This window comes from Rhododendron vialii, chromosome 4a (assembly GCF_030253575.1).
Source record: "Rhododendron vialii isolate Sample 1 chromosome 4a, ASM3025357v1".
NCBI lineage: Eukaryota > Viridiplantae > Streptophyta > Magnoliopsida > Ericales > Ericaceae > Rhododendron > Rhododendron vialii.
The window spans coordinates 29,146,270-29,218,227 of record NC_080560.1 but is presented as its reverse complement, the minus strand read 5'-3'; the positions used below and the strand labels follow the sequence as shown (position 1 = coordinate 29,218,227).

Genomic DNA, 71,958 nt, shown 5'->3' with positions numbered 1-71,958 from the left:
AAGCCTCCTTCATTCTCAGGCAAGACTCGGGTTCGAGTCTTGTCAATGGCATGGGAATGGAGGATTTGTTCCCTTGCCATCCAGTACCTAGGTGGTGCTATGGTGACAGTCTGTCATCATGGACAGTAGCTATGGCTTGAACCGGACATTCCACAGCGGATAGGGAGCCCCTATGGTCACGTCCAAGGGGGTTGCTACGCTGGTCACCCCCTCCCACCCCCTTTTATCTGATAATAAAAAATAAAAAAAACTCCCATCTCCTATTTTCAGTAAATTGAGCTCCTGCTTACTCACATATGTTGACTTACCTTGTTTTGTTTTATTTTCATTTCCCTGTAATAATTATTTTTATAAATTTCAAAATGGCACATGAACTTTGGACTTAATATCTCGTAAACACATAAACTTCACTTTATTTCAATTTGGCACATGTGCTTTACAAAATCCCCAAATTAAGACACTTTGCCTCATTTTCCGTCCATTACTCAGCTCGTTTGACCCATTTATCAGCGCAACAAAAGGGATATCCTTTCAACAATTCTTTAGGGCAATAATGCAATAATTATAAGGTCAACTCTATAAAATTGTGTGCCATAAAAATATAGCTAGTCTTAAAGATTCTCAACTTAGTTAAACCCACTTGCTATAATATATAACTCTGCTTTGCTTAATGAATTACCGGGAATGCTCTGCTTGAGAGAGAATGGAAGGTGAGAAGCATCATCAGCACCAGAAATGGTTGGATGAAAGCATCTCAAATGGTTTAATTCGTGAACTGGATGCCCTTACTATACGCGGCCTTCAGTTCCAGCATGTTGAGAAAGGTCTCCTCCGCTTTAAATTCGTCATCCCAGAACACCTCTCCGTAATCATCTTTCTTTTCTCCCCAATTCCACCTTGCTTTATCTTAGAATTTTCTTCTTAATCAATCAGTTTCATTAACAGTGTTACTATCTGATATTACCCGATGATTAATTGGAGTAATTATCAAAACTGTGCAGGACAAAGATGGAAATTGGCACGCCGGAGCAATAGCAGTCTTAATAGACGACATCAGCGTTGGTGTTGTGTTTTCCTCCAATAGACGTATCAGTGTCTCCGTCAATTTCGACATCTCTTACTTTTCACCGGCCAAGATACATGTATACATCCACTATTTCCAGACTCCTCTTCTCTCTCTCTCTCTCTCTCTCTCTGAGAGAATGTGTTGATGTGTTTGTATCGATTTGTGTAATGGCAGGAAGAAGTTGAGATAGAGGGGAAGGTTGTTGCGCACAAGGATAGACTAACGTTGGTTGCGATAACAATAACGAAAAAAGACAGCGGAGAGATGGTCGCTTTTGCTAAGCAATGGATGTCTTCAACTTCAATACAGATGACTCTTGGGTCTAGCAAGCTCTAACGTCATATGGTCCGATAGGAGTTTCAAACGATATCCAAAATTCGAGTGGCTAAAGTTGAAGCAGCGCTACTTTTGAAGTAACGGAAATGTTCTTTTGGTTCTTTTGTAATTTCCATATGCTTTGAATTTGAACTTTGATTATCCTTAATTGCAATAAATTCGGCTGTATGATTTTTTCCTTGTTTGAGTCACTGGTATTAGTACGCCAGTTAATAAAAAAAATGCACTACTTCTTCAGGTATGGCAATTAATTTCTTCGAAACCAATGGACAGCCAAAACGCTCAGCCCTTATAATTGCGGTTCATCTGAACTTTCCCTATCCGTGGGGTAGTTTTGGTATTCAAATTGAAGAAGTACGTGAGTGGTTAGGTTCGAGTATGGTATGCGGCTGCCGTTCTTGTCCTGAAACTAAACCCCAACCCCTTCAGAAACAAATGTAGCCCCACGAGTCTGCTCAGAACTGGTCGATTCTTGAAAGGAACACCAGAGAGGAAGGAGGGGAGTGGCGGAGAACTTGAAGTCATGATCAGCGGCATGGCCTGGGTTGCGGGAAGTGAAATCCGTAACAAGGATGAACGGGGAGGATTGGGAGGGGTTGGGTGTAGTAGGATCTTTTCATTTGTGGTAAGATGGACATGGGTCGTAGTTTGAGGAATGAGACAGAGGGGTCAGAGGATCCGAGTCGTGATAGGTGAACAGAAAAATGATTGACGGTAGGAAAACTTATTTCTTTGACAACTTCATTTCATTATGAAAATGCATATATCAACTTCGATCTATAGAACATTAAGATAAGATCAACAATTGAAAGTTGTTGTATTGTACGTAGTAGTAATACAATTCTCTATCTATGAATGCCCATAAGGCATCAACCATATAAAATAAATATTAAAGAAACTAGTTAAGTACAGGGTCCTTTTCTAAATTCAATCACAGTTGTTTAGATTTAATGCTTACGTACGAGAATATCATTTTTTACATGATCTCCTGATAATTTACTCCATACAACCAATTTAAAAAATTTAAAATTTTAAGATCAAAATGCCCCACTATGTAAAGACTAATTTATGACTACGCTTTCTAGATAACACGCATACACCACAAGCCCTAAATCTCTTACTTCTAAATACAACCCATTGTCTTCATCTTCCTCTCTCATTTTCTTTTCCTTCGTCCACTTTGTTCACTTACAAGTTCACTTCCGAAAAATTTACCCTATGCACGGTTCTCAATAAGTTTCTCCATCCATCTCTCTCTACTCATTCCTCCTCCAACTGATTAATCTATTAGAATTGAGAAGCAAGGATACCTTACTTCGTTTTCCAAGAAATCAGGTCAGATACAGTATTATTTTTCAAGAAATCCAAAGAAAAAAACGCACCTTCATTGGACCAGTTTCAACCTTGACATGGTCGGATATCCATGAAAAAATTTGGAAATTTCGGAAGTTAACTTCCGAGTGTAACCCTATAATCCATAAGTCAACTTCTGATAATTACAGCCTTGTAATTCGGAACTTAGCTTCCAAACAAGATTCTGAACTCAATTATCGAATTCTTTTGATCATCTCGGAATTTAACTTCCGATTTTGGTAGTGATTTTCAAGATTCGATGCGCAATCCAGTGTTCTTCGTTTCATTTTTTTATTTTTACATTTCGGGGTGGAAGATATCCAGGCGCGAGCAGCATTGAAACACCTTATTCTGCTCTAGTTAGTGTTACCACCTTAAACCATTCACAAGGACAATAATTTTGTTCAACCTCTTTTAAGGAGGGTTTACATTACCCTCCTTGTGATTGGTTGAAATGTGTAGGGTCAAAGAAATCAATTCATTTTTTTAGTAATAATGGAGTTAATTTGTGGTGGAACCTACACAATTTCAACCAATTACAAGGAGGGTAATATCCACCCTCTTTAACGGAGGGTGAACAAAATTATTCTTGTTCACAAGTTGACCTTTGTTCCAACGTAAAAGTTGGAGTTCACATTAAGAGGAACGTAAATTCACCAAGAGGCATTTGGCCAGAAGCATTAGGGGATGCGCTTAAATGTAGGAAAGATGAGGTTACGAGTTCAACTCCCCTGCTAGATATTATTCCATCTATTCTAATAATAATGACTTTCACCAATAAAAAATTAAAAGATATAAACGTAGATTTCACACTTTACATTGGCCCTCCTATATTTGATTTAAATATCTTGTATAATAGTACGCTTGCCCTAGCTAGACCCAAGTTTGACGCTCTATTCCTATTCCTCTTTTCTTTTAATTTGAATTTAACTTCGTTCATGTCTTAAGTAAATAGAGTGAAGTACATTTTGCACCCATGTATTTTATACTATATACTTAATGTCAATTTGCATCTTACATTTCAATTTCACTTGCATTTCATGCCCTCACACTTTCGATATATAAGGTTTGATGACCAAACTATCCTCCCTCTTCTCCTAGCTAGGTTTTTCATCTCATTTTCTCAAGTGAAATATCTCTCTCTATACATTTAAAAATATATTCTCAAGTTGTCATGCTAATTTTTTTTTCAACACTACGTCATTCGATTTGTTCATAAGAACAAATTATTTCATTGAGTAGAACGCCGGTATACCTTTTTTTTTTGTAAAATTTACTAAGTGCTTTTGTGAAACTTTATTAGTTTTTGAAAATTCAGCATACCTTGTTGGCCGTGGGTTTAAGTCTCATGGCAACTACTTTATAAATTTAATGCCACATGTAGGGCCGTCCAAGAAAAATTGAGAATCGTGAAACCGGACCGGATCAAACCGATCCGTGACTTTCGGATTGGATGCATGGATTAAAAAAAAATCGTGAGATATGGTTCGGTCCACAGATTTTCATTATGAAACCGTAGATTAATCGAATCGGACCGTGAAATATTTAAAAATAATAAATAAAAATAAAATACGCACATTTGTATATGTAATATTTAGTAAATAATTATAAGTTTACCAATTGTTATAATTTTTTCAGCAATTTTTTTTAATGTGATACTATATTGTAACAATATATAATACCCTCACGGGGTAAACTGTATTTCATTCCTAAGGGGGAAAAAATTGTGTATGTTGTGTTGTAAGTAATCTAGAATTATGGGTAATATTTGTGTACTTTACTTCATTTGATTACTACCTGGTCACTGCTACATTGTAGGATGTAATATTTGTGTTGTAATATTTGTTTTTTTGGTGGCAAGAAATTTTTTTTTTGGTTGGATTTGCAATTTAGTAATTATGGAATATAATCCGTGGATAAAATCGGAACCAAACCGTGACTTACAGATTGAATTGGAACTGAACCGTAGGACTTTTGGTCCAGACACAGATTGTATTTTCTAAAAATTGTGATTTGCAGATTAGGATTGGATTCATAGCAATCCGGTCCAATCCGGACCGCAAACAGCCCTAGCCACGTGTTATGTTTGTATGCTCGTCAATAAATACTAACTGGACTCACTTTTCACCTTTTTGTGAAAAAAACAATTCATACCATTTTTTTTTGTTGATAAATAGAAAGATTTACTTACTCTGTCCCATTTTATATGCTCCCTACGAAAAATAGTGCATTTTGACTTCTTTTTTTTTTTGCTCGGTAAGTGCATTTTGACTTTAAAAAATGTATTTGCCGGAATATTTTTCGGTTATTTTTGCAACGTTCAAAATATCTCGATGAGCACTTTTGAACAGTGGGAAAAAAAAAAGGTTAAAAATTGTAACGACCCGGATTTTTGACCCAATTTTTTTTATTAGGAGTATTTTCTTACTGCAATTAATTTTTTTAAATGCATGCATTTATTTATTTTTCCTACATACATGCATGCATTTTTTTTTCCCTACGCAGCATGCATACATTCTCTCATCTCCCTTACCTCACTCTCTCCTGCAATGCCTCCCTATCTTCCTCCCACAGCTCCATCTTTCTCCATGCAATAACTCCCTCTATTTCTTTTTCACCAAGAAAACCAAATTCATCCCCCACGACTCAAACCGAAAAATTTCTTCCCCCACCAAGCTCAATCCAAATTTAATTCGCTCATATCCTTTTCCTGCTTCCTCTTGAGCACCAAAAACAGTCCCAATGTGTCCATACCAAGATCCATGAACCCAACTCCATTAAATTCGATGTTATCCTTTCTATCCAAAATTTGCCTATAAAAACCCCTCCCCATTGACCACGAACATACCACCATTCCTCCCACGCTCCACCGGTCTGAAAAGAGGAGAAAAACCGAAGGAAACCAAGCTCCAAGTTATAGAGTTTTAGAGAGAGAAAGTGAGAGAGAGAAAAGTGGGTTTGTATCCCAGAACCAACCGAAACCCAAATTGACCATTCCAAACACTTCCTACAACCCCAAGCATCTCCAAACACCACCCAATTCGGTCCCAAGGTCCCCCGGTTGTCAAACCCGAAGTCTCCTTCCAAAAAAATTTCAAGTTTCGGTTTGTGAACCAATTCGATCCAATCAAGGTATTATAATCCTATCCAACTCTTCTCTAAGTATATTTAACCCTATGCCCCAAATGGACCCATGCATCAAAACCATCGCGAAAAATCGAAAAAATCGTTTCTACTCTCAACCTTGCGGCAGCAACCTTCGGGCTGCAAGGTCCAGTCAAATTCTTGCCAACCGCAATTTTTGACTCGGTCATACCTTGCGTCTAGGGCTCCCACCGCAAACTTGGTTTTGTTTTCATTAAAAATCGTTCGAAACCATTTTGCGACCTTCCGAACAATGTTTTTGACACCCAAACTATTTTTCCTAGACTTCTTGCACCTCAAAGATCATACCTTGTTAATATCATATATATTTTTTTATCTATTTATTAGTTATTTATTCGTTATCTTTCAAGATTTTACAAACAAAAAAATCTTTGTGACCTTCCGAACAACGTTTTTAACACCCAACCTATTTTTCCTAGATTTTTCGCATCTCAAGGATGATATCTTGTTAAATTCATATATTTTTTGATTAATTAACTATTTATTATTATTATTACAATGTTTCCAAATGAAAATTCTTTGTGACGCTATAAACCATGTTTTTTAATGCCCGAGAAATTTCTTTTAGATTCTTTACATTCCAAGGATGAGATTTTGTTAACCTCAGTATATTTTATTTATTAGAATAATTTATTATCCATTTATTCTACTTTCGACAACTTTTGTTTATATCTTTATTTAAAATAATTCCGCAATCCTCTGAACCCAACTTTTGACACTCGAACATGTTGCATAGGATCTTTAGGTCTCTTATTAAGGTCATGATAATTATTCTTATACTCCCTTCGTCCCATAATATTTGTCCGGTCCGCAAAACTGAGACGTAAAAATAATACAATTTTTGTAAGAAAAGTTGGAAAAAAATTCAACAATTTACTAGATCTTGACGAGTTCTTTTAACTTATGAAAAAAATTTGAATTTTTTCTTGAAAGAAATACATTATTTTATAGTCCTCGTTTTGCGGACAGGACAAATATTATGGGACGGAGGGAGTATTTTTTTTTATTAAGGTATTTAATTGTTTTTAATCAATCTAATTTCTTAGAATTCAATAATAAGAACCTAGAAAAAAAATTTTAATTTTTTTTAAAAAGCTCTTACTTTATTATTGACATCGTGGCCATACAAAACTAAGAGCAACGGCTCGTTCATAAAAAGTTGTGTGATCGTATTGCTTGTTATTTGTTTTAATTATTATTTGATTGCTTGTATATTGCGCAGATACTTGATTTGAATGCTAGATTGGACCCTAGAGACATGAGGTGGTATGCGAATAGAGTTCACCTAGACGATGCTAGGTAATGGATGAATTGAAAAGTCTTATTTTTAGATTGCCTGCAGGCGAGATTTTGAGATGTGATGAGTTGGATGTGATAATTTGAAACTGGCAAAGTAAGTCCAGTGATGAATTGAAACTGGCAGGTAGTCCAGTGATGATTTGAATTGACTAGCAAAGTAAGCCCAGTGTTGAATTGATGCTGGCGGGAGTCCAGTGATGATTGTGAAGTGGTGAATAAGATAGACGAACCCTAGTTATGTAACGGCATGATAAGCTTACCCTTTGTTGTAGTTATTGGGATGCACACTCGGTACATAACTTAGGTGTATCTGCGACAGCAAAAGGAAGTGATCTCATGGGACGGGACGTGGCTAGCGGTTGGGGAGGAAAGATCTCGTGGATGAGATTTTAGATCACACAATAGGATAATGGATAGTAATAAATCAATTTATGTGAAAAATCTTTGTTTTACTTCTTTGTACCATATTTATCTTGCTGCTTGCTAGTTGTAAAGTAAGAGGGGTAGTTGGATTGGATTATTCTACTGGGTGATTTTATCACTCACGGATACGTCTGTATCCTAGTAAATCGGTTGCTTTGGCGATCAATTTGCCAGAGGGTGCAGGATTCAATGGAGAAGCAGTCGGACACAAGAGGAATACCAGGAATAGAGATCGAGTTCACTTGGGATCAGTGTCAAGCCTAGAGTTGGCTCTGAAGTTAATATATTTTGATTCAGTAAATCTATTTTGGGATTGTAATAGTTAAACCTCTATTTTTTTTTTGAAAATTATAATTATTTAGCAAAATTTTCTTCAGAAAGTATTTTATTTTGCTTCCGAAAAATTGGGGTGTTACAAAAATTAATTCCAATTTTTTTTTTTAGTTTTAGGTCAAAGTTACATGATTTTTAGTAGGGAGCATTTAAAATGGGACAGAAAGAGTACTTTATAAGTATGACCTTTTTTCATTCTTTACAAAAAATAAAGAGATTAATGCACTCCATCATTTATGAATGTACTCTAAAGTTTGTCTTTTAATGCTTCAAAATACACATAGTACATTTTTCAAAGCACACTAAAAGAAAATTTGAAGAGTTCAAATGTAAAAAAGTAGAGTCTGAAAAATACTTTTTAAAAGGAAAAAAAAATCATATATGACAAAAATTGTGTCCATAAAAGCGTTTAACCTGGTACAACTAAGTTAATATTTTTCACTAACAGAAACAAACGGAATCTAACCAAAAGTATATTGACTAGTAAAATTGAAAGTGTAGGGACAAAGTGACACCAAGTATAAAGTATGAAATGTAGTTTACCATATTTAACATGGCAACATGCCCCGGTGCAATTGAAAGTGTAGTATAAAGTGACACCAAGTATAAAGTGCGAAGTGTAGTTTACCATATTTAACATGGCAACCTGCCCCAGTACAATTGAAAGTGTAGGGACAAAGTGACACCAAGTATAAAGTATGAAGTGTAGTTTACCATATTTAACATGGCAACATGCCCAGTACACACTTTACTCCCACCACAATATTTCCTATGGACTCTCGCAACCTTCACCAAATCAAAAATCTATTTTTAATGTAGTTAATCATTAAAAGTTTTTTTTTAGAATGTAGTTAATTATTTATTTGTATTTAAATGCACCAAAACACAATAAAATGTTGCTACAAGATATATTTGGCAAAAATAGCTCGATTCAAGTTATCACTTCTTCTTTTTTGAAACTTCAACCATCATTCCAAGGGATAATTGGTTTGTGACTAATGCTTACTTAGAAAAAAAAAAGATTATTTATTTTGCTTCGTGTCCAAGGACGGACAACGTTTCAAATTGACATTGGCTAGAAGAAGAATCATCGCATGATATGTGTGTGTGTATATATATTATATGGCTAATGCCCCATCACGCAATGATTTCAGTGACTTTAGCTCATGCTAATGACAAATCCCATTAGCTATCGTTGACGCTATAGGAAAGGAGCATAGAAAGTTCAGTCTTCTCTCGAGTAATTAAGGCCCCTAAACAAATCAAGTTATTTGAGTTTGAGTTCGTATTCGCTTGTTAAAGTTTATTTAAGATTGGTTTGTTTCATAAACGAACCAACTTTGAACAGTTTTTCGAGGCTCGTTGAAATTCCAAATCAAACTCGAACAAGTTACTACATACTTAGCTCGTTTGGTTTTATGGTGTATAAAAGCTTAAGTTCCTTGAGATCGGCTCATGTTCGTCTTGATTAAAATTCGTTCGAGTCTTTGAGGTTGACTCATCTCATTAACAAGCAAAGCTCAAACAATTTTTGAAGTTCAATTTAATCCCACTTCATGTTAACGAAAAATTGAATACTTATTTATAAGAGGTTAATATAAAACTATTCAGATTTTGAAGGGGCCAAAGTATAAATAACAAAATAGTAGTAATTCTCACAATTAGCCGAGTCGCTTAGGTTCCTAATTTTTGGAAGGCTCCAAACTTTAATCCCACTTCATGTTACCGAAAAATCGAATACTTATTTAGAGATCCAACAAACAAAAAGAAGTTATTGGTCTGAGGCTTGAAGAAGAACATATAGTAGATAATTAATTCAGAGGCTATTTATCAAAAGTGAGATCGAGGCTATTTAATACACAGGCATTCATAGATAGATATTGCTCGTCTCTTTAGTCCTCTGATATATAATTAAACAAGGCAGAAACAAGTTTTGCAAATGCCCATCCCCTTAAGATTACTTATCAATCGAGGTGGAATTATTACTGAAGTTCATCATGAAAGCAGCAAACATCAAAATAATTAATGAGAGTTGTTTGAGCTTTCTTTACGCACCTTCGAGCGAGCGGGATTGGGAGATGCTGCCAAGCAGAGGTGCTTGGCAGCGGTGCCGAGCGCATCTCGGCCGTCCAAAAGTGTTTTGGATGGCCCGGATGTAAAGGTACCGAACGAATTTAAAAAAAAAAAAAAAGAAAAGGAAAAAGATGTTTCGATTCGGGCCGTTGATTCCGAGATGAACGGCCGGATTGGCCGCTCGGCACCCGCTCGGCAGGGGTGCCGCTCGGCAGGAGCAAGACCGGAAGCCCACTTGAGCGACGATTCGAAATATATATTATAAAAGTAAGAGAATGTCTATTTGAACTATGGACAAGAAATTTATTGGGCGACTAGATATTTAGTGCAACAGTGACTTCTGGTTTGATAACAAGAGAAAGAGACGCTACTTTGCAATTGTAGTGGTTTCCCCATTTCGCAATTCATAATTTGAGAGTGTCCGAGTGCAAAATGCTTTTCCCAATTTTCCAAAAGCTAGTTTGCTTTTCCCCACCATGATAAGTACCATTAGATTCCAAATTGCCTCCTTGTAGAAATCTATCTTTTGGGGATCACTCTTACTTTCTGCTCAAGCATCTTATCCCTCAATCTTTCCTCTTTGTATGCCTTTCCATTCCTCTCAAATCTATCCGCCCCAGGAAAAATTTCAACTTCAGTGGCTAAACATAAAAATCACGGTCTCTCGTTGTTGGGCGGAAGCCAAGTGGGCCAAGTCTAGCATCCTGTCGGGGTGAAGGCCAGGTGGGGCAAGGCTTAGTTGGTGCCGCAATAAGGTAATAAGAAAATAAAGTTGAACCTTCACTAACACCTGCGGGATTTGGTGAGATGGTAAGCTTTTGATTCTAATAAGTGGTATCAGAGCCAATGTCAAGGGTCAATTCTCTTATATCACACTGCTAGCAAGCAGATGCCAGAGGGGAGATTGCTGGGCGGAGGCTAGGTGGGCCAAGTCCAACATTCTACTGGGGCGGAGGCCAAGTGGGCCAAGTCTTAGTTCACCTGTTGACACTTGGGCATGACAAGGGAATAACAAAATAAATTTGCCCCTTCACTAACACTTGCGGATTTTGGCGTGATGGTAAGTACTTGATCCTAACATTAGTTTCCTGCATCATTTCCACTACCTTGTTCAAATATAGACCTTTCTTAGTTTACAATACAAATATCCAAAGCAAATAAAAAGATACGTATATCCAAAGCAGATAAAAAGATACGAATATCCAAAGCAAATAAAAAGATACGTATATATGCGAATATCCAAAACAGATAAAAAGATACGTATATCCAAAGCAGATAAAAAGATACGTATATATGCGAATATCTATAGAAAATATACATCCATCTGTCAAAACATTTGACAGTGAATTGCAAAGGTATCATATATAGTACATTCCAATAGTCATAGCTTTGTAACAGTTTTTAGAGAATGGGCACGATCCTCCATCCCCGAAAGTCCTTATTCCTCTGTCCCAATACACTCCAAACCGTACGATTGTTCTCCAAAATTGTCATGCTTCAGTATTCCTACCACATCGGGCGGTTGAAAATGCATTCGGACACCTGGGAAGGAATTTTTTGAGGACAAAGGATACTGAGTTTAGAGTATTTCATTGCAAAATCAAACAATCGCAGAATTGACCTCATTACTAGCCTCTTTTTCCATAGTTTCCATAATACCCTGGAGCTCCTGAACAACATCTTTCATGCTAGGCCTGTCCCCTTTCTTCTCTCTCAAACAGGTGAGCGCGAGTTCAGAGAAAATCTTCACACTTGTCATTACCTTAGCCGGAGTTCCCTCTCCAAACAAATCTCGGTCCACAACTTCCATAATCGAACCGCCAGTCACTCTTTGACTCACATAAATGGCCAGGTTCACATCATCTTCGTTACGAGTGAAGTCAATAGCCTTTTGGGAGGTCAAAAGTTCAAGCAAAACAACCCCATAGCTATAAACATCACTCTTATCAGTTAATTGGTAGTTCCGGTAGTACTCAGGGTCCAAGTACCCTAATGTTCCCTGAGCACAAGTGGACACGTGGCTCAGCCCTGGGCGAGCCAACCGAGAGAGCCCAAAATCTGCAACTTTTACATTGAAATCATCGTCCAAGAGTATATTTGTTGACTTGACATCTCTATGGTAGATAGGCGTGTGAGCTGCAGAGTGTAGATATGCCAATGCTTCAGCAGTTTGTAAAGCGATACTAACCCTAGTTTTCCAATCCAAAAAGACCATGCGCTTGCGATGTAAATGATCGTGAAGGGTCCCGTTGGAGATGTACTCGTAGATCATCAACGGCTGCTGGGATTCCACACAACAACCCATGAGCCTAACAAGGTTCTTGTGATTCACTTGAGCAAGAATCCCAACTTCATTGAGAACTTGTTGTGTGCTTTTGATGTCACCCACTTTCGCTGATTTAACAGCCACAACAGTCCCATCGTGAAGCTCGCCTTTATAGACTTCTCCAAATCCACCACTCCCCAAGATCCTGTCTCTGGCGAACCCATTTGTCGCTTTCTTCACCTCTTTTAAGCTAAACAACCTTGAAGGTTTCCCACCATTGCTCGACTTCAACATGTCTTCTCTTGCCTTTGCCAGCTTTGCCCGGTTCGAACACTTGATGGATTTTTTCACCATAATTGCACCCAGTACACCTGCGAGAGCAAAGAAAGACACAACTCCGATTGAAACCTTCATTTGAAGTCTGGATTTTGGAATCTTCTTTTTTGAGCAAGTACTGAGGGTATAGTTCCAATAATGCCCTTTCCTGCAAAGGCAACGGAAAAGAGTACCATTTTCACTGGTAGGTGAACACTTGGAAGCCCCAGAACAATCAAGTGGGTTTTTACAAGGTGGTTCCAGTGGAGGAGCCCATTGAATTTCCAACCCTTCTTCCCATTGATTTGGAGGTTTCTCCGGATCCAGGTGAAGTATGCTTCTAAAACCTCTGCAACCGGAAGTATGGAGTCTTATCTTGTATGCTGACGGCGTTCCACCTGCAAGAAAGGTACAACACGGGTCTAACCCGCTTGCACACTGAAGTGCGCGCTTTTTGTCAACATATCCTGAGTTTTCCAGGTACAGGTGGCAGAGACTAGAGGAAGTGCAATTTAGAGGAGAGATCATGAGACGCGGTGAGCAGTTGAAGAGGAAGATGGTGTTGGACGAAGTGACGTTGAAGGGGAGGGACTGGTTTAGCCAGAGCCCCTCACTCACGGGCATGTCTTGAGTTACACATGTACCGGGCAGCCACGGTGATGGTTGTACCACCATGCGTTGAATGGAAGCAAAAATTGTTAGAATGAGGTACGAACTTCCATTAAGCGCGTCAAAGTAGAGTTTGCGAGAAAGGGGATCGCAGCGGATTGAATAATCGGGATCACCACAATTTGGTTTGGTGCTTAGAGGATATGGGACTTGTATGGAGCCACAATTTGGGCAAGTCTTTTGGGAGGAAGAGGAATTAAGAAAGTAAAGCAGAAAGAAAAGAGAGGTACAAAGAAGTGGGGGCTTCACATTGGGTTTGGTCATATTGACCGGAAGAACAAAGGAGAGGAGTTAAAAAAGATTGTGGAACAAAGAGGAAGGAAGATGGGTAAATAAAGGCTGTGGAAAGGAGAATAAAGTGGTTGAAATGGGAATTTACAAAGTGGCTTCAAGAATCTGTGTTAAAATAGAAGAAAAAAACTACACCACTTTTGGTGCTTCTAGGATGTTGGATTCCTGCTGTGTGGACTACACAGAGAATGAAAAACTAGCTTATTAGCTTTTATATGTGGAACAGGTTTACCAGAACAGGCAATACCTATTAGATAAGGGATTCTCTTCCCCAATAAATAATAACCCACCAACAACTCTAAGGGGTTCTTGATTTTAAGGGTGAAAAAAATCTAGAAGTTTAGAAAGGAGCACGAATCATGACAAATAAGGAAATATTCAAATCTGAAGTTATTGAGTGCTGCAGGATAATGGCAATCACAATACAAAAATTCTTACTTCCTATAATATTATAATATTATAAGTATGTGCGGATCATTCATGACAATTGTTGAATCTACAGTAGCAAGAGCAAGCACTTGAACAATATTATACTGCATGACACAACCTATTGTTTTACCATCACAATCACAAAATAAAATTAGAGTCAGCATAAGTATCTACTTATTCAGCACTTCAAGCTGAAGCAACAAACAACTCAACAAATTCATTTGTTTCAAGTTCAATTCTATAACTTCGATGTTATTACAAGTTTTTAGTTTTCATTGCTATCAATTAAACTTTTCCTGATACTATTTTCATTGTCCAGTGTTACACTTGCCTACTCATTATAAATTTTGTTCTCGAGACAGTATGAAGCTAATAATTTCATAATCGCAGAGTGTCATACGAATATATTAAAGCACATTTTCCACCCAAGAACAAATTAAAAGCGGAATATAGGTCCCACTTCGAAGAAAAGCAGGTTTACGAATTGAAATTCGTGGAAAGTTGTGGGTGCACCAAATGGCCAAAGGTAAGATAACATAATTAAGTTTATCCTTAACAATGTAAAATGAGACCTAAAGAAGAAAACAATACATGAATCATACCAGAAGTGTTAACATATGTGCTTCTCAGAATCCATATTACACACCCAAACAGGCTTCCTTTGATTGATTGCCGGTAGTTCAAGGTCCAACTGCAGATTCCCACCGCCACCACACAAAAATTTAAATAAACGAAAGAAAAGAAAAAGAGTTCAAGATTAATTGAATAAATGCAACATCAAAGTGTCGCTAATAATATAGCTACACATGAAAGAGCGGAATAATGTCTCCTCAATAGCCTGACACATATATTATTGAAAGAGTATGTGACGAAGAATTAGAAATAGTGTGATGAGGATTTAGAAGGCTCTGGATGTCCAAACTGAAAAGCTACTTCTGAACAAAGAAAAAACTTTCCATGCAAATTGAGTTCTAAGTTAGTTAACAGCTTCTGCTTCGTTTCTGCTACCTGAGCATTTTTATTAACGCAGAATGTGATACCAATGTAATAAGGCAGATTTTCCTAGAAAAAATGAAAAACAGGTTTACTATTTGAAATTCATGGAAAGTTGTCTGCTTCTGCTTTTGGTGCACCAAATGGCCGAAGGTAAGATAACATAGTTTATCCTGAACAATGTTACATGAGACCTGAAGAAGAAAACCATACATGAGTTCGAGCACCAGGAACAGATTTACACATCACTGGTGTGATATATAAATCATACCAGTAAGTTTTAACATATCTGCTTCTCAGAATCCATATTACACAGGCTTCGTTTGATTGACGGCCACTAGTTCCAGGTTCAACTGCAGATCCCCACCACTACCACGAAAAAAGAAACGAAAGAAAAGGAACAATGTGAAAAGAAATAGAGAATAAGATGCGAACACGAAAGAGTAGAGATAAAAAGAGGCAGTGGTAGGACACTAATAAAAGTGAAAGGGATATTACACTAAGTTAACCGGAGAGCTAAGATTAATTGCATAAATGCAACATGAAAGTGTCGCTAATAATAGCGAAAGAGCAGAAAAATGTCTCCTCAATAGCCGGACGAAGAATAACAAACAATGTGATGAGGATTTAGAAGGCTCTGGATGTCCAAACTGACAAGCTACTTCTGAAAAAAGAAAAACCTTTCCATGCAAATTGAGTTCTAAGTTAGTTAACAGCTTCTGCTTCGTTTCTGCTACCGAAGCATTTTTCTTTTCCACATTCCACCCACTTATCATATCCAATGGCTTTACTCTCATAATTTCTAACTTCAAAGCTAGTTAACCAAAAGCAAAGTGAGCTCAAAGCCACATGTAAGTGATACTAAATTATGTACCGTAAGCGTAGAGTCAAACGTAAAATTTGTTGCCTTTGTGGAATATGAAAGCTAAAGAATCTCATGCATATGTTTATATTGGCCAAAATATATTGTAATCAAAATGATAATCACCAGCTGATCGAACAAGATTCGAGGGGACCATCAAAAATGCAGTCAAGAACATTGAAAAGTGAGGATATTTGAACCAGCTGAACTATCCTATTTTGTGGTATCCTGTGGATTTCAATAAAGGGTACCTTTACCAAAAGGAGATTAGGACACACAAGCTGGAACCCCCACACCACCACTCGGTAGATTTCGTCAAACACCAAATCCCATGCCTAATTAATTTACAACTTCTAGCTATCAATCCTGGGGGAATGGAGTATCAATTGTAACAATTTACATAGCATTAACCAGTGTCTTAACTATAATGAGACAAATCAAAAGGCTCCCTGCAGTCATCTGCTTGCGCAAAAACCCGCCTTTACAAGTTAGTCACATTAACAGACTCATTGCAGAAAATGAAAGCTCCTTTAACCAGAGGAACTTCAGTACTAAACGAAATTAACAAGGATCTTCATTACTGTTTGCAGTTAACTCTGCTGGGAGTCTATATGGATGGCAGATTGATCCATCATTTATTTCTCATTTGCATGATTACACGGACACGCATCACAATCATGAGATTGTTTAAACTAATCAGTTACACTGAGTATATACCTCCTATTAATTAGTAAAAATAGCAAAGCCAATGGTATTTGCTTCCATAACTTCTTCAACTCAAGGCCCAGCTACATAATAGCTTTTCTAACAAGGGAATATCTGCGCCCAAATTAAAGAAGCATAAGAATTCTTTGAAAAGATATACCAACTTATTAGCAGTGTTTTGTTTTTTCGAGAAGAAAACAAAACAGGGCTATCGTCAAAACAAAAAAGAAGTCCACAATTCTTAAATACAGTTACAAAATGATTAGAAATCAAAAGTTGATGCCCTAGATTTTTCAGGGCAATATCCTTTGATGATAGAGTTTATTTGGAGTTAATCCTCTCATGTACTTTATTATTTTTGCATAACCAATTCAAATAGCCATTAATTCCAGCCCATTTCAGGTCAAGTATATTAAGAATTGTCACCATGGGTATGTACATATTGTTGCATCCTCTTTGTAGCTTTGAACTAAATTGAGCCTCAATAAGTTGGCACTAGTACATCCATTCAAGCTTTATCTAACCTAAGAAATTAACGGAAGTCAGGATCCTTGGGCTTTGAATTTCGACAAAGAACATCATGGCAATGGGTGTTAGAATTTCCAGTCGGCATTCTTGCTCTCTGATCAGTACAAAAGTTACAGAAGATTAGCCCTAACTTTTTTCTACTCGAAGGTTGGAATTTAATTGACATGTAGTGCAATAAAACAGGTCATTAATCACTGGTTTCAAAAATAAGAAAAATGCAATATATAGATATTGTCAACAGTGAAAAGGCCTGGGAGCAACGGAGTAATGTTGAAACCAAAAAAAAAAAAACGAAAAACCTGCCTCTCGAAAAGAACCATCACCACCACCCATGGGCTTGCCCCGCGGAAGGGGAAGGGCCCTTACCTAGCTTTGGGTAGGGCTCGACTCCTCTTCAAAGTTGGAACCGCAAATTACCTGGCAGGTCAGGCAGTGCTTTGTTTCTGATATGGGTGGTCCAAGTGGCCCTTCTGCGGGTGGTTCATTTGTTAAAGAAAATAGGGGAACTTAATTAGCCATTCTTTTTACCTTACTTATTTAGGTACTCATTCTAATCATAATCTGTTTAAATACTTATTTTTTCATTCTCAAATTCAATTAAATCCTAAACTACCCTTTCTTTCTCCTAATTTTTAAAATCTTTCTTCTTCTTTTTTCCTTTTCTAATTATCTCAATTCTCTCCTCTTTCAAACATTTCTCTCACCTAATCTTTTGAATTTTCTCTCTCTCCAAATCTTCTTCCTAATATTAAGAAAGCACGACTCTTACAAAACGAATGTGTAAGCCAGAAAACATGGCAAAACATGATCAATTCACAAAACATGACAAAACCTGATTGAGGTAGATGAACAAAACAAGATCAATTAAAAAATATGACAAAATCGGAAAACATGGCAAGTTTTGAGAAGTGTAGGTTTCGATCGAGGTAGATGAACAAAACATGATCAAATAAAAAATATGACAAAAATAAAAAAACATGACAAGTTTTGAGAAGTGTAGGTTTCAATCGAGGTAGATGAACAAAACATCATCAATTCACAAATATGACAAAAATCGAAAAACATAATACCTAAAACTGATATTTCAGCAACGGAATCTGGTAACCGGTGGCGATTAAGAGGACGGAAGCGATGTGATAACTCTTATTTGCGTAACACTAATGAACATGATGAATTTGCAAACACTAGTGATAAACATGAGAACATTAGAGATCCATACTGATTACCCATACACATCATGAAAATCATGACAATTTTTTGCAAATTGGAGAACCATTTAATCATGTGTGGAGAAAATCAAAACCCACAAGGTTCGTTTGATCAAAACCCACAAATCTATGATAAAACCCCCCAAATCTCTGTAAACGTAGAAACCAAAGAAAAAATGTCAGATTTGAACTCTCTGACGTATGTAAAAGTGAATGACAAAAACACTGGTATTTCATATGGCGGTAGTGGCGGCAAGAGGTGTAGGAGTGAGAAAGAACGATAGGCGGAGGAGGAAAAGAGGTCGGTTGCGAGAATGGAAGCTTTGACAACAGTGTGGTCGGCGACAATGGTGTTAGGTTGGTTGGCTTCTTGGATTCAAAAACTACCCGTTTTCAACGTTATCCTTCAAAATCATCGTCTGTCGGAATCTTGTCGTCAGACTTCAAATCGCCTCTTTTCTTCTGCTTCATCTTATTTTCGTGTATTTGGGATTACAGTGGTTTGAAAATTTCTCAAAATGGTGTTTCCGTCCTTTTTGTCAGTGATTTTCTCATGTCACAACTGAAAGGAAGAGGGGGACGGGAGATTTGGAATGGGATTATACCTGATCCCTCAATTTGTGGGAGATGGTAACGTCATATATATCTACACACACACACACACACACACACACACACACATATATATATATATATATATATAACAATATCGATATATCGATATTAATATATAACTAGGGGTATAATAGGATAAGAATATATTTTAAGGATGGGGACTTAAGTATTCAAACCCATATGGATGGACACCTAAATAATTCTTCCATATAGGATGCCTATTTAATTTCTCCAAAAAAAAAATCACCACTCCTTCCCTCAATATGTAAACATAGTGTGGGGTACCTTTTTCTGTAACCACGATAACCTTTCACTTTTTTTTTTTGTCAAATGATAGGATACTTCATTGATAATAATGAAGATAATAGATAGAATGGGAAGCCATCCCAAGAGAGGAGATATAGCAACCACAAAGGAGGCCTAAACACCATGCAAAATATTCAGGACCTTGCACAACCAAATGCGCAAAACAGAAGGAGCATATTTCCAATCAGCGCAACACCAAACAAGCAACCAACAAAACATCCACATAGGGGTGAGGGAAGCCCACACTACAGGAGAGAAAATAGGAAGAAACAAAAGCATCAACAACAAAAAAAACATTACAATTGACCCACACCCCTAAAATCAGCCACCCAAAAACGTCGGTCAAGACCACGGCCGAAACCTCAATCATCACAGTAGCCATACCCCACCATACAGTGGCATCAACTGCTACCTCTGTCCCAATAAACTACGATCTCATCAAGGCTCGAATCTATCCGCCGCCTGTTAGTTTTTTCCTATTAGTGTGGCCCACTAGCCTCCACGTTTTTTCCTTTTAGTGCGGCCCACTAGCCTCCACGTTTTGTGCATGTGGGACTCCACTATGAGATAAGCCAATAAAAGTGATATGGTTCGTTAACATAACTAATTAGAATTATAGATTAAAGAAAATTTTTGATAATTAAAGAGACCTTGATGGACTAGGTGTCTTTTTAGTAATTATCTCTAAGGCCCTCTTCTCTCCTCTATAAAAGGAGAAATACCCACCCCTTAGTCTTACGATTTTTCCATCACTTAAAGTTATTGGGTTATTCTAGAAAAGTAAAGACAGAGAGAAGAAGGTGAGCCAAGAATTAAGGTGTTTTTAATTAAAAGGTTTGTTCCTTCTAATCCCGATGGCCGCCAAAGGTATGTTTAATTTATTATTCTTGAGATGTATTGAATTCAAGATCCTATTATATCTGTTTTTGCATAATAGATTAAATATAGATATAGATTTGCAATTGGTATCAGAGCATGGTTTTCAGAATCAATACATCTTGAAATAAAATTACTACCTCAAACATACTATTACGTGTTTGATTAAAGTTTTGGTTGAAATTGATTAGCCCATATGGTGAACTAGTAAATAGGTGTTGTAACTTGACGGCAGATTTTATGCTACTATATTTTGTGATAGATGTCGATTTTCGTCTTCGCATATCACGTTTTTGGGATGCCTGTGAAAATTATTCTCTTTTCTTACGAAAATATTACTGTCATAATTCACGGATTAATATAGTTTGCATAATTCCTTTTTGTTGGTTGCTAATAATGCTTCGATCAGTGTGGAACATGATCAATCTCGACATGGCATTTGTTTATTGATTTCATAGTTCACGAGTAAACTTTTTTGTTTCGAAAAGTTTTACTGGCATGAGTTAATGTTGTTAGGTGAACTAGTATATTATTTTAGCCCTTAAATATGTATAGTTCACTTCTTTTTAATGCTACTGGTTGCATGATGATTGGGTAAACCAGTTTATGCAAAATTGATTGAATCTCTAGTGATTAAGTTGCCGATTTTTGATCATGATTAGTGGACCGAAAGAAAATCACATACATGCATGCATCTTTTATGTAATCATGATTTTGTTTTTATGCGTTCAGTAATAGAAATAAAAAATCATAACCACATGCTTGCAAATTAATCTATTTTTGTAAGATTATGTTTTCTTACTAATGTATGATTGTTTTGAAGCACTTAATTGGAAAAGTTTTTTTTCTATTACCGTGTCATTGTATATGTGAGAGTTATGGTTAGATTAAATGTCATTGAATGGATTATCAAGCACATAAAAGAATACTTGGTTGTGTATATTTGTTTTTATTAGAAGTGATTGAGTAAAAGAATGACATCAGCATAATTCGAATAAAATAATAGAGTATATCATTGGTTAGTTTGATACTCATACGAGTTACTAATTTGGTAGTCACCAAAGTGACCTTGGTTAGTGAACCTTATGAATATTGAACTACATTAAAGTTTGGGAAAAATTCAAAAAAACTGTTGACCTTACACCGCAATGTTCCATAGGCTTCCAAATTTAACGTATTTTCAATTTAACCTCCAAAGTTTACAAAAAAAACTTACAATTAAGCCTTTGCCGTCATCTTCCGTCAAGTTACAAACAGAATTGTGAAATTTGTACTGTTCATCCAAGGTTTAATATTTATTTGGACCCATTACGAATCCTATAAAGATGATTCAAACTGCAAGTCATTCTTAAAATGTAGTTTTATAGGTTCCTTAAAAAAATTAGCCCAATCCGATATCAGTAGGGTTCTCATATGAGTTAGGGCTCTCTTAGGGTACTCATTGAAAAGTCTTCATTATGATTTATGACCATTTAGGATAAAATTATCAGAAAAATCAAATCTTCACACCGGTTCAAACAGATTTAAAATTAGAGCACTTAATTTTTTTTATCCGGTTCAATCTGTTTGTGAATTTTTTTTAAAAATATGGTTAAAAAATTAAGTGCTCCAATTTTCAATCTGTTTGAACCGGTGCGAAGATTTTATTTTTCTGATCATTTTATCCTAAATGATCATAATGAATTTTTAGCTCGAAAACCTTTCAATGAGCACCCTAAGAGAGCCCTAACTCATATGAAAGCCCTACCGAAATCGCATTGGGCTAATTTTTTTAGGAACCTATAAAATTACATTTTAAGAATGACTTGCAGTTTGAATTATGCCGTATGCCATGCCGGCTAATTGTCAGTGGATGAAAGCATGGTATGTGGGACACCTTATCTTAGGTTCATGGGATATGGCAGACGTGTCACTGCATGTGATGTGATTACATTCATATTGTTGTGCATTGATTATTATTGCTCAGTTGGGTGGATATGTTGGTTATAACTGTTATATGCATTCTAGTATTTCAGTTACATTGGTGATGTGTATTCATATTGATATTCCTTCGAGTATTGTGGTATTATGTTGAGCATTTCTATATCTCACACACTCTGACTTTCCTTTTTGGTCTGCCAAGTAGCAGGTTGCTTAAAGTGGATCCACTACCGGTCGTCGTGTTGAGGTGTTTTGCTAACGTTAGGTGCGGTTTTGGTTACATTATTGTCGAGTGCCTTAACTGGTACAAAACTTAATTTGTAAGGAGTTGTAGTTAAGGATAGTTAAAGTTTTTAAATTGTATAGGTTGTAATTAAGTTTGGTCGATGGTTGACGATCTATTTGAGGTTAGCCTTGAACGTTGTGGATGGTCGAGTTTGTTGTAGGTGATTGATGATGAAGTTGGTTTGTTCAAGTTGTAAGTAAGTCGTTGGTGGATGTGTTGTAGTATAGAATTTTTAAAGTACTCTAATGCAGATGTTGTTTCTTGGTTGTGCGATGTCATTGTTGATTGGGCAATATGTTGACTCTTTTTTTTTTGTTAAGATGATAAGTCTTCCGCTGGGTGTTTAGTTCTGACAGGTTGTGAGGTGTGGTTTGATTTTCTGCGTGGAATGCCACGTGGTCGTGCCGACTTGGGCTCACTTTAGATGCCGTTTACGGGGCGGAGCGTGACAGCTTGGTATCAGAGCTAGTACTTTCTAATCTCTGTGTTGAGAGTCGATTGGGGGTTTTGGTAGTGGACTATATGGTATTGTGTCTGTCGAGTAGGAGTTAGTGGGTGACTAACGTGTGCGTATTTAATACTTAGCACTATGTTGTTGGTGGTGGTTTGAATTGTTGAAACATGTTATTGATATGACTCAGTACATGGAGCTATAAATGGTAAGTATTCCATGGTAGATTGCACAGGCACATGCGATGCGATGTCTCATGTGGATCTTGTTCAAAGTGTTAGAGGTAAAGAGATTTGAGAGTTTATGGCGTTATGGAGAGTATGTGCTTATGTATGTCAATGAACGCAGGTTTTGCTAGATATGGTGACAGGTATATTCAATATTGTATGATGTCAAGTGTAGGTAGCAGTGGATGCAGGGTTAAACTTATTAACTGTGTTATCTATATACCTAGCGTACACTTAGAATAATTATGTGCTTTTATAAGAAGTGATTTGCATTGTGGTGAGAAAAGATGTATTGTTATATAATATATCAACCTAGCTATAGTCTAAATTGGCAGTGAGAAGATTCTTGAGAGTTGAAAAGTTATGGACTAGTGAGAACTAATTCGAATTCAAAATATTAGCATCAAGGTTATAGGTTTTGTGGTGAATTTGAGGAGACATTGAAAAATGGGTGTGTGTTTTTAGAAGCTATGTTGCTTCATTGATGTGTGGTTAGGTATGTGTGTAATGTGTGCACGCAAATGAGGTGGCACTCACATAGAGATATATTTATTGCTAAATACAATGTGTAAGATGGTTGTTTTTCATCAATTGTGTGGAAAGTATTAACCGTTATAGAAGTTGAAAATTTTTGAAATACGTTGAGCTGGTGTGGAGAACATTGAACATTTTTAAAAAAAATATCGTGGGTATGTACACATCTAGTGTAGTAATGTTTTTGGGCATAGTGCCTAAGGAAATGATGTGTAGATGTGAATACTTTCATTTAATTGAAAGGATCAAATAAGGTGGAAGTTGAGAATCTTACAGATGAGAATTTCGTGTTGCATTGAATTGGGTGTACTCAATAACGTTATAATGTTATTTATGCATACCCAAATGAGTAAAGAATGTGTATCTAATGTTAATATCTACGGATGTTTATGTATTTTAAGTGTCATGTATGGTAGTGTGGATGTAATGAGGTACATTGTTCAAATATTGAAGCATGTACAAAAGGGTTTTATATTTTTTGAAAAGATTTGGAATGTTATATTCAGTAGTTGAGGAATATATATATGTTTGGTATTGAAAGGACTGTAATGACTAATAAAATGAATTTTTACTTGATAGTGAGAATTTGGAGGAGTACAATTTCGGCTTCCAAATCTGTTTTAAAAAAAAAAGGTGAGCAAGCTTATGTCACTTAATGTAGCGTGAATAATATGTTATAATGCTACAAGTACGTTAGTGTGTGGGAGGTGTTTAAGTATGTGGATACATGCCCGGTGAGTACGTAGGTGCATGTGTTATAAGTTGATGAATGAATGTAGATATAAAACACAATAGTTTAGTGTTACGTGAAGATGATTTTTATTGGTTCTATGTGAATTGGTATATGATTTTGGTTATCTATGTGAGATAGGTGATAGTTAAGTATAGTTCTATATCTTATTGCCTGTACGGATGAGTGTGAAAGATATGGTGAGTTAGTTGTCGAATGTAGGGTTAATGGATGAAATGGTTGTCTAATGGTTTGGAGTAGTGAGTTTGGAAGGAATTGAGAGTCGCGTCCTTGGCGACGAGAATTAGTTGAAAAATAGGAGCAGATACAAAAGGTAACTGTAAATGTTGGGTATTACAAAAGGTGAGCTTTGGTTGGGGTTGTTCTATTAACGAGTTTGAATGATACCAGTTTAGGAATACAAATCAGGTTGGGATTGAATTGTGTTGAGGGAATGGACAATATTTATCAACAGTTGCAAGGGTCAAATGGAAAATGGGTTAACTTCGCAGAAGTGAAACTGGGGCAGAGTGCTTGAGTTCTTGAAAAACATTCTAAGAGAATGGAACAGATATAACTTTTATTTGTTATTCGATTTGATAGCATGATCATGCATTGTGGCTTTGTGTTAGAGTCAGTCCAGTCGACTAGAGTGTTAGTGGTGTTGTGATGAAATAGGTAACGTGCCTATCAAATCACGGCACGTCTTGCATATTGTCATATTTGCATGCCATCAATGATATTTATGTTGTGGACTAACCTTGTTTTGAAGGGACACGTTACAACAGAACTGAGTTTGGGCTTTTGAAACGGAATTCGTGGATGGTATTGATTTGACAGTGGGACGTGGAATAATGTTGGGATTTTAGTTGTGATAGAGTGATGGAGAGGATGTTGGGGTTTCTGAATGGGTGCATAAAGAAAGTGGGTTGTGAGTGATGTTAGGGTTAAAGGTGAAATCTTAAGTGATAATTAGGCTACTGTGGTAGCAGGTTTTGTGATGGGTTGATGATTAGGAAGTTAAGTGGATTATCGGTTCGTATTAGTATGTGTTTGATTGGATTGTGTACTAGTATATACAATTTTCTTAAGGCGTTATGTGTGTGATAGGTGTGATTATTTTGGTATATTTGTGTGATGTAATGATAGATTGAACATGATTATATGTTTTTAAAAAAAGTGGTTGCTGAGATTGGGTTTTGTGGGCATGCGTGCCCCTTTTTCTTTCCTAGGAAGGGATTCCGCTCCCCTCCTAAAAGAGAAAAGTGCCGGTTCGCGGGAGCACTTTCAGCTAGACGACAAGCGCTCGTAAAAATACAGAGTCGCGACTCGGGTTTGAAGGTCCGACACCCAAGGAACCGTATTTCGAAGCACTTGTCGCGCTGTTTGATTTGAAAAAGTTAAGGAACCAGTCCGTCATAACCATATCTAGGTTCGGGAGCCAGGTTATGAGAGGGGAAGGGTTTTATGGCACCCCTCTCGCCCAATCCGGAGATCGGTCTCTACTTAGGCATTTGCGAAAGATGTTTGTTTGCAATTCTTTTTGATTAATCAATTCTTTAGCCAATTAGGGCGGAGGAACAGTTAATCGGGGATTAAAACTGTAACATGTTTGCAGGATGTGAATGATAGCATGGATGAGCAGTTAGTATAGGATGAAAATAGACTGCTGTGAGAGTTTAAACAAACTGGGAGGCCCCTGTTTTGGAGTGACGTGCGTAGGAAGAAACCAGTATGCACTGAACAAGTCACTGCATGCTGTTTATTCCTGTGCGCACAACTCCAAGACACGCGCGCGTCGGTGAGCTCAAACCCACAGCTCTTATTCTCAAACCATCTGGGCTCTAGAAGGACCAGTGCACACCCAGGACAAACCACGCAGTTTATAGGCAGCATAATATACAGTTTAAAGGTTGTAAAGCCCTACAAATTAATAAAACACCCCATAAACAGTGTGGAGACAAAACAATGGCCTAAAACTAAGCTACCCGTGCAAGGCCACTCACTGGTCAGAGGCATACTATCGCGCGACGGAGCCAATCTGGCGCGCGAAGATGCGCCCCGGCGCTCTGTCGCGCGACGGAGTGAGTCTAGCGCGCGATGGTGCGCCCTGGCGCACTGTCGCGCGATGGAGCCAGTCTGGCGCTGACCAGTGTTTGGTTTACACATTTCTGGGTTCTGGGACAGGTCCAGAATGATCCCAGGGGTACTCCAAAACAGAAGACATGCAAATTGAACTACGGCTAGCAATTTCTAACAAAGGAAAGCAGTAAACTGGTTATTAACATGCTCAACAGAGTGATCTATACACAAAATAAAGCACAAAACAGTAGGACACCAATCCCCACGTGGTCCATCGCGTGCAGCACCGGAGTGTCGCCCGAGAGAGTGGGACCATCGCGCGCTGGTTCCTACCATGACGGTTTTTGAAACATTGTCAGCTTTAAGACCAGCACTGGTATTGATTACCAGCCGTGGCCCTGCCAGCCCCCCTAAGGGATCAGAACAGAAAGCAGAACAAAGGTAAGCTATACCTTTGGTTGAGGTTGAAAGAGTGTTTGAACTTTGAGGTTTGATTGTTGGAAGCTTTTTGAGTGGTAGAAGCACGGAACAAGATAGCTTGTTGCTTGGTATTTGGGTTTGTATAGAGGATGGTGTGTGTAATTATCCTTTGGACCTCAAAACTTGGAACCTTTTGAAAGAATAACCATGGGGAGTATATATAGGGGGAAATGGTGGATCTGGTTGGTGCCAGGAAAGGAGTTTAGTCACTCCACGAGGCTGGCTGAGAGTTGCATTGGTGGCCAACTATCCTCCTTCAGAAAGATTGGTGGTAGGTTGGACCGTCGCGCGACGGAGTCAGTCTGTCGCGCGATGGTGCGCCCTGGCGCTCTGTCGCGCGATGGAGTGAGTCAGGCGCGCGATAGTGCACCCCGGCGCTCTGTCGCGCGATGGAGTGAGTTGGGCGCGCGATGGTGCGCCCCAGCGCAGGATGGTTGCGCCCTGGCGCGCATCAGTAGGGTTTTTGGTTTTTGAAGTGGCTTAGGCTAGGTTAGATTCAAGGGTTTTGCAAACTCTTAAAGCTCAAACACGCTATCATTCGCAAGGTGTTCTTGATCCATTTCATCATTGGGGAATCAAAAACCGTAAGTAAACTAATCTGGAAGCCCAAATTTGGGTGTCTACAGGTTTAATACTACGCAGAGTAGTAATAATGTGCCAGCTGATAGTATGAGGTTATAACTTACTTTCTTTGAAAGGCAATACTCATATATTGAGAGTGTGCGTTAATATGGAGATCATGATGGTTTAGGAAGTATATACTAATGATGAGATCAATGTTACAAAGAAAATTATTGAGGTTGCGTTATATTGATTTTAATGAGAGTTAGGGAGTTTCTGATTGGAACTTACTCTATTAAAGGATAAACTCATAAGTTTTATTCAGTGGAATTATGAGAAATGATTAAGGAGGTATTACTGTGTACACAAGTTAGGTACTGCGATATAAATTGAGGGTCATGAGCTCACTTTGAGAGGCCCAATCAGTATTGAGTTAATATTTGCGACTCATATAATTATTTTCGTAGAGAGATGTTGTGAAACAATGAAGTTTTAAAATGTGAAACATAAGGGTTTTAATTGCTATACGTGTTGTGTGCATAGAGACATGATTTTAAGTGGAGTTTTGTTTGAAGTTGAAAGAGAGTGAGGGTGGACTACACGATGATGTATTTGAAGGGGTAACTTGTTTGTGGTATTGTATATATGTTATCCTTGCTCTTACATGTTGTTGTGGAATAAAACTGTGTAAGTAATCTAATATTTTTGGTTGTCGCTAGTGTGGGGCGGTTAGTTCTAATTTTGAGGACGAAATTTTCTAAGAGGGGGAGAGTTGTAATACCCGCCCTGAATATTTCGATATTTCAATTACTTTTAATTGAACTATGTGTTTTAGGGGTTTAAATCGTAAACAATAGAACTTGTGAGGGTCCTGTGTGTAATTTGTAATTAGAGCATAAGTTAGGACGTGGTTCCGCTTGCATGTGATAAATTTTTTTGTGCCTTTATATAGCAAAATACCCTAGGGATATTTATCTTTCTTCATACATATCGTGTTTCTACGTAGAGAGAGAGAGAGAGGGGCGGCAGAGGGAAGGAGAAGAAGGAAAAAAAACTAAGGTGCAAGACTGTTCTTCACGAAATTATTCAAGATAACTAGAAAGTTTTTTAATTTCTGGTATTTTTACTGAAGGTTCATTATTGTGTCTATTATATCGTGTTAAATTTTCAGAATTTTTTGAGAAGTTTAGAAAAAGATAAAAATCATAAACCTAACTGTGGTCAGGATTTTATTTTTTTAGTAGACAACTGATAGAGCTGCGTCTTTTATCAATTTTTTTTTAGTTAAGAGATCCTCTTAGTTATGGGTCCTTATGAGTCTAAAAGATTGATAAGTTGGTGATGTTTTGATATTGAAATTACTAAAAAGTATTAAGTATTCGATTTTTAATGAATTTTTAAACACAGACTGTTCTGCTGAAAATTGTGAATCGATGCACAAAAGTTTTGAGTTTGGGGGTGATTTTGATAAGGTTTCTCTATTGTGAAAAATTTGGAAAAAATCAGGGATGAATGTTAGTGTGTGGTAATGGTGTGTACCAAATTTAGAATTTATTAGATGCATATTCTAAATTTGACGGATTTTACAAGTTGATGTGTTCCTGCTGAGTTTTATATTTGCTGCACTGACACATTTTGAGAAAATGATAATATCTTTTAGCTCAAGTATCGGGTTAGCACACGGGTTATTGATTCTGAAACTAGACTCGTATGTCTTTTGGAATATGTAAAGGTTGTGGCTTAATTTGTACCAGGTTAAATCAGTTTTTGATTTGAAGTTGATAGACGTACAGAATCTGTAATCTTGGACAAAATTTTGTGTAATTTTGGACAAGCATAACTTTGTCGTCCAGACTTCGTTTTTAACAAATTTTATATCAAAATTCATGTACCGGAGGTGTACTTTCTAATGGTAGTGGTTTTATGATCTTATTTTAATCCTATAAGAAGTTATAGACAAAATACGATAGGCTGGTTGTAGATTTCAAACTAAATATAGGGGTGATGTGGTATTTGAGTGTTACGCTTGTTTAGGGACACTTATAAACCTTTAAGATGGACATGCTTGTATGCGTTAAGCATCGTCAACCTATTGTTAGTGTTATAGATTATTTTCAGGAGTTGGTGGTAACGTTTAAGCGTTCAATAAACTGATATGGTTAGTTTGTGACTAGGTAACAAGCTAGTCAATTGGAGAGGTTTCGAAACTATAAGTTTGGCGTACCTCGGTCGATACAAAGGTGAGTGTGTTTGATATGGTTATTCTCCATATAATATTCCTGTGGTGGTGAGTGTATATCTTGCTATTCGTGATTAGCTTTCGATATGATTATTTTTAATGAGATGTTGTAGTGATGGGTGTATATCATGCTATTGTTGTTTAGCTTTTGATAAATTGTGAATGTTTACGTGTGAGACACACCATGTCGTAAGCCATATCGTTCAATGGACGATGGTTGGGAGCATAGTGTGTGGGACACGAGATTTGGTTGTGCTATACGTGTTTGATGAAAATACATGCTGATGGGTGTTGATTGAACCTCCGAAAGTTAACGTGTGAGGCATACCATGTCGTATGCCGTGTCGGCTAATTGTCGGTGGATGGGAGCATGGTATGTGGGACACCTTATCTTAGGTTCATGGGATATGGTAGACGTGCCACTGCATATGATGTGATTACATTCATATTGTTGTGCTTGATTATTATTGCTCAGTTGGGTGAATATGTTGGTTATAACTGTTATATACATTCTAGTATTTCAGTTACATTGGTGATATGTATTCATGTTTATATTCCTTCGGATATTGTGGTATTATGTTGAGCATTTCTATATCTCACACATTCTGACTTTTCTTTTTGGTCTGCCAGGTAACAGGTTGCTTAGAATGGGTCCACTACCGGTCATCGTGTTGAGGTGTTTTGTTAGCGTCAGGTGGAGTTTTAGTTACATTGTTGTCGAGTGCCTTAATTGGTACAAAACTTAATTTGTAAGGAGTTGTAGCTAAGGATAGTTAAAGTTTTTAAATTGTATAGATTGTAATTAAGTTTGGTCGATGGTTGACGTTCTATTTGAGGTTAGCCTTAGATGTTGTGGATGGTCGAGTTTGTTGTAGGTGGTTGATGATGAAGTTGGTGTATTCAAGTTGTAAGTAAGTCGTTGGTGGATGTGTTGTAGTATAGAATTTTTAAAATACTCTAATACAGATGTTGTTTCTTGATTGTGCGAAGTCATTGTTGGTTGGTCAATACGTAGACTCATTTTTTTTTGTTCAGGTAATAAGTCTTCCGCCGGTGTTTATTTCTGACAGGTTGTGAGGTGTGGTTTGGTCTTCTGTGTGGAATGTCACCTGGTCGCGCCGACTCGGGCCTACTTTGGGTGCCGTTTGTAGGGCGGGGCGTGACATTCGTGGTGCAGGTTAGGTTAAAGGGAACAAGATTAGATCCAGACGAATAATAGTTCCAAAGGAAGCGGGCCACGTTCATCGGAGCCCCACAATTGGTGAACTCGACGTGGAACACTTCAATCTATAGTGGCTCTAAGAACCCCCCCCCCCCCCCCCCCCACACACACACACACACACCTCTTCTTTTCCTCTCTTTTTCACTCTGAATCAAGCCTCCGTCCGACGAGATGGGAGGAGCTCCCCCTCCTCCGATCAATTCGGTCTCCTCTAAGATCAGAGGAACTTCAACAACTCTCTCTCACGAGCCAGGCTTCATCCCTCCTGGCCCCAATCTCGTGACCCAACGGCCACCCACCATGGTGTAAAATACGCTCGCCTACATCCAAGATGCTCGAGCAACATAAGGAAACAATAAGCACCACCGTTGTTCGGTCAATGACCAAATTGCCCCACCTCTCGAGAACGTTAAAGCCAGAGACAACGTTGTTTTTAGGCAACAAAGGTCCTCGGTCCACCAGCACTTGAGGGGCCAATGAACAAAGAGCCACCAACTAAAAGGTAGCGTGTATACCAACTATTCCAACTCAACAATGTTGTACTGAGGTAACCAAAAAAGAAATGGAGTACATGTTCCCCAAAAAATCTAGGTCCAGCTGTGATGGCCGACCTCCGAAGCTGATTCGCGAGGACCAGCTCAGAAAGTTCATTGAATCTCCTTTCTCAGAAAAAGATCCAGGCCGAGCTTACAAAACATGGAGTACATTTGCCAAAAGACTCACGAAGAATTCTTGGCTGAGCATGAGGCACGAGGCACCCACGCTCCTAACGTCACTCAGAGCGCTCACCTTGCAAAATTTTTCTAAGTATTCTTTTATCTCGGCTACAGCTGACCTCTGCAACGCTGATTCCAGTCACACTCGTGTATCAACCGTCGTACAAGGTTGATCTTTGGTTCGGCTTAGAGATTTTGGCGCTTGTGCCATTGCTTCTACCATTATGATGCCCTTAGAAGCACCCAGAACATATGGTCTGCCGAGCCTAAGACCCTCACTACGACTGGGACTTATGCTTCAGTTCGGCTTGGTAAAACACTAAGGTTGGTCACAGCTCAATTACGCTCACGCTTCGGTGAGTACGCCAACACATCATTTAACAAGTTGTTTTCAGAATAACTTTGGCCAAAGACTGGTACTTTGGCCAAGCCTTTAACCAAAGTGGGGGCTAAGAACAATAATGTCACAACCAAAACATCATAACTGAAAACCTCAAAGGCATCAAAGTAAAAGTGTTGTGGATTTCCTAAGCTGGGAGACACGACCTGGTAGATCGTTCGGTGTCGTCCTCCCAAAAACTATTACATCAAAACCAATTGCCCAAGATTTGCCGAATTCCCTAGCATCAACTATTACACCTAGCACAACAAACTCCAATTGTTCGGAACCGTCCAGCCCAAACAAACGAATTGATCAAAATTTCAAGCAAAAGTGTTCAAGACTTGAGAAAGTTGAGGTTACATAAACTACGGCAACCGACCACCCTAGGAATCGGCGCCTGCAAGGTTTGGTCTACATTTCATACTGATCTTGAGGGTCGACGACAGCTTCATCTTCAAAAGAAAGAAGTGGCTCATATTTGAAAGAAGAGTACGGCAGGGCAATTTTTGGCACCACAAGCGCTGGGATCTAAGCCATAGAAAGACGAATTGTCCTCCAAGTGCAGCATTCCTGCCATGGCTCGGCAACCCGCTTCAGAGCCAAGCTTAAATGCAGCAGGGAACCTCTTGCCTTGTTCACCATGCCCTTGGCCTTTGGCCTGGTATTCCAACCCAGCCTTTTTCATATCCATCGTTGTAGCCCCTCTGATCAACGGCTGTAATCTCTTCATTCCTACTCTTCTTCAGCCTCTCCATCTAAGCCTGAAGCTCGGCCACCTCCTCTCCCTTCATCACGATCTTAGCAAGTTCCTTTTTTAACTTTTCTGCCTCGGCTTGGGAGTCAGCCAGATCATTCTCTAGCTCCTTCACATTCTTTGCAGATGCCTTGTAATCATTTTTGTACCAAGTCCTCTCCATCCTCCGAAATATTGTACTTCCGGATGAACCTCGCATACTTAGTATTGGTTTCGTCAAAATAATGGGCATATGGACACTTCTTTCCCTTATGCAAGACGTCCGGGTCTTCAATTTGGGTCCCCGCAGTAACCGTGCCTCAGGCAGAAGGCGCATACGTGCTGGCTCCAGGCACAAAGTTGTGATTCAGCCTCATCACCCAGCTAAGATTCAGACTGGGTCGATTCCTCAAGTGACAAGGACCTAACCTCGCCTCCATCGTCGGCCAAGCCAATGAAGCTCGGCGACGCGAGAAACTCATTTTCTAGTGGATCAGCTGACATCCTACTAGGCTGGTAGAAGGTGCACCCAAGAGCCTCAAAGACCTCTCTCCCAGCAACCGATCCTCGGACGAAATACCTGACTCCTCTCATGAGTTACTCAAATCAGAGGATATGCTGTGAACTGGGTGAGCCAGACCTAACAGAAGAAAGGAACAAGACAAAGTTTAGAAGTTGAAGGAAGCTTGAAGAAAAGAGACATTCGAGGGTCGGCCTAACCTATTAGCTCATCACGGTCTAAGATCTCAACTCGGTAGAGCAAGAACACAACTAGGCCCATGAAGCACGACAATATCCGCAATGTTTGCTAACAGCCTTCGGCCAACCCTCAATTGCCGGGGCTTTTTAGAGTCCAATCGACTGTTCGGCACTTGCGCCATCAACGGCCTTTGGCCAACCCTTAACCGTTGGGGCTTTCTAGAGTCCAATCGACTGTGCGGTGCTTGTGCCATCAACGGCCTTCGGGCAACCCTCAACCGTCGGGGCTTTTTAGAGTCCAATCAACTGTTCGGCGCTTGCACCATCAACGACCTTCGTATCAAGTCGGCCAACTCTGAAAACCGTTGGGGCTTTTTAGAGTCCACATGACGTTTGGCGTTTGCGCCATCGAAGACCTTCATAACGGTCGGCCAACTTTCTCACGCCGGAGGGCTTTCTAGAATCCGCATGGCATTCGGCCCTTGCACCATCAAAGGCTTTCATTACGGTTCGGTCACTGATATTCAGCCAAACTCATTGTCAACTTCTATTTCTGGTCTTCGTGAGCCCACTAACTATGATCAGGCAATTCTTGACCCGAAATGGAGGGATGCTATGCAAGCTGAACTTGATACCCTTGCTCGCAATAATACTTAGTCTCTTGTTGCTCTACCTGCTTGTCACAAACCCATTGGCTGCAAATGGGTCTACAAAATCAAATACAATTCTGACGAGTCTATTGAACGTTACAAGGCCCGCCTCGTTGCTAATGGTTACACTCAAATTGAAGGAGTTGATTATTTGGAGACTTTCTCTCCCACTGCCAAATTGACCACTGTGCGTTGTCTCTTAGCGGTGACTGCTTCCCGTAATGGGATCCTCCATCAGATAGATGTCCACAACGCCTTTTTGCAAGGCAATCTAGATAAGGTTGTCTATATGGATCTTCCCTCTAGTATTTGCCGACAAGGGGAGACTATGGTACGTCGGCTCAATAAATCATTATATGGTTTGAAACAAGCTTCCCGGAACTAGTTTGCCAAATTTTCTTGTGCTATTCGAAAGGCAGGTTTCACTCAATCAAAGGCCGATTATTCTCTATTTACCAAGTCCGAGAGCAACACATTTACTATAGTACTTATTTATGTGGATGACATTATTGTCACTGGCAATAATGAACAGGCAATCAAGTCTCTCAAAGACTTTCTCTTGCAAACATCAAAGATCTTGGCAATCTCAAATATTTTCTTGGCATTGAATTTCCCGGTCCAAAAAGGGAATTTTCATTTCTCAACGAAAATATGTATTGGATATTCTGAACGATGTGGGATTATTAGGATCTCGTCCCAATTCTTTTCCAATGGAGGCGTATTTGAAACTGAATCCCGACGATGGCTATCCATTACATGATCCAACCAAATACAAAAGATTGGTTGGGAGATTGATTTACCTAACAGTAACATAGCCAGACTTAGTATACTCTGTGCAAATTCTAAGTCAATTTATGTAGAATCCTCGGAAACCTCATTGGGAAGTTGCTCTAAGAGTTTTGCATTTCATTAAAGGGAATCCTAGTCAAGGATTATTCTTTCCTTCATTCAATGATCCTACGTTAAAGGCTTATTGTGATTCAAATTGGGCAGGTTGTGAGACAACTCGACATTTAATTACAGGATTTTGCGTATTTTTGGGAAATTCTTTAATTTCTTGGAAATCAAAGAAACAACCAATGTGGCTCATTCTTCTGCTGAAGTCGAATATCGGGCCATGACTACAACATGTTTGGAAATTACATGGATATGACATATTTTGGAAGATCTCAAAGCTCCACAAAGCCAGTCAGCATCCTTATTTTGTAACAACCAAGCAGCTCTCCACATTGCGAAAAATCCCATTTTTCACCAACGCACGAAACATATAGAGATTGATTTGCCACATTGTTCAGGAAAAATTGCAAGCTGGAGTAATTACACCATCCTATGTTCAGTCAAGATCTCAACGTGCAGACATCTTCACCAAATCTTTGGAAAAGGAACAATTTCAATATTTAAGTGGCAAGTTGGGACTTCATGATATTCACTCTCCAACTTGAGGGGGAGTGTTAGAGGAAAATCCGGTTGCCTAATTGATTGATTGAGGATCCGTCATTGTAGCATAGGAATTAATATTGTATAAGAATATTGTATATTTATTCTTTCCTAATTTAACTTCCTTCCTAGTTTAGCTTCTTTGTATATAAAGGGGTTTGTAACTTTGTATCTCTGTAAAGAATTCATTCAGAAATAAACAATATTCTCTCAATATTTTATTCTCCTAAATTCAACATGGTAACAAAGCTAGGTCTTGGGTGGCCTCACATTGTGTGATCAAGTCTCCGTCGCTCGAGTCAACTCATCAATTCATACCTCCACGTTCATCTGAGCTGTACGTGAGGGGTCGCCTGAGTCAAATCTCCTGGTTTTCTCAATTCGTACCTCCACGTGCATCTGGGCTACACGTGAGGGGGAGTGTTAGACTTGTCCCATATCGCTCATCTAAACCACCCAAACTCGGTTAATAAAATCTAGAGGCTACTCCACCTATTGCCAATTGGTTTTAGGTTGGAACCCTCCAAGAACATTAACAACAGTTTTTGCAACCAAAAAAATTCGGGCTGTGATGAAGAGAGATCATTGATTTTCAATTGGAGCTTTGGGTTGTAGAGAGAGAGAGAGAGAGAGAGAGAGAGAGAGAGAGAGAGAGATTATTGGGTGTTAGCAAGATAAAAAGGATGCTATGAAGAACTGATTTTCAACCGTTGGATTTAAATTGGAGGATCCTTGAACTATTGGATGATTGGAGAGGAGCCAAACTCCCAAGACCCAATCATGGCAAAAGAACACCTAAAAGAATATATCTCCCGAAATGACTAAGGATCAATCATCATACTAAAAAACCTGAACATTGGCCCTTTCGTTTTTTTCGGCTTTCATGATCATGATTTTACTTATAACTTCATCATCACCATATAATCGAGGCACAAGATCTTTTTTAGCTGCATGATATACAAAAGTATTAGCACTGTATAAAATTACAACGTAGATGCATATAATCTTGTGTATCTGTTTTCATTCCAAAATGAAAAGGTATTGAATATAGCATTATATTCGTTATAGATACAAACTATCATAAGAGTCTTTTTTTTTTTTTTTTCTTTCAATAAAAACATTTATGAGGACGGCTATTAAATTTTCTGAAAAGAACATCGTGCGAACAATCTTATGTAGTTTTGACATTTTGATTAAAATGGATATTATTCTATAGAAGATTTAAAACTTCGGTAGGAAGAAGGTCGTCAGGCTCATCCAAGTCCCTCAATTCATCCTTGGTTGTACTTTGTATGCAATTTTAGCCGCATGAATTTATTTCAAAAGAAAAAAAAAAAAATCATTGACACCCTTTGACTTTGAGGTTTTCTCTAACAGAAATGATTCGTGCACAGCAAGCTGTGCACAACAGCCTTTTTCTTCCGCCTCGGGTCGCACAAAGATGATCGGAGCCGCTCATTTTGTTCAAAATATATCGTTTAGCTTCTGAAGTAATTTTGGGTGTTTTGTTAACGCCTCAAACGATATCGAACGAAGCTCATTTTTTACAGAGACCTTAAACGATATATTTTGAACAAAATGAGCGGCTCCGATCATCTTTGTGCGACCCGAGGCTGGAGAAAAAGACTGTTGTGCACAGCAGTCTGTGCACGTAGTACAGCTCTTTCTCTAATAATAGATAGTCCTTCACGTATGAGAAATAACAACGAACCCCTTCTGATTTCTATTTGATTCGTTTCACTGACACTCCAAATCAACTATTGTTTATCTGTATTATAAAATAGAAGGGTGGGGATAAGTTGTTAGAACGGCTTAGATTCATTTGATCCAAAAACTGTAGTGCATCCTCTCACTTCCTGGTTAAGTGCCCATGGTTTTCACCTAAATCACACACTGTCATTCACTTCCAACCGGGAAAGTTTGTCTCATTTTGGAATTTTAACTTTTTATGAGGACGTATTGCGTTGTACAAATTTTTACTTTCCAAAATTACCCTTTTTTTATTTCTTGGTCTTGGATTTTGTTTGCATAGTCCCACATTTATCTTTTGAATCTTTGTGCGTACTCCATCCATCCCATAAAGTTAATTCGGTATTCCATTTATGATTACCCAAAACTATTGTCCGTTTACGGAATTCAATGTCCAAAAATTCTCAAATTTCTCATTTTGCCCTTTTCTTTTTGTTTCTTTGAGGTGACTGCTACCAAGCAAATTTAACCGGAAAAATAACACAAAGTCAAGGAAGGTGCACTGGATACTAAAAAAACGAAAGAAACGTGCAATAATTTTCCAAAAGAAAAGTCACTCTATAAGCTAGCTGTACATTGGAAAGGTGCTACACTGAATTGAAAAAGAATTTTGTCTCGTTTGTCTCTTTTTCCTCTGTTTTCTTTTTTCAGGTCCAAGCTCCATGACTTCCCTGTTTGTTCATACTTTTGTAAAGTTCTCCGAAATCAGAGAAATCGAATTATGTGGGGTTTTTTTTTTTTTTTAAATGGACAATGTATAGAAATCAAGTGTGAAGTTGAAGCAGAGATTCTCTTCTGTCCATTTCTTTTGGTTTATGCGTCTCTTGTCCATTTCTTTTGGTTTTACGCAGAGACGAAGCTAGCTTGGGGCGTATGGGGGCCACGGCCTCCGAGTTGTTTTGAATTTAAAAAATAATAATAATATTAGTCATTTTTTGTTTGTTTGTTAAGAACATCTAGATATTGTATTTTATGTTGGGTGTTATTTAGATATTTAAATCCTCTAAAAATGTATTCGTTTTGGATCCCAAAATCCAATTTCTATCTCTGCGTCATGGTCTCTCATAAGTTTTTTCATTCAATTATTAATTTCATTCTTCTTTTTTTCTCCACTTACTATCCGAAAAACCTCCCTCAAAATCTCAACCAAACAAACTATTAGATTTCCAAACCTTAAAATTTCAAAATTTTGTTGTTTATAATTTAGCCTCCGCATTTGCGAAATTCTAGTTCCGTCCCTGGTTTTACGCATCTCTTGTCCATTTCTTTTGGTTTATCCCCAATATACAGCTTAGTAAGGAATGGAGTGACTTTTGTTTTGGGAAATAATTGCACGTTTCTTTTGTTTTTTGGAAAAAAAACTGAGTGACTTTAATTTGTTTTGGGAAATTATTGCACGTTTCTTTTGTTTTTTGGAAAAAAAACTATGGTACACAAGTACGTACCATATGCACCCGTATAACTAAACCATTGAGAGGCGTAACCAAACCATTGAGAGACGTAACCAAGCCATAGAGTGATAGAGAGGGATAACATTTTAGGTGTAACCAAAACCATTGAGAGGCGTAACTGTGCATACTGTATGCTCTTAACCATTGAGAGGCATAATCTTAACCATTGAAATGACATAACCTTAACCATTGAGAGGCATAACCTTAATCATTGAGAGGCATAACACTTTTAGTTATGCCGGGTGTTTTACCGTGTTTTTTTAGTATCAGCCAGTGCACCTTTCTTTGACGGGAATGACTTCGGTGTCTCCGGTTTTTTTGGGGACACCGTAACTTTTGGCATAACAAAATCATTATGAGTATAACCAAAACCCATTACAAATATTTTTTTTTGGGGGTTAAATTTGCTTGGTAACAGTCACCTCAAAGAAGCAAAAAGAAAAGGGCAAAATGGAAAATTTGATAATTTTTGGACATTGAATTCCGTAAATGAACGATAGTTTTGGGACAACCATAAATGAAATACCGGACTAACTTTATGGGACGGATCACTTATTTTATATTAAAAATGACTTTTTTTATCCATTGAAAGAGAGGTGCATATTTTGATCAAAATGGGTAAAATTTATTAGGAAAATTCTAAAATCAGCCCAATAGGCTGACAATAATTAGTGTGTGAACGTGTATTAAAGGGTGTATAAAGTACACAAAAATACGTGTTTTCCTTGTTTTTTAGTGTGTTTATTGGCAAGACCGAATTTATTAATATCTCACTTTGCCCGAATAGTTGTTAGATGGGTGTCGTTTAAATGAAGATTAAAACCACTGGAGGTTTCAATTCACTTCTCTTACATGATGAAAGTACCTGTCATTAAGAAAAATCTTAGAGGAGTAAGTGAAATTTACCTTACTTTTTATAGATATACAATCAATCATAAGAGGACGGTTCTCTAAATAAAAAAATCTTTAATGGACGGAAGGTTATTGGATTTCGTAAATTAAAATACCTTGTGTGAGTGAACTTATATAATTTTGACGTCTTTTAGAATAAAATTATTATGATTTTAAAGGAATTTTCAATATTGGGTAGGGCGGTCGGGTTCAACCACCCCTCAACCGTCCTTAACTATACTTCTGTTTTGCACAATTTCAGCTAAAAATTAAAAACAAAAGACATTAACCTGTAGCTGCAACTGAATTTGGAAACAGTTTAACTTTTATTAAAAAATTGGGAACAGAGTTATGCTCTGTTATAACTCTGTTGTAAACTTATGGAAATGAAGAAATGAAGAAAAAATAATAATGAGAGAGAGGTCATTTGATAACCAAATTCAGCACTTAAAACTGAATGTATTAAGTAATAAGTTATTGAGTTCGGGGTTGTTTGATAAAACTGAAAACTGAAACTGAAAGCTGAAAAGTTAAGTACTGAAAGCTGAATGCTGAATTTTTTAGCTGAAGAGCTGTTTGATAAACATATTAAGCACTAAATTAAAATTCATGAATTAATTTTAGTTCTAATTCTTTTCAATTTTGGTGATTGTGGTGGTGGTGGTGATGGAATGGTAGTGATGAGGGTGGTAGTGGGATGGTGGCGGTGGAGAGATGATGGTGTGATAGTGATGGTGGAATTATGGTGGTGGTGGTGGCGTGGTAGGGGTGGTATGGTAGTAGTAGTGGTGGCGAAGTGAAGGTGGTGGAGTGGACTAGTGGTGGGTGGTAATGGTTATGGTGGTGGTGGTAGGGGTGGAGTGGAGTGGAGTAGTGGTGATGGTAATGGTTGTGGTAGTGGTAGTGTTGTGGTGGTGGTGGTGGTTGAGTGATGGTGGTGGAACGGTGGTGTTGGTGGAGTGATGGTGGTAATGGTTGTGGTGGTGGTAGCGTGGTAGTGGTGGTAGTGGAATAGTGATGGTGGTTGTGGTGGTAGCGTGGTAGTGTAGCGATGGTGGTGGTGGTGGGAATGGTGGTGGTGGTGTAGTGGTGGTGCAATGATGGTGTTGTGGTGGTAGTGGCGGCAGCGTGGTAGTAGTGGTAGGGGTGGTGTGGCAGTGGTGGTGGAGTGGACTAGTAGTGGGTGGTAATGGTTGTGGTAGTGGTAGCTTGGTGGTGGTGGTGGTGGTGGTGAAGTGATGGAAGTGGGGGTGGAATGGAGCGGACTAGTGGTAGTGGTAGCGTTGTGGTGGTGGTAGTGGTAGTGGAGTAGTGGTGGTGGTGGAGTGGTGGCGGTGGCGGCGGCGGTGGCGGTGTGATGGTGGTTGTGGTAGTGGTAGCGTGGTAGTGGAATAGTGATGGTGGTGGTAGCGTGGTAATGGAGTAGTGATGGTGGTGGTGGTGGGGGGGGTAGAGTGGTGGCGGTTGCGGTGGTGGTGTTGTAATGGTGATTGAGTGACGACAGTGGTGGTGGTTGAATGCAAGCATATAAGAATTCAGTCAGAATTAAGTAGCTCAAAGCTACTAAATTTTTATTAACTTTTTACACTATATTTTAAGTGACACTTAATCTGCTAAGAAATGTAAAATGCGGTTATCAAACCTACTTAATCACTTATTACTTAATTGTTTCAGTTTTAAGTGCTGAATATGAGATATCGAACAACCCCATTGATAACCATATTTTTCCATACTTAATATTTTAAGTACCTCTTAAAGTGTAGGCTTAAAAAGTTACAAAAATTAAGTAGCATGGTATCTACATTAATTCTAACTGAATTTGTTGGTAATTGCATATAACTCATTCTTTTACCACTGTCATTGCCGCCACCACCCGCACCACCATTGCCACTATCCTCTCCTGCTGCCGCCACTACCACATCAACATGCCACCACCACAACCGCCACCACCACAACCACCACCACCACTCCATCGCCTTATCACCACCATCACAAATATTATCACCACCATTGCCATTGTCGTCACCACTACTCCATCATTGCCACCAGCATCACCATCACTTCACTTCTATATCGCCTTTAGCACTATCGTCACCATTGCCACCACCACCACCATGCCACACCACTATCAACACCACAATTATTCCGCTGTCGATCGCCACCACCATCACCACACCATAACCACTACTATCGCCATGCCACTGCCGTCACCACCACCATCACCACTCCACAACCATACCACAGCTCACTATTGTCATCACTTGCATCGCTCTACACGACTGGCATCTCTCCACCACAACCACCACCACCCTCGCCATTCTTCCACCACACCATATCTATTACAACCACCACACCCACTTTCACTACCACCACACTACCAACTGCCGCCACCATTACTGCCATTTCTCCACCACCACGACTACAAACACACGACATTCTTTAATAAAATTAAAAGAGAACAATCACAAATAATTTAAGCTATGTATATATTAGCTATATAAAAAAATTAATTATTTTAATTTAGCTCTTAATATTATTATCAAAAAGCTTTTCAGCTTAAAATATTCAACATTAAGTTTTCAACCCTTAATTTTTTAACTTCAGGTTCAATTTTCAGTTTTATCAATAGCCCAGTAGCGGGAACGTTGGAAGAAAAAATAAAGAAAAAAACGGGTGCTAGCGTGTCAACAAAATCTCTATGATCTCCCTAAAAAGTGAATCTCTTTGCTGTCAATAAATGCAAAGTGATTTTGTTATTTTCCCTCCTTTTTTTAAGGAATCCAAGCAAGAGAGGAGGAAATTTTTTAGTTTTTCCCTTTCTTTTTCCCTATCTTCCACAAGTTGCAAACAAAGAATTAGGCTATCCACAGTGACATAATCAAAAGTAAATTATTTTTAAAGTTAACAATATTGGGATAAAAGATGGCTCACAATGGTATAATCAAACTTAACAACATTCTTAGAAATAATCAAATTTTGAGCTTTGGATAACCAAAACTAGCAACCTTTTTCAATAATCAAATTTTGTGGATCTCACACCACATAAGTTAACTGGTTCTAAAATTTATGTACACACGTGTTTCAAATGGTATTTTCTTCTTATTTCTTCGCCTGCTCTATATCTCATTTTCTTCAGCCACAAACTCTTTTCTTTTTCTTTCCCTCCAAAAGTGAAGCTCATATCTTTCAATCATTTACAACTCAACTCATTGCTTCGAATTAAGGTATTTCACTTTTTTTTTCGTTTTTATTTTATTCTTTTTCGTTCCTCTCCTTGTGGTTGAGTATATGAAGAACTTTGCATTCTTTTACAAATTCAAGAACACATCTATTGTTTTTTTTGAGTACATGATTTTTTTTCCAAATTCATAATATGAGAGAAGGAAGTCACCAATTTTTTCTCCAAAATTAAGAGAGAAAATCGATATATTTTTGCCAAAAAAAAACCGTAATGGTGGAAAGTGATCAATGGTGGATAACATTTGTCGCTGCATTAAGGTATTTCACTTTTTTTTCCGTTTTTATTTTATTCTTTTTTCGTTCTTCTTCCTGTGGTTGAGTACATAAAGAACCTTACATTTTTTTACAAATTCAAGAACACATCTGTTTTTTTTTTTTTTTAGTACATGATTTTTTTTTCAAATTCATAATATTAGGGAAGGAAGTCACCAATTTTTTTCCCAAATTAAAGGAGAAAATCGATATATTTTTGCCAAAAAAAAAGTGTAATGGAGGAAAGAGATCAATAGTGGAAAATACAGGGGGAGAGAGAGTGTAATTGTAATGTATCCTTTATTTTAGTTATGGACTAGAAATGACCATTGTAGACCTCAACATTGTTAAGCTTAGCAACCTCTTAAATGGATAATCAAAAGCTGATGTGTCAACTTTTGGTTATCCATTTTTAATTATGCCACTGTGAATGGCCTTAGAGAGGCATCTTGGTGATTTGAACTGGTTGTCATCTTTAAGGAGAAAACAAAAGTACATATTAATTAGTTGTAGTTCTTGTGTTGGTAGGCATCCTAATATAAAAAGAGCAGGGCCGGCTCAAGTCTTTCGGGGGTCAGAAGTGCACTTCGAAAATAAGACATTTATGCATTTTTCTACTTCTTCCGCCCGAATTTGTTTGTTCAATATTTGACTTTTACTTGTCCCAAAATGTTTGTCCACTTTAAAAGACCAAGGGATCAAAGGCTACAAAATTCCCTTTTTGTCTCTTACCATATGAACTAAAGTAATTTTCTTCAAAAAGTTTGGCGGGCAACTTTTGGAAAGTTGATCATTTATTGGTGCAATGATTGTGTTCCTTAAAAAGTTGTATTTTCCAAATTGGACAAACAAATTGCGACAGAGGGAGTAGCATTAAAAGAAATCAAAATAGCAAATTCGAAACAAATAAAGAATATGTATTTGTTATGAAATATGCCTTATTTTCTTTTCTTTTTTTAATGCTTCAATGTTTCTAATGAGTAATTTCATAATTTAGGCCTATTTTAATTGTGGCTTTTAAATTTCAATTGGGCCTATTTTATATAAAGGAGACTAGTGCAATTTTTTTGGGACCACATATATATATATATAGAAATCCTAAAAATTTGGGGCTCCTCGTTTTTAATTTTTTTCGGGGGCCGAAAGCGCCGACTTCCCCGGCCATGCTTATGAGCCGGCTCTGAAAAAGAGTCATTGAGTTATTAATTCCACGGCGGCTGCAAACATTGGAAACAATACTCACCTTCCTACCCCTTTCAAAAATAGAAACTCGAAAAACTCACTTTCCTATCCCCTATCCCTTTCAAAGAAAGAAAGAAGAAAGAAAAAACGAAAAACTCACCTTCCCCCACCCCATTCTTCTGATGCACGAAGAACCCATGAACCCAAAACCGAATTACGTGTCAGAACATCATAAGGCGGGAAACATAAAATAAGTTTTTATTTTTTAACAAGACAATTTTGAGCTCAAAAATAATAGATTTATTGAAATTTAAAAATATGTAATATGAATTTAATTTGAAAAATTTCGATGATGTTCTACGCGGTATAAAAAAATTTAAAATTATTTTTTATTTATATTATTTTTTAATTTAAAAATATAAAATAAATACTTATATTTAAAAAAAAAAAATTTCCGGAACGGGGCCTAAGTTCCTCCTCACGCGTCGTCTGTAATCAAAGCACCTTCACCAAAAGCCCTCGCGCCTCTTATAAAACCCGAAGGCAGGAAGGCCGTTACTCATCCCGCGCCCCATCTCCTCCCTCCACCGCCCCCATCCCCCTCCTTTCTCTCTCCGACTATAATTGCTACACATATACGTATATAACCCATGGCGGCTAACTCGTTCGCTCCCCCGCCACCTCTCCTCCGCCCCAAATTCTCAAACCCATCTGCCAAAATCAAGCCGTACGTATGCGCAACGCTCTCCAAACCGACGGCCGAGATCTCCATAAAACCGGCCGTCGCCACCCGGGGAAAACAGCTGCAGATTCTCCCGAGAGCGCCCCAGCTCCGGGTCTCGCCCGATTCGCTGCAGTACCCGGCCGGTTTCCTGGGCGCCGTGCCGGACCGGGCTGGCGGCGGATGTGAGGGAGACGGCGTTCTCAACGCAATGGAGTACTTGACGAACATACTCGCGTCTAGGGTTTACGACGTGGCGATCGAGTCGCCGTTGCAGTTGGCGTCCAAGCTCTCGGAGAGACTGGGGGTGAAGATGTGGCTCAAGAGAGAGGATTTGCAGCCTGTGAGTAATTTATCCTCACGTATACGGTCGTATATATGCTAGTATTGATGTTTGTATAGACGTATAGTTAGTACATTGCAATGCCTGCAATAGGTCGCAGTATTATTATTATTATTTTTTCTTTTTGGGTCTTTTTGTGATGTAAATTTACATTGTCCTTGCAAATGTGATAGAGTATGCAAATTAAAGATTAATTTTGTCAATTCACATCACAAGAGGACAAAAACAGAGGTTGTGTGATTATAAGATTAATTTTGTCATTTCACATCACAAGAGCACAAAAAGGGGGTGTGGTTATAAAAAACGAGGAGTGTAAGATGAATTACCTATCCAATTTGCTGATTTGTCAAATTATGCAAGTAAATTTTTTTTTTGAACGGCGAAAATTATTATGCAAGTATTGATGTTTGTATAGACGTATAGTACATTGCAATGATATCCAATTTGCAGATTTGTCAAATAATGTGGCGTCTTTTCTTCATTTTTTTTCCGACAGTCAAGGTGTCTAGGCGAGCTTACGTGCACCAAGGCTAGCCCTCCACACTGAGACTAGGGAATTCACTAGAACTTATTTATTTGCAGACTGTCTCAAGAATCGAACCTTGGTCAATTGTGTGAGGAGCAAACCCACCAACCAGCCGGACTAACCCTGTGGCTCAAATTATGTGGCGTCTTTGATACTCACCCAGTCCCATTTTTTTTCTTGTTTTTCCACCTTTTTACTTCTCAATGTCCCAAATTGTTTGTCTAAAAGCAAAGTTGAGTTCTACCATTTTACCCTTATTTCTCAATACAAGTACAATTTGAATGGAAGGGTATTTGTGAAAAGTGCAAAATTTTAAGATGTAATGATTATGTTTCCTTAGAGCAACTCCAGCCAAATTCTTCAAATTGAAGAACCAAAACAATGTTCTTTACTCAAAAATTGCAAATGAAGAAAGTGACTATATACACCATCTCCAAATCCAGTTCTTCATTTCAATCGCCATAAGGCCCATAACCATTGATTCGAAAATTTCTCTCCGAACTTTCCTCAAAAAATGCCTCTTTAGTTATTTTAGTATAGCCAATATTAATTAGTCTCATTTTATACGCTTTGTTTATATCTTTCCATTGGTACCAATTATAAAAAAACTGAACCAATAATTTGAAGAATTCATGTATTGTATATTAATAGCAATAAAAGTAGAAAGGATATGGCTGGTAATATAATTTGGATGGCAAATGATATATAGGATGAAGTGGGAGTTTTAGATGAAGTGACTAGTGTCAATTGTCGATTGATTCGAAGAATGTTCTTCATTTGGAGGGATGGTTCTTCATATTTGGAGAATCAAAAATGGTTCTTCAATTTGAAGAACAAAAACGAAGTATGCTTGGTGTAGTGAAATACTTCAAAATGAAGATTTTGGCTCAGGATTGCCCTTTCTTTTTTCCGGGTTCCGCCTCTGACGGCTTCACTTGGTGTCTGAAGTATGGTTGGAGATGCTCTCATTAAGTTAGATTTTTCCAAAATTGGACAAACAAATTGGGTAGGAGGGAGAAATTCTTTTAGCTTAACTTTAGCTCATTCCTTAGTTGTGGCAATGTGGTGAAATTTTGAGATTGTCATGTGTGGTTATGTAGGAACAACATGTGTAGTGATGATATCCAGCTTGTTGATTTCTCCAAAACTTGCCTGAGCTGAAATTTGACATATACTCTAGACGCCTGTTTTTTAACTTAGGTTTTCTGCAATTCTTAATACTCACAATGTAGCAACATTTGAACTGCATTATATGTGTTCACAAATATTTGCCTGAGGTGAATTTTTCAAATGCCCTGCAAATTATCTGGTCTCTTTAATATCTTATTAGGTTAATTTTAATTAAATGTGTAATACTTGTACTGTGGCAACATTTTGTGTTTTCTTGGTTAGTGTACTGCAAGTCTGCAATAAGTTTTGAGGTTTGTGGTTGTGAGAAAGTAAAAAAGTTTTATCTGGCTGTTTTAATTTTCGTATCCGACTGTTCGAATTTTTGTTAGTATTCACCGTTTTTTACCTATAAGTGAATAAAAAAGATTCTGTCAAATTTAAGCTCAATTCAGTGACCTATCTTCTGTAATAGAGGTTCTGGAGTAAGTCAAGGTTTGATTTACCAATTTTCAAATTATGCCCATGGCCTGATTGTGTGCGGTTCAGAAACCTGCGACCTTCTTATGCAAGTCTTTTTTATTTTTTTGGTTACTTTTTTGCTTCTTTCGACTTTCGACATTGCTCTTTCCTCTAGCAAGATAAGTTGAAAATTCTTGTAGCTTTTTATTGAAGAACTTTTTATTTCCAATTCATTTTTATGTTTACGAGTAATTTTTTTATGCTCATTATTACAAGCTTCATTTATATTAAGATTGTTTCCTAGGTTTTAAAGTGAGTTTGGATATGGTTTTGTTAACATAAGATGGTATTACTAATAATGATAATAATGTGAATGTGGTACAAGGAGATGAAAGCATTGAGATGACAGAGAATATTTGTTTTGCTAATTTTTGTGTAGGTTTTTTCATTCAAGCTTCGAGGAGCTTATAACATGATGGCTAAACTTCCAAGAGAACAGTTGGAAAGAGGCGTAATCTGCTCATCAGCCGGGAATCATGCCCAAGGGGTTGCATTAGCAGCCAAGAGGCTTGGCTGTAGCGCTGTAATTGTCATGCCTGTTACCACACCGGAAATCAAGGTTAGATCGTCTTTATTGTTGGTTTCTTTATCTAATTTGATTAAATTTGTGTTGTTTCAAAATTGGATTTTATATTTTTATTATAAATGTGCAGTGGAAGTCAGTTGAGAGATTAGGTGCTACTGTTGTTCTTGTTGGGGATGCATATGACGATGCACAAAAATATGCGAAGAATCGTGGTCAGGAGGAGGGGCGTACCTTTGTACCACCTTTTGATCACCCTGATATTATCATGGGGCAAGGAACTGTTGGGATGGAGATTGCACGTCAAATAAATGGCCCAATACATGCAATATTCGTGCCCGTAGGTGGTGGTGGTCTAATAGCTGGTATTGCTGCCTACGTCAAGAGGGTTTCTCCCGAGGTTTGTTTGTGAAACTGTTGGAGAAATTAATTTTGCATTTGCGTTAGAAGTGTTTGTTTGTATAGTTTTGCAGGTGACCTTCTTGATGTGACCAATTTAAATAATTGTTTTGGTCTTTTCACTTGTTAGCCTATGTGCTATATATCTTTAATTGTCCTCTTGCATTGATATTTGGGCTTCCTATTGCAAAGATATAATACAAGCATGATAAAAGCCAAGAGTGGCTTCAGATTTAAAGGAAAGAGAGAAAGGAGAGAGACCAATGACAACTATCAAGTTCATTTGTTCTTATTTAATGGTGATCATTAGTAGTTTGATGGGGTGATATTAATAGGTGAATTTTTCTGAGGCTGAGGTAGATGTAGTTGGAATCTCTAATGCAATATTTAGCAGTTTTGTCGACTAATGAGCAAATCCAGTTAGTAAACAATGAAGACCGTTTGACATTATTTGAGTATGTGCTTTTTCTCTAACCTTTGTAACTGCCACCTGACTTATGGACATTGGATCATGCTGATTCGAAATGCCTTTGGTTCTTTTCTTGATACAATTGGTTTCTATTCAGTTCTGTTTTGATAATATAGCGTTTCTTTACTTTGGAGCCTCAACTCTTTTTTACTTTCATTTTCGGAACCTTTTCCTTACAAGAATTTCATATAGCATTGTTGCATGTTTTGTTCAGGTAAAGGTTATTGGAGTGGAGCCCTCTGATGCGAATGCGATGGCATTATCGTTGCATCATGGTCAGAGAGTCATGCTGGACCAAGTGGGAGGCTTTGCAGATGGTGTAGCAGTTAAAGAAGTCGGTGTAGAGACTTTTCGTTTATGCACGGAATTGATAGATGGGGTAGTTCTTGTTAGCCGTGATGCTATATGTGCATCCATAAAGGTAATCTTCTCTTTCTTGTACTTACAATAAGTGAATTTATGTGCTCTAATTCAGTGCTACTAGCACCCTTTCTGTTGGCTCCCTGTTTTTCCTGTTGATTGATTTCTTTTTCACTTCAATTACTCAACAAGTGGTAAACTAGAATCTAGAAATTTGAGCATGAGGGATCTACAGCTAGTCTCTTTAAAACTAGTTCTGACCATTTATTCTGAATGGAAGCTGAGTTGGAATAATTCCTAGACTCTTGGGCTGCTACTCTACCCTTCTGTGCACCTAGTATCCTTTCCATCCTCTGTCGCTCCTGCTTCTATCTCTGTGGTTGCTGAATCACAACTTCTAGATACCTACTACTGAATGCAGATTAAGCTTTTATATTCAAAGTTTTCCTGCAAAGACCTCTGTATAATCTTCATGATTTTTCTCCTTAGTACTTTGTGATTTCCTCTAATGTGTTTCTTCCTTCAAAGATCAATGATTTCATTTGTTTGACCTTTGAGTTCTATAGAATATTTATACCTGTGTTAGCGAATTTATCGGAAAAATGGAAAAAGAAAATGATACTTTCAATTTCTGAAATTTGAGCCTGATGCAAGTTATGAACCAATACTACTCAAGTACTCATCGCCAATACTACTCAAGTACTCATCACACACGTCTAGATTAAAATATGGCTCGCATGTTGTTTGATAGTCAATCCCTTGTTAGCTCTGCGTATCATGGTTACTTTATGCACATTAGATATTTAATTTTACTTTGAGTCCTTAAAGAATAAAAATGAAATGGCCAACAATCTGAAAATACACCCAGTGGCAGAGCCACATGGTTAAGGGTTTGGGGGTAGGAACCACCCCACCCGAAATTTCAACAAAAAATGTTTTTTATACTATCCTGATTCAATTAGGCACCTACTGATATTCAGACAACTTTATATTTTATGCAAATAATTTAAAGAGCGAACAGTTCAAATCATGATAATAATATTTCAACTGCTTTCATTTCAAGACCACAAGAGAGTTAACCCAAGTTTTTATTCTTTTTAGAAAAAAAAAAAAGGCCCACAAAATCTAATTATATTAATGTACACAACTTTCTTCTCCACTTTTTTTATGGACAAAAAAAACAAAAGATTAGTAGAGTTCTATCAAACAGCGCACCTCCCGACTTCAAATTATGGATCCGCCATTGAATTCATCCAAGAATGCCAAGACCAACCGTGATATGAGAAATGCATATATGTTCAACTGAGAGGATTACCAAAGTCAGCAAATGGTTCTAAGATTTAGGTGCAATGAAATCTTGCCTATGGGAAACAGAAAAGCAGTACACATAAAAGTTGAAGTGCAACAAAATTGTTGAGAAAGGTCAAAGGAAACTTCATGAATTGGTCTAATTGTTTATTCAAAGGCCTAAAGCTGTATAGCACAGTGCAGAATAGTTCTGGCATGTCATCTCAAAAGATGGTTGGAAGGTTAGGTGTCTTGGCATTTTGTACGTATTCTTTTTTGTGATAGATTGTTCCATCTATTAGCTGCTTATCATTCCCAAAAGAGGTTTCGTAATAGTAGAAAGATTTGTTGCAAAGCCATGATAGGTGAATGATAAGCGTTAATAGAATTTTACCAATATTTGATTGGCTTTCGTTACTGTTTGCTGAACCTGGTTAGTGATTGCCTCCCTTTAGTTTCTCCCTATGCCGGCCATTGGGGCTATTGCTTCCATTCACACTTACCTTGTAACATTTATAGTAGTTGATGTATTTAGTCACCAGCAATTGCATCGGTAAGTTAAAGTTTATTTTTTCAGTTTGCCTCAAGTACTAAACAGCATTACGACCTGTCACTTAGGTGAAGTTTCTTTGACTGGACTAATTGTGAAGGGACGTTTGTTTGACTGGAGTAATGGTGAAGGGATAGACAATTGTAGGTACATGGTTCCAGATGGTAAGGCCTGAAGGAGGCAAGGCACCTTCAGGAGCAAAGACACCTTTCGTACTCGGGCTAAAGGCAGGGCCCTAGTGACTTGGGACCGAAGGAGGATTATGGAATGGAGGCTAGAGCCTAAGGGTTTGTCTGGAGGGTCGAACTCCCTTCGGGAGTTCGGACTTCAGACCTATCTTAGAGAGAGAGGAAGATTTGCTGGCTGAAGGCCAAGCTCCCTTGAGATTCAAACCTACCTACCCACTGTAACCTCAGACCTCACATGTCACTATCTCACGTACCACCTGACATCTGCTACCTCTGACCCGTCAGAGGCCACATGGCTTCAACTCCCCATAACCTAACCTTTGACCTCTGATACATAACTATCAAGGTCTGCCCTTCTGACATCAGATACTGACCTTCAAACCAGGAACCACTAGAAGGTCACCACGTGTCCTTCAGCCAGACGTCCTTCAGGGACACATCTCCTCCTATATATATGGTCACTTTGCCAACCATAAGCAGATCTCATCTCTCTCCCACCTTACTTACAGACACTTACATGGGTCTCTCTCATATCTCAACCTCTCTGCTGCCTCTCTCTCTCTCTCTAGGATTGCCTTGGGCTCTCTCCTCCTCCATCTTCGGTATATTGGTGGTTTCTCCGGATCTCCCTCATATGTCTCACCGGCCTATACTCCATACACACAACGATCCCATAGGATAATTAACAACGGAGAGATTAATAATACCACATCTTTCGAGGATTGAATATTTAATCCTACGCGCAAAAGTTCCACCCAAACATGGGTTTTTTGGTTATGCTCTAATCCAGTCCGACAAACGAGTGTTTACTTGGTTGAAGAACTGTAGCAAAGACTATTGGTTCATGCTGTTAAACTTCTTAGTAATTGTAGAATTTGTGCTTATGTTTTAGGACATGTTTGAGGAGAAAAGGAACATTCTTGAACCAGCAGGTGCTCTTGCCCTTGCCGGAGCCGAAGCATATTGCAAGTATTATGGCCTTCAGGATGAAAACGTTGTGGTAATAACCAGTGGGGCAAACATGAACTTTGACAGACTTCGATTGGTAACTGAACTTGCCGATGTTGGTAGGCAACGCGAGGCTGTGCTTGCTACTTACCTGCCAGAGGAGCCTGGCAGCTTTAAACAATTTTGTGAACTGGTTTGTTGCTTAAACTATTAGGTACTGTGTTGCTTAATTGTGTCCTTGTTTACGATTTTCTCAACTTGCAACTTGGTGGCAGGTGGGGCCAATGAATATCACGGAGTTCAAATATCGATATAATGCTGATAAAAACCCAGCTCAAGTCTTGTATAGGTAAGGATTTTGTCTCTAATATCAGGGAGAAGAGGTTGCATCAGTTTAACAACCCTAACGCATAGTTTCTTGTCCAAATGACACGTAATTTATCTCATCGCACATGGCTATGTTTTGGTCTGGTTCGTTTGAGTAAGATTATCTGATGATTGGTCTTATGTTAAGCAGAAAAGGTTATAAGCTGCACTTACCTATTTAGTAACAGTTGTTTCGGTTGCATGCAGTGTTGGCCTTCATACAGTGTCAGAGCTTTGTGCCATGGTGGATCGATTGGAATCTTCTCAACTTCGAACCATTAATCTGACAAGCAATGACTTGGTTAAAGATCATCTACGCCATTTGGTAACCTTCTTACAATAGTTCTTTGTTTTAGATGAGTGGGAGGATTTTTAACTCTTTTTGAAAGAGCATCCTGTGTTGGAGCATAAACTTGATTTGGTATTTTGGCCCAATAAAAATAAATCCTAAAAAAGCCCAATAAAGAAGCCCAAAATAGAAGATATTATGGAACGAGATATAAATATCTAGTTTCTAGGAGATCTAGAATATCTAGCTTTTAGAAGAGCTCTAGAATATCCTTGAGTACATATATTTTGATGCAAACCAAATCAAAGATAGATTTTATAAGAGAGAGACCCCTAAAAGGGATACAAGGAGCAAGACACCTAAATATAGTCTCAAAGAATCTTTAATCTATATATCAACCCTAAAAGGGATACAAGGAGCAGGACACCTAAATATAGACTCAAAGAATCTTTAATCTATATATATATATATATATATCAATAAATTGAGGACTCAGGACACCTAAATATAGATTCAAAGAATATTTAATCTATTTATCAATATATTGAGGACTCAGGACCCCTATATAGAGACTCAAAGAAACCTACTATTACTAAAGACGCTAAAATGACAACAATACCCTCAAACCTACTGCATCAGGACTCGCCCTCTAAAAAAATACAACTTGTCCTCAAGTTGGACACAAGACACAAGACAACTAAATGAAGAAAACATGGAACTATAGAACTATTTATTATGTAGCTCCAAAGTAGACATGTGGCTGCATTTCCTTGATCCACGTCACCCTCATGCAATAACCCATCTTCAATACAAGCTTTCGTTTGTGTAGGTCCACCGCATCCATGCTTATGTGCCAAGAAACCACCCATTTGTCATGTCTCTTATAGAGGTGCACATTTTCAACATATGCAACTATGCTTGGTTCCAAAACACACTGAGTGTCATCAACCATAGGATGTGGGAATTTCAACTTCACATCATACCGAAGGCTCAGTTGAGTAAATACCATGACCAAAGGATCCTCAAGCTGTCCCAAATAGCATTTATCCCTTTGTTAGCTATCTCACACCAAAGATGATTTGGAAGGCATCTCATGGAACCAATCATCAAGGTTCGACTCTATGAAATCCTCTAGAACCAGCATGAAATCAAAAACAACCTCTTCGGACTTTGGTACCACACCCAAAGCAAGATCAACTCCTCTCCCTTCTTGCACTTCCTATCTTCATTGCCTAGACATGAGGAACCTTTCCTTGACAATGTCAACAAGTCTTCCCTCTTTACTATCAATATCAAACTCCTCATTAGGATAGTCATTGAGTGCGGGAACATCTTCAAAATCACCTCCAAAGTCTTCATCTGTAGACTCAACAAAGATGGGCAAATCTTCACACCCATCTTCAATCTCAAACACACATTCATCTCCAAGAACATACTAAGGTCTTCACTTGGATATTCATAAAAATTTGGAACATTAGTGTACTCAGAATCATCATTACAACTTTGTTCTTTCACCTCCTTGACAAAGAGAGGATTAGGAACATGCTCACTAGCCTTTTCATCAACTTCCAACTGAAGCGATGATTCCCCAAACTTGAAGCATTCAAATTTTCCACAAGGTGACGGACTTCTAGCCTCCAAGGTGCCATTTAAAGGTTGATTTTTAGTTGGGACAGCCCCTAGAAATTTACTCTTACCAAAACAAGTTAAGGAAATTGCATTGGGATGTTGATGGAAAGGTAGGAATTCCTCCTTGAGCTTCTTCTTCATCCTACCCCATTCCCTAATCTTTTCTTTGACTATCCTTTGTTGATTATCTTTAAATTTTGTCCACCAATCTGAAGCTCTCTATAACGACCCGAATCCTCAAACACCATGATATTAAAAAGACCACAATCTGTCTTTTATTCCAAAAATTATATATAATTACAACTATCTCTAAAGTAAATAAACAACAACCCAGTCTTGTAGCAACTCAGACAAGCTCGCACCATTGGCACCTGTCCCACTAACCAACGTACAAGCTAGAGTCCAAAGGATCCCAAGAGTGTGTGAGACATAATAACGTGTACAATATCAACACTAAATTAACTGCACAATATCAACCACCACGTATTAACACCAACCACGATTATAACACCTTCCACATAACAGGAACCACATATCCCGTCCTCCTCAGTATATGACGGGTGACGTACCACCTCACTAGCCTCACCACAGCCCATTTGCTAATTCTTATTTTGGCATAGCTTATTAGCCTAGTCATCCCGTCACATACCAAACAGTTACACGACATATAGTCACCGCACATAACTCAACCAACAAGAACCCAACATTAATATAGTACAAGAGATATGTATCTCACACTCACCCTCGCTCGGATCCCATAACAGCGTTGGATTCCTTCGCCGATCATTTCTTCTCTTGGTTCCTAGCTCTCTGTAAAACTCACCGAAAAGTTATTTTCCTTAAGAGAAGTCTCTTGCTCTTGCTTTTATACAATTTGTTGAGTCAGCTCACAAGGTGTCCTAATAAGACACTTGTCCAACCTATCATTTTGTTTTATTATCGAATCTATATTTACCTTAAGATTCTAAGGTCTAAACTCACCCCTCACATGCACACATGCACGTGTACTACATCTAGGAAGAAGTGCTCTGTCCATATGAGTTAATAAATCAAATTCGATAAATCTGAAGTCACTGGAAAAATACATATCGGGGTATTACACTCTCCCCTTAAGGCAAGTAAATGCCAATTTCACCTTCTTTTCTTTGCTAAGATAACAATATTCGAGAACACTCTCAATGGTGTTCACCCAACGAACTCTAGTGGGCTTCCACAACATGGGAAGTTCATTATCAACATCGTCCACCGATGTGTATTCAAATCTAACCAAATTTGCTCTACGCACATGCGGAGCACCATAACAATTTTCCAATGGAATGGAGTCCTTCCTTTCAGTCGGACGTTGCAAATGCTGCACATTGTCATACAAGGACATGTACTTTACACTCATTTCAGTAATTTATTTTTTAAAAGTTTAATTGGGTGATTTCCCTTTGAGGGAAAAGTGTACTCAATAGTGGTCATTTGCTTTAGGTCCCTGATTCTACTCTACTTTGGATATTTTTCAGATAGGTGGTCGATCATATGTTCAGAACGAAGTTCTTTGTCGGTTTGTTTTCCCGGAGAGGCCAGGTGCTTTAGTGAAATTTTTGGATGCCTTCAGTCCACAGTGGAATATTACTTTGTTCCACTACCGCGGACAGGTTGAGATATATATATCCCTATCAATCATCTGTTGGAATCTTTAATTGGGTTGATAGAAATTCATGTTCAATGCCATCAGTTTTAATTGTTGTTTCTGTTTTTCATGTCAAAAGGGTGAAACGGGTGCCAATGTATTGGTCGGAATCCAAGTTGCACAGACTGAGATGGATGACTTCCGGTTTCGCGCCAACAACCTTGGTTACGATTATGTTATTGAGACAGATAATGAGGCGTTCCGGCTTTTAGTGCAATGAGTAGTAGATTTTGTGATTTGTTCAAGTGTAGTTTCCGAATTCTACATTCCTGGCAGAGATAAAGGAGTGTAAGCTTTTTCCATACTTCACCATTTATCAATCTTTCTCTTATCCGTAGTTAGGGCTTTTTCTTTTCTTTATTTAATCTCAAATGATGCGAACTGGAGTGTTGTACAAGTGTTTCATCTTCATGTGTACCCAGTAAAAGGATTTGCATTTTATTTGCATTTCCTTGTAAAAGGATTCTCGTGCTTTTCTACTTGTGATGAAGGGATTTAAACTAACTTGGCAAGTGTTGCTCGGGAGAATATCTTACGTTTTGTGATGCGTTAAACAGTTTTCTTGCAACAGAAATCTGGAATTGCAGTCCATTATCTTAATATCTTACTATCTTAGATTGGTGATGCCTGGAGAGAGTTTGCTTTGCCTCGATTAATGTATAGGTATGTGTAGTCTTTTCTCATACATCATGTAAATGCGAGGCATAGGCTATGAGAATTCGGGATAGCTTTTGAGCGTGGCTGCATGGTATAGGCTTGCTATTTCCTGAACACTACAGGGTCCATCGCGGGTCCTATAATTTACTCGCAACCGATCAATTAGTTGAGCTTGTTGGGTTGGTCGTTCATGCTGAAAATCTAATTAGGTATTATATGGCAGTAGCCATTTGATCGGATAGAATGAAATAAGTGGGACCCCTTTACTCAGTAAAACCAAAGAAGAAACAAAAAAACTGACGGATAAAGACTGCGTTGGCATGGACTTGACGTCACCCGTTCCTCTCTCTCTTCAATACAGAGAACGAATCTCTAAACAGACTTTTTTTTTTTCCTTTTTACAAATGTCTAATCTACCGGAGTAGGAGCCAGAAGAATGCTACACATGCAATCTGTGTACAGATTGTGCACAGGTTTCATTGTGGGGCCCACCACGGGTCCCATACAAATCATCTGAGCCGTTCATTAAACGTAAAAAAAAATTTCAAGGGTCTCCGTAAAAAATAAGCTCAATCCAATACCTATAGGTGCTTCATCCAATTATCTAACTTTTCATTCAAATTTTCGGATAATGAAAAGTTATAGTGTTGGATCGAGCACCTATAGGTATTGGATTGAGCTTATTTTTTACGGGAAAACTTGAAAAAATATTTTACATTTAATGAACGGCTCGGATGATTTGTGTGGAACCCATGATGGGCCCCACAATAAATCTATGCACAATCTATGTACAAATTGTGTGTGTAGACTGAAAAGCTGGGAAAAGGAGGGAGATAGGAGGAGGGTGGGAGTGGTGGGGGCCCATTTGTACTGCACATGGTTGTAGTCAGATGTTCAAGTCAAATGCCGGCCTTTGCAAACATTTTTTGGCCCCACCAACTTTTTGGCATTCAAAAATTACTTTCTAAAACAAAATGTCAAAATGGTGAACCGAACACAGTGATTGTCTTCAAAAAAATTGAACAATCAATTACTAGTAGAATTTCGAGTATATAGTGTAAAACAAATATGCTCCGATTGCGACGCAATCAGGGCTAGATCAACCTGAGGGGTCAGCTCTATTTCGACACAACACATCTCCAGTCAAAGCCATCGGGGTATTATCCGACGTACTTTGAATGGGGTACGCCGCATTTCATGATCATCATCATTATTCTACGTTTCAGGTATGCGGACTTGTAGCATCCGAGCATTGATTTCACCTTCCACGTTCGAGCTTATTATGTTTTATTTCGTACATATTATCCTTACCATTTGATGAGGTCTCTTTTCAAATGAGAGCACAGTTTTGAGTATTGGAGTGAAGTGCTATTTGATAAAATTGAAAATTGAAAGTTGAAAAATTAAGTATTGAAAGCTGAATCCTGAATATTGAAATTTTTAAAAAACTATTTGATATATATATATATGGGCGGTTCAAGGGACACCCAAAAAAACACCCTATAGTTCCTGATTAAATTTTGATGATTCGAATCGCTCAATGATAAATTAATTTTAGTTCCCTGAGTTAATTTTATTAATGGTCACCATGTATTTGTGTTAGTGATTGTGGAGTGGTGAGGAGGAACGAGGGGGTGGTGGTGAAGTGGTCGCAGTAGTGGCGGTGGTGCAAGTAGCAGTGGCGGGGGTGCTAGTGAGTGGTGGCAGTGGCGGTGCTAGTGGGGGTGAGAATGGTGGCGGTGGTGGTGCTAGTGATGGCGGTTGCAGCAGATTGTTTGTGTGGTGCTAGTGGTGGCGGTTGCAGCAGATTGTTTGTGTTAGTGAAGTGGTGATGGTAGTGGCGATGATGGTTGGAGTGATGGTGGTGGTGGTGATAGTGGAGTGGTGGTAATGGAGGAGGAGATGGTCGTGGTGGTGTTGGTGTTGGTAGAATGGTGATGATGGTGAGGACAATGATAGTGGCAGTGGTGGAAGGAGGAAATGATTGAATGTAATGACTAGTGTTAGAAATAGAATAGTTGGATATTGGGTTACAGATATACTGTAGTATTCTGTATCAAATTATTCTACTATGTCGGGTAAATGTTTGGGGGTTGCTCTGTAATTAAGAAAACATGGCTATCTAGCCTTGTGGTAACCCTTCAAAACAGACTGTAAACAGACTGTGTGATGCGATCACAAAGTGGAACTACCAAAAATAAAATAAAAAATTAGGGTGAGATCACAAAGAAAACATGGCCTCGAGCCTGTGGAAGATTGAATTTAATCTCCTTTTTAGAGACATTTCTCTGTGTGTGTGTGAGAGAGAAAAGAGATTTTTGCATTGATCAATCTTGACTTAGGGTGAGTTCTTCTGAACTTAAAAAAAATTAAGTTGGTTTTGTCCTTATTTGAATTTTTTTCGCATTTGTTAGTTTTGCGCTAAATTTTTATGGATTATTGATTCGTCTTGACGAGAAGAATCGCAAAAGTAAAAAGCATTTACTTTTACCCAAGTATTTCAAGAAATAACCATTTTTTAGCAAAATATAAACCCAAAACTAACATATGCGAAAAAAATTCAAATAAGAACAAAACAACCTAATTTTTATTTAAGTTTAGGAGAACTCACCCTTATACAGAGAAGCTTAACAACTTCTATTCCGTTTGGCGAAAAAAAGAAAAAAAAGAAAATGTAGACTGCTATACTCCACTAACATAACAGCTATAACTTCCTAACCTAACTTAGAGCATCCATATTAGACTCAGCAAATTTTGGACCAAATTTACATCTAAAAAGTCACTCTTTTATTTTATCTAAAAAGTCACTTTTTTATTTTAGCTACTCACTTTTTAAGAGTACACTGGATCAAACTCTCTATTCTAACTTTATTTTTATTAAACTATTCTTTCTTTATACTTTACTTTTCAATTTAAATTTTAGTAGTATATATATATATTTTTTATCGTTATTTAATGATGTACAACTGTTCATAAGAAGAAATCTCAAAAAATTTAAATGCTCTATTTTTTAATTTTTTAAACCGATGCAAACATTTTATTTTTCTAATCATATTATTCTAAAGGGACATAACTAATCTTTGTTTATAGATCTCTCATAATTAAGTATTTGCTCTTTATTTGGGATCCTGAAGAGCAGAAACTTGATTATGAGAGCCCTAGAGACAAAAAATAATTATGACCTTTTAGAATAATATGATCAGAAAAATAAGATCTTCGCACCGGTTTAAACAGATTGAAAACTGGGCACTTAATTTTTTAACCACATTTTGTATTATATAAAAATTCTTTAAAAAATTAAGTGCTCCAATTTTTAATCCGATTGAACCGGTGAGAAGATCTTATTTTTTTGATTATTTTATTCTAAAGGGTCATAATTAATATTTGTTCCTAGAGCTTTCATAATCAAATTTCTGCTCCATAAAATTCCATAATCATTTTAAACTAAGGCTCTCATAATCATTTTAATAGTAAAATATTGAATAGAAACATGAATAGTGCCTTGTTGGATCAAACGAGGCACTGTAGCAAAACTATAAATTTGGAAAGTAGCGAGAAATCAATTGAGGCAGATGGAGGGGATTTTTTTTGAGTTTTGCTCTTTATTATAGCTTTAAAGGAGAAATAGAGAGAGAGATGTGGATGGCCTTACCGACTTAAGCAAGTAACTAACCATATGGCTGTAGACATATTGTAACTCTTAGGCTGTTTGATAAAACTGAAAACTGAAGCTGAAAGCTGAAAAGTTAAGTACTGAAAGTTGAATGCTGAATTTTTTAAGCTGAAGAGCTGTTTGATAAACATATTAAGCATTAAATTAAAATTCATGAATTAATTTTAGTTCTAATTTTTTTTAATTTTGGTGATTGTGGTGGTGGTGGTGGTGGTGGTGGTGATGGAATGGTAGCGGTGAGGATGGTGGTGGGATGGTGGCGGTGGAGAGATGATGGTGTGATAGTGATGGTGGAATGATGGTGGTGAAGTGGTGGCGTTGTGGTGGTGGCGGTGGCGGCGGCGTGGTAGGGGTGGTGTGGTAGTAGTAGTGGAGGCGAAGTGATGGTAGTGGAGTGGACTAGTGGTGGGTGGTAATGGTTATGGTGGTGGTGGTGGGGAAGTGATGGTGGTGGCGGTGGAGTGGAGTGGAGTAGTGGTGATGGTGATGGTAATGGTTGTGGTAGTGGTAGTGTTGTGGAGGTGGTGGTGGTGGTTGAGTTATGGTGGTGGAACGGTGGTGGTGGTGGTTTTGGTGAAGTGATAGTGGTTATGGTGGTAATGGTTGTGGTAGTGGAATAGTGATGGTGGTTGTGGTGGTAACGTGGTAGTGTAGTGATGGTGGTGGTGGTGGAGTGGTGGTGGGAGTGGTGGCGGTTGTGGTGGTGGTGCAGTGGTGGTGTTGTGGTGGTGGTGGCAGCGTGGTAGGGGTGGTGTGGTAGTGGTGGTGTAGTGGTGGTGGAGTGGACTAGTGTTGGGTGGTAATGGTTGTGGTGGTGAAGTGATGGAGGTGGGGGTGGAATGGAGTGAACTAGTGGTAGTGGTAATGATTGTGGTAGTGGTAGCGTCGTGGTGGTGGTAGTGGAGTAGTGGTGGTGGTGGAGTGGCGATGGTGGTGTGATGGTGGTTGTGGTGGTGGTAGCGTGGTAGTGGAATAGTGATGGTGGTGGTAGCGTGGTAGTGGAGTAGTGATAGTAGTGATAGTGGTGGTGGTGGTAGAGTGGTGGTGGGAGTGGTGACGGTTGTGGTGGTGGTGGTGGTGTAATGGTGGTTGAGTGACGACGGTGGTGGTAGTTGAATGCAAGCATATAAGAATTCAGCCAGAATTAAATAGCTCAAAGCTACTTAATTTTTATCAACTTTTTACACTATATTTTAAGTGGCACTTAATCTGTTAAGAAATGTAAAATGTGGTTATCAAACTTACTTAATCACTTATTATTTAATTGTTTCAGTTTTAAGTGCTGAAAACTGAAAATAGAGTAATATAAGATAAAGTTTGAAAATAGTTTAATTTTCTATTTAATTTTTCCTCTAATTTTCCTCTTTTATTATGTTCTCTTCTTTTCCCTTTCCATCCTCAAGTTTCCAACAGAGCCAAAATCTGGAAAAAAAATACCCTAAATCTCATTCCAGTTGTGGAATCAAACACATATCAAATTGAAGGGAGAAGGTCCGGTCCAGTTTTATTAGTATTCAGTCCGGTAGTCCGGTCTAGTTTTGGGCCGTGTGGGCCGATTGGAATTGTTCATTTTATAGAGTTCGTCGAATATGTTATGCACGCAAAAAATTAGCATGATCAAACACCGATAGATAGATGAACAAAATATATTTGTACAAGAAAAAATTGGGCAATTATGAGTTTCAATTTATTTTTTGTCACCACATTTTTCTTATACAAATCTATTTCGTTTATGTACCTATCGATATTCAATCAAACTAATTTTTTTTGGTGGATAACATACTTTACGAGCTCTACAAAATAAACGATTTCGATCGTAGTTGTGAAACTGGGAGGAGCCTGCAATGTCCAAAAACTGGACCGGACCTTCTGCCCAAATTTTAACCAAATCCACTGAGACTGCAACAACCAGGAAAAAAATTGCAAGCTTTCTTCTATCCGTTTGAAAAGGAGGTGTTATGCTTGGCGCCTCCTTCCTCCATGGTCGCCACCACCACGACCACCACCATCGCCGCCGCATACTTCCCCACCTTCCCTCACTCAATCCTCTCTCCTCACCCTCCATCCACCCGCCCATCCCTTCCCTACCCATCAAAACCACCCTCCTCATCACCAATCTCCCCCCTCTCTCTCTCCCTCCCCAATAAACTAAAACCCCCTCCCATCCCCTTCTCCGCCCAAATCCTCACAAACCCACTTCCCCAAAACCACGCCACGTCATCGGACACCGATGGACCGCCCACCGAAAACCACTTCAACTTGCTCCGAACATCCGTTCGCAACAACGACGTCGAACTCGCTAAGGCGGTCCACGCCTCTGCTCTCAAGCGAGAAGAGCCCAAAACGACGCTGTCCAACGCTCTTGTTTCCGCTTACCTCAAGCTGGGCCTCACAACTGACGCCGTCAGGGTTTTTCGCCAGTGCCTTTCTTGCCCTGACGTGGTGCTGTACAGTACGATGATATCTGGTCTCGCAAAGTCCGGTTACGAGCTCGAGGCGGTCAGCCTGTTCTTTCGAATGAGAAAGACAGAGATTGAGCCTAATGAGTTTAGCTTCGTGGCGATTTTGACCGCTTGTAATCGTTTATTGGATTTGGAGCTGAGTTTTCAAGTCCATTCGTTGGTGGTTAAGATGGGTTACGTGGGTTTTACTTATGTTTCGAATGCGCTTATGGGTTCGTACAGCAAGTGCGGGCGCTTGGATTTTGTGCTCCAAGTGTTTGATGAAATGCCTGAAAGAGATGTGGTGTCGTGGAATACGATGATGGCCGCTGTGGTGAAAGAGTCGATGTATGATTGGGCGATTGAATTGTTTAGGGATATGCGAAGGGTTGATGAGTTTAGCGCAGACAGGTTTACTCTTTCGACTGTTTTGGTTGCCTGTGCTGGGGGTAGGAATTGGAATGGAGGACGACAAGTTCATGCTCATGGGATCAGAATGGGTTTTCAGCCCACCTTGAATGTGAACAATGCCCTTATTGATTTCTACACCAAATGTGGGAGTATAAGAGATGTGGAGACTTTGTTTGAGTCGATGCCTGTGAAAGATATAATAACTTGGACAGAAATGATAACCGCGTACATGAACTTTGGGCTCGTTGATTTGGCATCAGAGACTTTTGATATGATGCCAGAAAAGAACTGCGTTTCCTATAATGCTCTTGTAGCAGGGTGTTGTCGAAATGGAGAAGGCATGAGGGCTTTGGGTTTGTTTTGCAAAATGGTGCAGGAGGGCATGGAGTTAGATGAATTCACTTTGACAATTGTTATCAACGCTTGTGGATTGTCGACAGACATGAAGATAAGTGAACAAGTTCATGGGTTTGTCCTCAAATGTGGTTTCGGGTCAAATAGTAATTGTATTGAATCAGCATTGATTGATATGTGCACAAGGTGTGGACGGATGGACGAAGCAGAGAAGATGTTCAATCAAGGACTGGACAATGTGAGTTGTCCTATAAATTGGACGTCAATGATCTGTGGATATTCTCGAAATGGGAAACTAGAAGAGGCAATTTCTCTTTTCTGTAATAGGCCATCAGAAGAAGTGGTTGTTGATGAAATTGCATTAGCTACAGTTCTTGGTGTCTGCGGAGCTCTTGGTTACCATGTGTTTGGGAAACAAATCCACTGCCTTGCTCTTAAAATTGGTTTGTTAAACGATACAGGGATCGGAAATACCTTAACTAGCATGTACTGCAAGTGTGGAAATTTGGAAGGTGGAATTAAATTTTTTGATATGATGTCAATGCATGATACAGTTTCGTGGAACAGTGTGTTGGGTGGGCATCTTCTTCACAGGCAGGGTGACGGGGCCTTAGATTTATGGTCAAAGATGGAGAAGGCGGGTCAACAGCCGGATGAAGATACACTACGCTTGGTTATTTCAGCTTATGGATACACTAACTCAAATTTAGTTGATAAATGCCGGATACTGTTTCTGTCAATGAGAACTACATATGACATTGAGCCCACTCCAGAGCTTTACGCCTCCTTTGTTGGCGTTTTGGGTTACTGGGATCTTCTCGAAGAAGCAGAGCAATTAATCAACAGTATGCCTTTTGAGCCAAACGCCACTTTTTGGCGAGCTTTGCTTGATGCTGGCAGAATCTCTCTGAATACAAGGATAGGGGCAATGGCTGCTAAGCAAATTCTTGCTTTGGAGCCACTGGATCCATCTACTTATGTGCTCGTAGCAAATTTGTATTCTGCATCCAGTAGATGGCAATGCGCTGAAAAGACAAGGGAGGAGATGCGGAATAAGGGGTTTCGGAAAATCCCTAGTAGAAGTTGGATTATTAATGAAAACAAGGTCCATTCGTTCTACACAAGGGATGAATGCCATTTCCAATCCAGAGACATATACAGCGCAATAGACGTACTGATATTGGAGTGCATGAAATCTGGATATGCTCCGGACACAAGCTTTGTGCTTCAAGATGTAGAGGAGTATCAGAAGAAGGATTTTTTGTATTACCACAGTGCAAAATTAGCTGCTACCTATGGGCTGCTCACGACTAAGCATGGAGAACCCATTAGGGTAATGAAGAACGTCGCTATCTGTGGGGACTGCCATACGTTCTTGAAGTTTGTTTCAGTTGTTGTTAGGAGAAAGATAATAGTTAGGGATTCATCGGGTTTTCATGTTTTTTCAAAGGGTCAGTGCTCGTGCAAGGATTACTGGTGACAAGGTACGGTGGTTAAGCTCTGCCTCTCTTGTTTTAGGTTTTCTATGTCCCAATTTTCATTCTTTACTTCTCATTTGGCTCATTGAAGAGTCTCAAGCTGCTGTAAGATATGTTTGTGCTGCTGAAAGATATGTTTGTGTAGTTGGTAATTCTTGGCGGAATATGTAAATGACCAGATCAATTAACTTAATTAATAACTTCTCTACAGAAATGAATATTTTTTTATGTCAAGGTCTGATTCTAGTGCAAACTCTGTTATTTTGCTGAATGAATATCATTTCTGTATTGATCCTCTTGTCAAGTATCATTCTAGTTTGGAGTCACAAATGTTCCTTCAAACTCGAGGGAAGATCAAACTATGTATGGGCATGCCAATATTCTTCCAGACAAAATCATGAATGATAATATATCCTAGAAGGTTGAGAGCAGTCAACGAAAATTGTGATCTCAAAGCAAGTTTCGCTCAACTGCATCTACTTACAAATCATCCTAGCAACTCATTAAGATACCAAAAAAAATTTCCGGGGTGGGAGAGAAATTAAATTGCAAAGGCATCCCACTGCTATTTTAGAAATTAGAAATATCATTAGCTCCATAAAAAGTTTATTGCGAGCCAAAAGCCTATCTGTTAAATGAAGCGCGCATTTAATAGTTCGTTATGAATAATCGTGCGATTTTTTTGAACAAAGACTAAAGTAATTTCATAATTGTAGAATTATCTCACACGAATTCAAAGATCTTTAAATTGGTGTAAAGGGTGGAACTAGAGGTATACCCACGTGCTACGCGCATTCGGTCATACCTGTTGATTCAATAATTAAATGTATTTAGGGTAAATATGTTTTAATTGTTGGGTCATTTTGGCTGATTTAGAAGATGATTTTAAAAACACACACATACATACATGGATACGATTTAAAGTTCAACACAAATATAAGATGTTTAGGGTATTTTATTGTGTCATATGAATAACAATATCTTAGAATTGTGAAGTGTTTTTCAGTCCTTAATAAGGAGCAATATTCATAAACAGAGCAATAAAAATTCTGAATTACCAGGATAAACTTACTTGTGTGTGACATAAATATTCATAAACATCATATTACCAGGCCTCAATTGTACATTAGGAGTTAGGCTCGGAATTATGTATGATCAGGAAAGACTCGAAACTGCCATGGAATTCTATACACGAGGATCATGCCCGTTGTGATAGTTTCAGAGAATTTCTCCAAAAGAAGCATGTCTTATAATTTACATTAAGAGTTTGGAAGTGAGAACATGATTTACAGCCGAAGTTTTGCAGATAAAAGGTTACAGATTTAGTTATATTGGAAGCAAAGCATGCACACCAAAAGCTTTGCAACCTAGTTAATCTGAAAAGATATTGTGATTCCTGATTTAGTCGTTCTTCAGGTGTAGGGATTTGGGAAGCAAAGCATGCACACCAAAAGTTTTGCCTCCTTGTTAATCTGCTAGGCTTTCAAAAGTTGTTGTGATTCTTGATCTAGTCGCTTTTCTTGCTATTTTCTTCTTCTATGTGTGCGTCATGCATCATGGTGGTTGAAGTCGGGCTGGAGGGTTGTGTTTCGTGGGATGTTGAAGGCTTGTGTTTTGTCTTTTTTGGCTTTGTTGTTTGGCTTGTTCGGAGCTTTGAAGCCTGAGTGTTTCAGTATCATCTAGGACTCCCATATTGAAGATTACCTCAACAGTCAATAATGAATTTGCATGTACTCATTCCTGCATAGTTGTACATGTATGCCTTCAAGTTGGCAGTCACTTTCTTTGGTGCTGATAATTTCTGGAGTAGAGGCAGAGAGGGATAGTCCTGTGGAATATTATGGGTTAATTTGTAACACTAAATAGAGTTGTGGATAAAATTGGTTGAATTTGGTTTTGTGCTTACCTCCACTACATTTTCCATTATTTCTACAGCCATAATACCAAAGAAATCTTCTGCTTCAGCAAAGATTCGCCTCAATCGAACCAGTTGCATCAGTGATTTCAATATCAAATTTGGCCTTGTAATTGATGATAGTCGTTCTTTAATATCAATGAATCATATTAAGCATCGAACAATAATTAAAAACAGGGAAGTGAAGATGACCGTTGGCATGGTTAATGAGGCTGAGAAGCATATTTCAAATACCAGCAATAGCGAACACCTTAACATTGTCCACAAGAATGGTTACAAAAAGTTCCAATGCAGCTGCTGTGGAGAAATCATTTTTAAATGAAACAATATGTCCAACTACACTTTATGAAAAAGCTTGTAATTACCTGGCATGCTTTAAGCAACAAAGGAGTGGTAAATAATGGCCTCGAGCCAAATAACCATATCTGTTTTCAAATCCCACTGAACCATCTCTCCCAAAGGTACGTTTGCATAATCTTCTAGGAACCTATCGAACTTTTTGAAAATGAGAAGACCAGCTCCTCTCCCAATTGCTTCAGCAGCAATAACTCGTTCACCTCCACCAGTTTCCACGTAAAAGAAAGACACATCTCTTAGGCAATGGTAAATTGCTTTTGGAACATGATACCAATGGATAAAAGGTACACGAACTACCATGTCACTGCAATCCAAATATAACTTCCTTATATATATTTGGAGATGGAAAGTGGGCACCAAAATGTCCAAGTAGTAGATATAAATGTAACTTCATCTTTGCCTAATTTCATCCTCTATTCTCTATTTTTTTTTAATCTTTTCATTCCTTATTCCCTTATACTGCTTTTTATAATTGCGTTGAACTCTAACAACCTAGAAGCAGATGTGAATTGACATGATATAGTGAACAAAACAGTTGGAAGAAAATTAATGCACACTTTAAAGTGAGAAAATCACAAACGAGAGCCACGCTGCAAGCAAAAGTAAAGAATCCAAAAGCAAATGCGAACGCAAAGAGAGGTAAAATTATACGCTCATATGCATAAAACTCAACAAAGCAGGTGCAAGAACATATGTGGACAGTTGGAGGCAAAAAAATGAGCAAGCTGGGAAAATATCACAAAACCAAAAACAACACCGGAATCAAAGATATTTGAAAACTCTAGATCCTCAAAATCAAACACACCCAAATAATAATAGCAACGAACAACAACCAGACTAGAAATCACCTAGTGCAAGCAGTCCTGATTATTAGCGAGCAGTTCAGAGCAACACAAACTTGACTTTACAAAAACCAAAAAAAATCTGCAAACTTTACTGAACAAAGAAGGTGGAAGAGTTAGAAACTGGGGGTGAGCGTGAACCAGATTGGTTCGGTTTTATATTAAACCAATGACGCCGGATTTTTCAGACGGGACGGAAGTAAGATAAAAATGGATAATCGGGTAAAGCTCACCACCCAAGTTAAGGAACCAACGGGATAAGATATCACCACCCGAGGATTTAACTAGGGATACAGGGCTAGGGAACCGCTCACCACTCGAAGGAATCCACCTAAGAGATACAGAAACGGGGAAACTCGCCACCTATCGGAATCCACTGAAGGATAAGAGTTACAAGAAGAATTATCTTCTCACAAGCCAAAGGCTATTTTTAATTCAAACACACTCTAATGATTTCATTCATAGGAAAGGATATAAATAGGACTTGTTGGAACATCCCTCCAACATGGGAAAAATAAACTTAGATTTCCAATACAAAAATTAAAAAGACTTGACCATAGACTAATTGGAAGATGTGTTTGACTCTAGAAACTTAAAAAACACTTAGAAACTTTAAAAGGACTTAACAAATTTTTAAGAAGCTCAAAAGACATCTTGCTGGCAGACTTGATTTATTTTGGAATTCAAATTTTGGGAACTCCGGTGTCAACCAAGAACCAAACCACTACCTACGGATTATGAATTTGGGGAACCAAACCAACACACAAAAAGTATAGGACCAAACCATTAGACTATGGTTCGGTTTCGGTTTTGAACCACAGTTTACTTAAAACTTTTAAATAGCTTCTTCTTCTTTTTTTTGAACAGCACTGAAATATCATCTTCGTAAAAACTATTTAAAGTACAAAATTGCGGAGATAACTAAGATTGGTTTTCATTTATAGAAATATAGGAAAATTTAGAAATTAATTGAACCGTGGAACCACTATTCACTAAATGAAGCATTATATATTTATATACCATGTACTTTTGGTGCACCAAAATTATAGGAATAAGTTTTTTTTTTTGATAACGTCATTGGATTACAACAAGCAGAACTAGGAAATGTCCTTATTCAAAATAGAATTAAGCGCGGGCGGAATACAACTCGTAAAATGTAAAGTTTAATTAGAGGAATAAGTTGTGATATATGGAAGTTTATGATAAATAATTTTGGCAGTAAATGACTACTGAATAGGACGATGGATTGAATTGATTATTAATTTAGAAAATTAGTTGACTATATATAACTCTCATGTATACTTCTTGTATCTAAATTAAATGAGATATATAAATGTACGGTTTGGAACCAAAACCATTAACGTAAATCCACAAACCAAACTATTTACCGCGGTTTTTAATTTTTTAAACCAAAACCAAACCACCCTACTAAAAATCCAAACCAAATCATTCGGTTTGGATTGGTTTGAACTGGATTCGCGGTTTGACGGGTTTTTTGCTCACTCCTGTTAGATACCCTAGACAAAAATCACACAACAATGTTGAAGATCCATAGGACGAGGAGAAAAAGTAAAAATTACCCATTAGAGGAGACCAACCGCAAGAGATCTCTCATCTTCAAAACAGAGATCACCCGAATCGCCAGAGAAAGTAAGGGAAAGGGGAAGAAAACGTGTGGAAGAGAGAGTAATCGCCGAAGGTGGAGATGGAAGAGAGAGAGAGAGATGAAGAAGAAAGGGGAAGAAGTACACGCCTCTGTCTCAATCATTGTCAGAGAAAACACATGAACTTGTCAGTGCGGAAAGGTGAGAAGACGAAAACACCCCTTAAGAAAATTAGAAATACTAGTCGCTAAAGGACAAAAACAGGTAAAAATCTTGGAACACAAACGCAATAGTGGGAAAGTCAGAAAACCCATATTAGTTGGTAAATCGCCGAACAGTGTCAAAGCCCTACCACAAAACACACGAAAGGACAAAAATGGTCCCAACCATAATACTACGGGCTCTCCCACCAAGGGGTTCAATTGGAAAATTAATGGCAAAATAGGGCTGGCCAAAATTTTGGAAACATGGCTCTTATCTCAAGTTTTGGATATGGTCTTTCCTTGGATTTGGCTCTTTGGTTTTGTGGGAACGGGTGTGTTTGGCCAAAAACTACAGTATTAGGTAGTCCCGAAGCATAGAATAGTATCCATGCTCCCTCTCATGTAAGATGCCGGACCCACATATATTTTGTGGGACCATCTCGTCGGTCTCGTGCTCTGGGACTTCTAATTTGGCAGGTCTGCCACAGGCATGCAATTCCCCCCTAATCAAGATTGGTGCCATTAGATAGGAGCTGACCTGACCTGTATGAATCAAATGCTCTTTTAAAAGACTTCTCATCTCTCATCTCTCATGTCATATTCATATGTAATATAAAATGGGACCCACGATTATTTTTTTATTAAAAATTTGAGTCTTGTAGTATTTTTTTTAAGTCTTTTCATATTTATTGTTCAAAGAAAAAATCAAATTGGTTGGATATCAATAAAATTGTAATTGAGTCATAGGAGTATTTGACCTAAGAGAAATGTTTGGTCCGAATATATGTTTTTTTCTTGTAAAAAAAAATACTTCGCTTAAATGAAAACCGGTATCCAATCGACTTATTTTCTTACATGAATGATAATCAAATTGAGATTTCAAAATGCAGTATTTGAATTGTCAAAATGAGATATTGATGAGTCTAAGGGCCTGTTTGGTTCCCTAGTTATTGCATTTTCAACTTCTCCTTTTATTTGTTTGGCTTTCTCTTTTTAAAACTCATTATAGGAGAACTCATTCTCCAATTTTCGGTTTAGAGGAAAGAAGTCAAAAGTAGGGGAAGATGAGCTTTTTGACTTCTCATTTTTGACTTACTTCATTTTAGTTAACAAAAAGACCTACATAATATATTCTGCATATATCTCCCGAACACTAACCATGTTGCAAAATACACTCTGCACATACCCGTCACTATGGGTGGTGGTTGGTCCTGTAAGCATTATTGTTTCTTTCAAGTACTAATAATGTGCTATTCACACATACAAATAGGACACAGATCGCCCATAGATTTTTGTGTGGGGCCCACTCGAGTCCCACACAAATAATTCAATCCGTTTATTAAATATAAAATATTTTTTCAAGGGCCCTTGCAAAAAATTAGCTCAATCGATGCCTATAAGTGCTCGATCTAATCATTTAACTTTTCATTCAGATTTCAGGATAATGAAAAATTAAACAATTGGATTAAGTACCTATAGATATTGGATTCAGCAGATTTTTCGCAGGAACCTTTAAAAAATGTTTTACATTTGATGAACGGATTGGATCATTTGTATGGGATCCGTAGTGTGCCCCACACAAAATCTGTATGCAATCTATGTTCAATTTGTCTGTGTTAGCCGGCCTTGTTTAGATGATGTTTTGGAAAAAAAATTCAACTAAAAAAACAGTCATTACCTATATTTTCAATCATTATTCTTATTTATTCATACACTTATTACATCTATCTCCAATCATTATTTTTATTTCTCTCTCTATTTCTTTCCACTCATTACCCATATTTCAAATTATTATTCTAATTTCACTCTCCACCCATTACACCAAAAATCAAATTCAAAAATTTTTCAAAACACTATCCAAGCAAGGTTATTGAATAACAACTCTCTTCTTGT

General features: G+C 38.2%; 4 protein-coding genes and 1 long non-coding RNA gene across 6 annotated transcripts; 3 read left to right on the top strand and 2 right to left on the bottom strand.

The window, feature by feature from the left end:
- Positions 1-650: 650 nt before the first annotated feature.
- Positions 651-1,580, top strand: LOC131324681 (uncharacterized). The gene is made up of 3 exons (XM_058356753.1): positions 651-865; positions 1,002-1,142; positions 1,241-1,580. The coding sequence occupies exons 1-3, from the start codon at positions 704-706 to the stop codon at positions 1,400-1,402; spliced, it is 465 nt and encodes a 154-aa protein (XP_058212736.1). The 5' UTR covers positions 651-703; the 3' UTR covers positions 1,403-1,580.
- Positions 1,581-11,259: 9,679 nt separating this feature from the next.
- Positions 11,260-17,598, bottom strand: LOC131324680 (wall-associated receptor kinase-like 20). Its single transcript, XM_058356752.1, has 3 exons — positions 17,406-17,598; positions 15,225-15,380; positions 11,260-14,709 (listed from the first exon to the last, which is right to left on the bottom strand). The coding sequence occupies exon 3, from the start codon at positions 13,560-13,562 to the stop codon at positions 11,649-11,651; it is 1,914 nt and encodes a 637-aa protein (XP_058212735.1). The 5' UTR covers positions 13,563-14,709; positions 15,225-15,380; positions 17,406-17,598; the 3' UTR covers positions 11,260-11,648.
- A 27,129-nt stretch (positions 17,599-44,727) lies between these two features.
- On the top strand, positions 44,728-56,634 carry LOC131324679 (threonine dehydratase biosynthetic, chloroplastic). 2 transcript variants are annotated; one of them, XM_058356749.1, is made up of 9 exons: positions 44,728-45,289; positions 47,824-48,003; positions 48,098-48,367; positions 49,050-49,256; positions 52,113-52,361; positions 52,444-52,517; positions 52,742-52,859; positions 55,961-56,095; positions 56,210-56,634. In XM_058356749.1, exons 1-9 carry the CDS (start codon positions 44,876-44,878, stop codon positions 56,348-56,350), a joined length of 1,788 nt encoding a protein of 595 aa, XP_058212732.1. In that variant the 5' UTR covers positions 44,728-44,875; the 3' UTR covers positions 56,351-56,634. The 2 variants fall into 2 exon arrangements, with proteins under 2 accessions (XP_058212732.1, XP_058212733.1); XM_058356750.1 differs by lacking the exons at positions 55,961-56,095; positions 56,210-56,634 and adding an exon at positions 53,653-55,887 and having other exon boundaries at positions 44,749-45,289.
- A 5,686-nt stretch (positions 56,635-62,320) lies between these two features.
- Positions 62,321-66,695, top strand: LOC131324676 (pentatricopeptide repeat-containing protein At5g03800). The gene is made up of 2 exons (XM_058356748.1): positions 62,321-65,150; positions 66,561-66,695. The coding sequence occupies exon 1, from the start codon at positions 62,441-62,443 to the stop codon at positions 65,144-65,146; it is 2,706 nt and encodes a 901-aa protein (XP_058212731.1). The 5' UTR covers positions 62,321-62,440; the 3' UTR covers positions 65,147-65,150; positions 66,561-66,695.
- Positions 66,308-69,997, bottom strand: LOC131324678 (uncharacterized). Its single transcript, XR_009199414.1, has 4 exons — positions 69,839-69,997; positions 67,425-67,720; positions 67,051-67,309; positions 66,308-66,972 (listed from the first exon to the last, which is right to left on the bottom strand). It is a non-coding gene; the product is annotated as an uncharacterized LOC131324678 (long non-coding RNA).
- Between the last annotated feature and the right edge of the window lie 1,961 nt (positions 69,998-71,958).

Bases quoted from the DNA above. Each gene is read 5' to 3' on its own strand.
- LOC131324681 (XM_058356753.1), top strand. From the start codon at position 704: ATGGAAGGTGAGAAGCATCATCAGCACCAGAAATGGTTGGATGAAAGC. The intron at 866-1,001 runs GTAATCATCTTT...AAAACTGTGCAG, and splicing joins TCATCCCAGAACACCTCTCC to GACAAAGATGGAAATTGGCA. The intron at 1,143-1,240 runs GTATACATCCAC...GTGTAATGGCAG, and splicing joins TTTCACCGGCCAAGATACAT to GAAGAAGTTGAGATAGAGGG.
- LOC131324680 (XM_058356752.1), bottom strand. From the start codon at position 13,562: ATGACCAAACCCAATGTGAAGCCCCCACTTCTTTGTACCTCTCTTTTC.
- LOC131324676 (XM_058356748.1), top strand. From the start codon at position 62,441: ATGGTCGCCACCACCACGACCACCACCATCGCCGCCGCATACTTCCCC.
- LOC131324679 (XM_058356749.1), top strand. From the start codon at position 44,876: ATGGCGGCTAACTCGTTCGCTCCCCCGCCACCTCTCCTCCGCCCCAAA. The intron at 48,004-48,097 runs GTTAGATCGTCT...ATAAATGTGCAG, and splicing joins TTACCACACCGGAAATCAAG to TGGAAGTCAGTTGAGAGATT. The intron at 48,368-49,049 runs GTTTGTTTGTGA...TGTTTTGTTCAG, and splicing joins TCAAGAGGGTTTCTCCCGAG to GTAAAGGTTATTGGAGTGGA.